The 55,371-nt window shown below is 40.5% G+C and overlaps 2 protein-coding genes across 4 annotated transcripts; one reads left to right on the top strand and one right to left on the bottom strand.

Annotated features, from left to right (window-relative positions):
- Positions 1-14,715: 14,715 nt before the first annotated feature.
- LOC100696120 (WW domain-containing adapter protein with coiled-coil) lies at positions 14,716-24,339 on the bottom strand. 3 transcript variants are annotated; one of them, XM_005458093.4, is made up of 14 exons: positions 24,239-24,324; positions 23,984-24,136; positions 23,521-23,554; positions 23,019-23,208; positions 22,521-22,612; positions 20,157-20,266; positions 19,841-19,938; positions 19,438-19,716; positions 18,493-18,609; positions 17,976-18,124; positions 17,738-17,829; positions 17,121-17,301; positions 16,236-16,363; positions 14,716-16,150 (listed from the first exon to the last, which is right to left on the bottom strand). In XM_005458093.4, the coding sequence occupies exons 2-14, from the start codon at positions 24,022-24,024 to the stop codon at positions 16,081-16,083; spliced, it is 1,581 nt and encodes a 526-aa protein (XP_005458150.1). In that variant the 5' UTR covers positions 24,025-24,136; positions 24,239-24,324; the 3' UTR covers positions 14,716-16,080. The 3 variants fall into 3 exon arrangements, with proteins under 3 accessions (XP_005458150.1, XP_005458152.1, XP_025756404.1); XM_005458095.4 differs by having other exon boundaries at positions 17,121-17,298; positions 23,984-24,339; XM_025900619.1 differs by lacking the exon at positions 18,493-18,609 and having other exon boundaries at positions 23,984-24,339.
- A 396-nt stretch (positions 24,340-24,735) lies between these two features.
- Positions 24,736-52,242, top strand: LOC100696384 (MAGUK p55 subfamily member 7). Its single transcript, XM_003453342.5, has 21 exons — positions 24,736-25,191; positions 25,347-25,514; positions 26,481-26,510; positions 26,769-26,887; positions 27,719-27,796; positions 29,117-29,197; positions 33,810-33,944; positions 35,802-35,883; positions 36,029-36,114; positions 37,351-37,428; positions 38,088-38,284; positions 38,382-38,440; positions 38,593-38,604; positions 38,844-38,897; positions 43,263-43,436; positions 46,412-46,492; positions 46,583-46,676; positions 46,807-46,915; positions 49,876-50,019; positions 51,614-51,858; positions 52,101-52,242. Exons 2-20 carry the CDS (start codon positions 25,496-25,498, stop codon positions 51,842-51,844), a joined length of 1,863 nt encoding a protein of 620 aa, XP_003453390.2. The 5' UTR covers positions 24,736-25,191; positions 25,347-25,495; the 3' UTR covers positions 51,845-51,858; positions 52,101-52,242.
- The last annotated feature ends 3,129 nt before the right edge of the window (positions 52,243-55,371 follow it).

The following is a 55,371-nucleotide window of genomic DNA, read 5'->3' as shown; positions in this document are numbered from 1 at the left end:
CCAAGCCTGTAATTTGGCATCAGGACTGGATGCTAATCCAAATAAAATTGCTGATAGAACAATTTCAAAAGCATTAGCATTTTGTTTTGTTTTGTCAAATGATCAGAAAGTGCCATTTGAAAAAAAATATAAAACAAAAAAGCTAACTTAAGAGATATTTATTGAACCCCTTTCTTTCTGTTCTGCCTTGTTTCTTTCTTTCAAATCTCAAACAAATTTAAATCTAAGTGTATCGTATACAGTATCATCATCAGTGCAGAATACACAGTCCGCTGGCTCGCTAATGCTCACTAGCTGCCTTTTCAGAGATAGTATTCTACCTCAACAGTTTGTTGTTTGTTTTTTTCCCATTAAATATGTTTAATTTTTAGAAACAAGGAGGGCAAGAAAGGGTTAAGAGAGGGGATAATGGGGTAGTCACATGTCGGTGCACGATCACTATTACTTCTGTAGTGAAAACTGGAAATCAAAAAGAACTTGGAAGGAGAACGAGAAAGGCAGAGCACAGCTGATCGGAAGCTGTGAAGTAAGGTCACAATTATAATAAAACTTTTGATTGACCCTTAAAACAAGCCATGTATTGATGAGACATTTTGTTTAATTATGATACCTCTTCTCTAAAATCCCTTAAATCACTAAATGGCACACTTAAGTTTCAATCATCCAGGTTATTGCTGGAAATCAAAAGAACATACGGATGTAGGAAATCTGCTGATTGGACTGTGCATCACACACCTCACTGACATTTATTTATGCCATGACGATGATTTTTACTGAAACTTGCAAATTTCTTTTACACAAAGACAAATCCACCAACTACAATCTTCCTCATACAAAAGGCGCTGAAGTCAAAAGCAATGAAAAGCACCCATGTTGGTTAAGTCCTGCTGTAAGTGTTTTCTGACTTTCTGGCTCTTAGTTACTTGTTCTGATGTCACACTGGGTTTGTGGTCCCTGCTTGTCCCTTTAAATGTGAGCTTGCACTTATTTAAACCTATGTGAAAGCAAAGCCTCGGAGCCTCGTTAAGCTGCACACAAGAGCAGCAACTATTTGAAACCACATTTCCCATGCAAGTAAGTCTGACTGGCCATTGTGCTCAGGAGGATAATTGATCTGATCTAATGGCGCACCACACTGACTGAGGATTTCCCAACTGTTTATTTTTATTGAGCATTAACATTTAAAGTCCAGCTGTAGGCTAAGATGTATACCACCATTTTCATTTCCATGAACATACTTCTGCTGAATATTGTCTGCTCCTGGCTCAATGAAATTACTTTACCAGGCTTAACTTTATTGGCCCCTACTTGGGATAGAAGTAGTCGGTAGTTCTTCGAAAGACGCCTAACCTCTCACACTCTAATTCCAGAACTTTTATTGACGGCACAGTAGAGTGAAAGCAGTACAAACAAAATACAAACGACCTTATTGTAACAGCCACTTCAAAGGTTAGGAAAATGCCACATCTCGCCCATCATTAATTGCACTGTCCATGTTGCACTCAAGTCCTCTAACCTCTCTTTGACCACATAGAAACCAGCCCTAGTCCTCAAGTAAATGCCCAACTCTGTGGACACAAACTGTTGTGACTCACATAAACACATGGAAATGCGTTTCCTATACTTGGTTCGTATTTTAATGCTATACAATTATTAGCTTACATGCCGGGGGATCTAGTCATCCACCACGATTACATGGAGCCTTCTATTTTAACTATAATCGGTTTAAAAGCCCAATCATAATAAAAACACCCAGATAAATCAAAATTTCAGTCACTTTCTGAGGGATGGAATAAACCTTTTCATAAACCAATTAGAAGAAAGATTCAACCATGTAAATTATTCAAACTGATTAATTTCTAGCTGCATTCCTTCATTTTGACATAGAGTTAGTGCAAAGGGGGGTGTACACATCTGTCCTTTCCTAATATAAAATTAAACTTTCAGGCTGAACTGGCTCGCTGTGAGAGGCTTTTTAAAAAATACTCTTTAGGAATTAAAAGCAAGACGATATCAGCAACTGCTGAACAGATGACAGAGATTCATCTATAGGGAGCTGATCAAACACACGGCAAAAAGATAAGACAGGAGTTGAGGAAGTGGAAATATTCATATCTGCTGGGCATGTCACACTGTTGCGATTAAGTACTTTGGCACTTGTAAACACCAGACTGTATTAAATCACATTCTGTGTAAACAGCTGACCCAAAGTCTTCTGTATGAATCAGAGTGACAGAAAACCGTCAGTGTAACCACAACCAAAAGTGGCTGCTGAAACAAGCAGCACACTATGCAAGAAACAAGTACAAGAGTTGAAATTCCCCTCTGATCTATTATTGCACTGTCTTTATATCAATACAAACCACTGTTAAAGCTGCAAAAACAATGAAGAGGAGGAATATCATTACATATGTTAGCCAAACCTATCCATCTGGGTCACATGAATACAGTATTAATTGCAATGCTATCTTTCTAACCCACACAGCTCTAACAAGCCAATACACCTACTCTACATTGACACTGCACAAATGTGACTTACCCCATTTACTGTAGCAGTATTGCACACAAGACCACAGGGACCAACGCCTTCTCGCTTGCAACAACCACTCAAATAGCAACAAAACAATGCAAAGAAGAATGAACAAAGTATTAAGGCGATCAAGTCAACTGAGGAGCACCTCAGAAACCTAAAAGTACTTTTTTTCTTTTTAGTGAGGCACTGATAGCTGCTGTTGGCTGCTTCACTAATGTATTTAACACCTATTTTTGGTACGTTTTCATGGACTGCCTGCTTAGCACTGAATGCTCCATCGTGAGTCAGGATTTAATGGGTGTGATTCACAACCACCGCATCTTCTGAGATCACCAGACTTGCTAACATCACCGGTCAGCTTTGTCTGGTTTCACATCAATCGACCTTCCTTTCATTCCCTTTAGTAATCTGCATTTGTGCAAATCCACAAAATTCTAAAAAAGTAAGCTTTGGCTTCTCAGTACTTTATTACGAGGTTTAAATGATAATTTCTCCTTTGGTTGGACACTAATTTATAATGTTTTGTATGCTTATATTTGTATCAAAGGGGTCCAAGAGGAGCTGATCACATCAGTGGGTCTAACAGCACCCCCCTGTGGTGAGAGTGTATAATTACACCTCCATTCTCATAATAAGGCTTCCTTCTCCCTTTAACACATTTAATGGATTTAAGAAACCTGCAAAGCACTGTTAGAATTCATTTTTGTAATGTAAAAAAAATTAGACCAAGATAGATCAGTTCAGAATGTGATCTATAATCTACGCATTTACACTGAAAACCAAAATGAAATATTTTAAGGGGGTAAAATCTGAAAAGCTGGAATGAGCTGGTTTGGGCATCCACACCCTTTTATAGCTGGGGATGTACTTCTGTTCAAAACTGACATTAAAACACATTAAAATCTGGGTTAAATTGTAGTCAGTACACACCTGCCACCAGTTAAAGTGACTCTAAAGGCCAATAAAGACCAGCTGTTCTAATAGGACTCCTCGCATTTACTTAGTTGCCTTTTACTTTAAACTCTATGGTCTGCAAAAAGCTTAGAAAGTATCAAAGAGAAGTCACTGTTAAAGATATCAGTCAGGAGAAAGGTACAAAGAACTGCTTGTGTACTACATCTCCCATTTTTTGAACTTTTGGGCTGGGAGGCAAAACAGAAACTTCCTATGAAGAAAAACATTCAAGCCCAGCAAAGTTTTGCAACATATACATCAGTTCTCAAGAAGCATGTAGGAAAATGTGATCTAATGAGACCCAAGTTAAACGCTTTGCAAATAATTCAAAAGGGTATGTTTAGATACACGACATCACCGCACTACAAGTCAACACTGATGCTGTGGATATCACAGAGAAGCAAAGCATGATGCTTTGTGGCTGTTTTTCTCCTGTTGGAACTGGGACTTTAGTGAAGCTGGAGAGAAATACTTTCAACACCACAACCACAACTGTACAACTGAAAATCTGTCGGGTCACCTGACGGGGGGCAGTGCACAGGAGACACATCCACATTGTGACAGATTAGGAGTCTTTATGCAAGAAGAATCAGTCAAAATGTGCCGCGCTGATAGACTTGGGGCTGTAATCAAATGAAATGGTGCTTCGCCTAAGGTATTCGTTTAAAGATCTCTACATTGTTGAGTTTTTAGTTTTCCCTAAAAACAAGATTTCAGTTTTATGTTGGATTGTATTGAAGCTGAAAGAAAATGTTTAATTTAACGGTGGTTGGTGTGTAAACTTTCTATGGTAAAAACTCTACAGGGTGGGCCATTTATATGGATACACTGTAATAACATGGGAATGGTTGGTGATATTAAAGTCCTGTTTGTGGCACATTAGTATATGTGAGGGGGCAAACTCCTCAAGATGGGTGGTGACCATGGTGGCCAATTAGAAGTCGGCCATCTTGGATACAACTTTTGTTTTTTCAATAGGAAGAGGGCCATGTGACACATCAAACTTATTGGTAATGTCACAAGAAAAACAATGGTGTGCTTGGTTTCAACGTAACTTTATTCCTTCATGAGTTATTTACAAGTTTCTGACCACTTATAAAATGTGTTCAATGTGCTGCCCATTGTGTTGGATTGTCAATGCAACCCTCTTCTCCCACTCTTCACACACTGATAGCAACACCGCAGGAGAAATGCCAGCACAGGCATCCAGTATCCGTAGTTTCAGGTGCTGCACATCTCGTATCTTCACACCATAGACAATTGCCTTCAGATGACCCCAAAGATAAAAGTCTAAGGGGGTCAGATCGGGAGACCTTGGGGGCCATTCAGCTGGCCCACGACGACCAATCCACTTTCCAGGAAACTGTTCATCTAGGAATGCTCGGACCTGGCAGCCATAATGTGGTGGTGCACCATTTTGCTGGAAAAACTCAGGGAACGTTCCAGCTTCAGTGCATAAAGAGGGAAACACATCATCATGTAGCAATTTCAAATATCCAGTGGCCTTGAGGTTTCCATTGATGAAGAGTGGACCCACTATCGTTGTACCCCATATACCACACCAAACCATCACTTTTGTTGTTCCAACAGTCTTGGAGGGATCCATCCAATGTGGGTTAGTGTCAGACCAATAGCGGTGGTTTTGTTTGTTAACTTCACCATTCACATAAAAGTTTGCCTCATCACTGAACAAAATCTTCTGCGTGAACTGAGGGTCCTGTTCCAATTTTTGTTTTGCCCATTCTGCAAATTCTGTGCGCCGATCTGGGTCATCCTCGTTGAGATGCTGCAGTAGCTGGAGTTCGTAAGGGTGCCATTTGTGAGTAGCTAATATCCGCCGAAGGGATGTTTGACTAATGCCACTCTCCAGTGACATGCAGCGAGTGCTACACTGTGGTCTCGTAGGGTGTCTTGCATTGAAATCTGCTGCAATTCACCAGATATCAACACAATTTCGATCCGCTCCTCACGTGTTAACCTCTTCGACATGTCAATGGCTGTGAACAAAGAGAAACTTGTAAATAACTCATGAAAGAATAAAGTTACGTTGAAACCAAGCACACCATTGTTTTTCTTGTGACATTACCAATAAGTTTGATGTGTCACATGGCCCTCTTCCGATTGAAAAAACAAAAGTTGTATCCAAGATGGCCGACTTCTAAATGGCCGCCATGGTCACCACCCATCTTGAGGAGTTTGCCCCCTCACATATACTAATGTGCCACAAACAGGACTTTAACATCACCAACCATTCCCATTTTATTACGGTGTATCCATATAAATGGCCCACCCTGTATATCCGGTTTAACTGTGTACCTGTGTAGATTTATGCACTGTGTGAATTTTCTGTCTAGCATGAGGACAGAAGTAAACGTATATATAAGCAGGTACACATTAGGGCATGTTAACCTGACAAGTGAAAAAAACTCTAAACTGCTTCAGAGATCTTACTGAAGATCCAAATTATTTTCTAGATATTCCTTTGCAAATATGTCTTACAACTATAAATTCTACACAAACTATATTCCTAGGATGTATGCCTAGTTACATAACATAATGATTTTTGCACCTTTGGTTCGGGGCAAAAAGTTAGGTCTTTTAAAACAAACTGGATGTTTTTCTTTTTATGCATTCTCTTTGTAAGTAATTTAAAAGATGAAGCGTCAATGTTTAGACAGACTGATCAAGAGTCCCCAGGCTTAAAAACAGAGATTAGTCTGGCAAACAAATGAAAACAAATAAAAAATGCATACAGGGACTGGCAAAAAGGCAATTCTAACTCTGAGAGTGTTTGCTATAATTCTTAGGTGCTTCACTGCCAATGAGACAATGAGTTGTGATTTGAATAGTTCATGAAACAAAGTTTCTGTTGGTAAAAGACAAATATTTTATGGCACTGTGGGTAACACAGGGATGAGTCAACTAAAACTGTATTTTTTGGGTAAGTTATATATGATTTATATACATGACAATTTACAGAACAGCACAAAATGTGATGAATTAAAATGCCTGCTTATAATAGAAAGAATAATTAGGCCACAGCAGAAAACTTTTACAACAAAATCACAACTCTGTGAGCAATTAGTTGCCTATTTACACATCCAGGGGCCTCAGAACATCTCACAGTTTAAGTGTTATGATGTGCAAAAAGTCTAGTTTTGGTACTCAGTTGTGGTAATTAAGGTTAAAAAAGTATGCTTGCCTTTGATACTATTGAAAACTACAGCGTGTCTCCATTTCATGGGCATTTCCATGCTAATTAACAGTGGTGGGTGCTTGTCAAGCTGAGGGCCAGCAACTTTTTTTGTCTGGTTGTTTAAGGATGCCCTTTGTGGTTAAACCTTAGATCTGGATTAATACAACTGGCGAGGGACATCGTCTGTCTGTCTTTCTGTAAAAGTTGCTGCACATCACCGACCCGAGATCCCAGTTTGACATCTCGTGGTACTGTTGTATGCCTTTGCTCTGAGTGCTTGAGAGTCCATCCATCCTGCTGAGCTCCAAGAGTTTTGTGACCATGTTTCAGTGTGATACAGTGAAGCCAGGAAAATACTTAACACAATTTCCGACGCCACAGGACAGATTCTGACTCCATCCTGCAACAACAGAGGTAATGGTGAAGAAGTCATATCGCGTAGCGTAAATGTATTCAGGTACATTCTTGTTGGTCCTATCTACACTCTTGGCTAATGGTACTGGAGATTGTAAGGTTAACAGTACTCTATCCTAGCTTTGGACTAGAGTACAACACTACTAAATTAAGGATTTGAAGTTCACATTTTCCCTCTTAAAAAAGTGTGAAATAAGTATGAATACTTGTATTTGAAAAAACTGAACAAATAACTCAAAATAGCTAGACACTGATTGAAAATACTTTGCTGAAAATCTTTGACCTTGATATTCTTTTTGGCAATTTTTTTGTAATCAGAAAAAGCCACGGTATTGTAAGAAAGTTGAAGTGACTACCACACAGGTATTTTGCTAAAAAAAAAATTAAATTAAATTAAATTAAATTAAAGTAAAAACATATTTCTGCAGAATATTTGGCTATTACATTATGACCTCATAGAAATGCAGTCTGCATGCTGAGGGTTCCATAGACTGATCATGCATGACAGAAAATCTGTAGCTATCCGGTCTTTAAATCTGACGTCATTAGGCATGTCTGGGCCCAAACTCCGCTGCAGGTCCCTCAGTCAGATGATCTCTGCAGCATCACTAAGAGTTGAAAAACTGTCTAAATTCTTTCATCTGTAATAAAATGATCAGTGTGACTGCTCTACCAGGTGTAACAATTAAGTTTAACATCCAGGCATCCATGAAAACAGAATTTATGATATTTAACAGAGTTAGAAGTTAGCAGGGAGTTAGCTTGCCAGCTTCCATCTAAATATAATATAGCATGTCCTGACTGAGAGATTTATGAAACAAATTCAAACATACAGCTCTGCTATCACTTCCAACATAAATGAAGACAGGAAAGTAAACAGCAGTGACATTTGTAGGGTTACTGAAGTTGGGCTAGCTGGTATATAATGAAGTGCTACGTGATCGCTAATTTACTGCTGCATGGGCTGGGCTGTAGTTACATCGTAAGGGTTTAAAAACTGAGCTTTAAAATGATTAGCGGTAATAAAAAACCAGAGAAGCCGACAGTGATCACTGACTGTTTTTAGGGGCTTGTTGAGATTAAATAGAACAAGATACAAAGCATTAAAACATGTTAAAAACACAACAGCCTTATTAAATGCAGACTACTTTGGGCCCGGAAGCAGAATTCGTCACGTCATGACTTAAAGACCGGATAAGCCAACTACAGGGAGGAACCCTCAGTTATTTCACTGCCCTTTGTTCACGATTACACATGACTGCCAGAGCTCATAGTCTGAATTTCTAAATATCTTATTTTGACAAAAACTTTGAAGAAACTTTCCTATTTCCTGTTACAAAAACCATGAAAAGTCCTGCTCAGTGTCTGAGGAAGTTGAGGCCGTGCTGAGAAAACTGAAGGCTTTGGCCCTCGACCAGGAGTCCACCAAGGAGTCAGTGTCCACCGACCAAGAATACAATGTCTTCACTTAAGACCAGTGAATGTTTGGTGAATATACAGTATATATGCGGACTATGATGTAAAATGAGTTGCATCCTTGCTTAAACAGTTTTTATATTTTAATCTATATTTAATCATTTTATATTATAATCTAAACGAGCTGACTAACTAATTAAGTGTCATGTATTTCAGGCTTTTCTAGGCCAAAGACGTTGCAGGAAAACCATTTTAGCTTTCAGCATTCACATTTCCACTTTTTTGCTAGAAAATGCTTTTTTTCTAGTTTGTTATTATTTTTATTATTGTTATTATTAGAGTTCTAGATTTTGAAAGAAGGTACCTGAGGTGGTTCAGGCATGATTAGGATGCCCCTCTCCTTCAAGGTTATCCAGGCATGACCAGGAGGAGGTGACCCTGAGGTAGACGCAGATATCACTAGACAAATTATATTTTCTTGTAAGGCCTGGGGGTACCTCAGCATCCCAAAGGAAAGGAAAACATTCCTGGGAAGAAGGAAACCTGTAATATCTCTCTTAGCATGCTGAACATGACTCAGCCCAACTTGGGCATAATTTTTATATCCTATTCAGAAGTTAGAAATCCCAGAGATTTCCAGTCTGTTACTACTGACGGAAAAATAAAGAAACCAGAAACTATTGCTTTAGTAAATTAGTCAAACTGTTGTAATGGTCAGTTACCAAAGGAGTTGCTTGTTAACGGTCTATCAGTTGAGTAAGAAATTAAATGCCAGACATCTGCAGAGTGCTATTTGATTTCTTGCTACCTGAAGAAATAATGAAATAAACCAGCTATGACTGTGTGGGTGTAGAATCACAGACTTGATTGCCACATTAGGTAATAACCACAAAGACTATCGAATCCTCAGTATTCCAACCGAGCCCCAACCATTTCAGTTATTCATCATCACTCTCAAAAATCTTGAAAAATGTCTATTTTTTTTCATCTTTGCCAGAATGTGCACTTTAAGTAAACTATTGATCACATTAAGCTGACTAAGTAAAAAATGTCTTCTGGGCTTTATCAATGGCACTATCCTTCACTATATACAAACAAGACCATGAGGGCTGATGCTATGCCAGAAAAAAATCATGAGATTTGTAGCAGTTGCCTCAGTTATATATCATAGCTAATGTGGATTGCATGCTCCCAGAGGGCCTATAATATTAAATCACAAGATTTAATTTATTGCTCACAATGGCACTGTTTGACAAAAGGACTTCCAGCCCCCACCTTGCGCCCATCAATCCACGACGGTTTCCATTATAATGTAGAAATGACAGTCAAACATGCAGTGTTCACCAAGATGCTCAAGGCACATTTAGCCGCCTCCCTAATGTTGCATGTCCCAGTCTCAACTCACATGCCTCAATGACATTCTAAATAATGTCGGCTTTACAAGGCCCTGGCTTGCTCTCTCATTTATCAAAAGTTTTACAAAGTCGACCAAAGCCGACATCCCCCACCCCCCGATGCTAGGTTCGGTTTGAGGCGAGATCAGTGACTTTAGTGAAAGCCCTCTGGCTGTGACGATGGGAGAGGAGCACTAAGCAGTCAATGATGGTGTGGGGGGGTAAATGGCCAGTGGAAGTGTGGGGAGGATGACAAGGACAGATGGAGAGAGGGTGTGGGTGACTACAAAAAAAAGGAAAAAACGAGCGAAATGAGGAATAATGTCAGGGGGTGAGATAAGAAGAGGAGGGGTTGGGTGTAATGCTGGAGTTGTGAGAGAACAGGGTTAACTGAAGATTGGAGGGAAGGTGCTATAAACAGAGAAACAGTGCTAATGACAGAGCCCGCATCTGGCTCACTTGGATCAGGGGGACCCATCAATAAACGTGTGACAGCAATAAATATAGTATGACAGGTAATCAGCACAATTACCCGTGTCCCCTAAAGACGGTGCTGGTGAAAGGGGGCTAGGACACAGGGACTGCAGAGTGTCTTAAAAAAACACCCTGACTGATGGGCCGCTGATTGAAATGAAGCGCGTGAGGAGAAGATGCTACAAAAATACCCCGGAGAGAACAAACTTACCGCAGAGAAGGTGAGAGTAGATGAAGATGACCTTTAACCTGCACTGTATGAAGTGAATACTGAAGGATCGAAGGCAGCAGTGACTCGATCTATCAATGACATAGTGTGGGGACATACTGGTTATGTGCGGTGAGACCCATCAAGCCTACCTGGGTTATAGAAGTGATATAAAGTGCAATGTTTCTAAGCTGCCTCATGGGCAAAAAGGACAATATCTGTCAAGAGTACCGCTGGCAAAACTTTAAATTGCTGCTGACAGTGTAAAAACAGTTCATCCTTGTAATATACAATTACAATATAAGTCAACAAGTTCTAACAAAGGTGAAAAAATAAAAAGAGACTGCGCTTTCCTGCCTCAGTAGCATGTTATACACACACAAAATACAATAAAATGGGGGGAAAAAGCAACAAAAAGCAAAGACAAGTATAACCCAAGAAGATGAAACAATGGAAGTGACTTTGAAATCAGAGGAGGATACTCAGTTGAAGAGCCAGCAGAAGAAGATCAAAGCATAGAGGTTCCTTTATAGAGGCAGAACTAGAGAAACCCTGACAAATGTTGTAGGTCATTTAGAAAAGTTCATGTTTGCTTTAAAGGGAATCTTTTTAATCTACAAATGATTTCTGAGATTATTTATAATAATTCATCCTAACAACAACATAACATAGACCGCATAAAACATTGCTGTGGCTGCTGTGATGTCATCCAAAGTTGTGGGACACCCGATTCAAACCCAGGCCTTTGCGACAGCCTTACGATCTATGGTTGCCTCAATCCAGTGAGTTATTCCAGCATCCTGGAGCATCGCTTTGAAGCCTCGAGATGAGCATTCACCCAAATGTATCTTGGATTTTTTTTAAAAAGCACTTGTTTATTGTCTAACGACTAATGATTGACAAGTCGTTAGCCAATGAGCAGCTTTTTGAAACATAATCACCAAGTGACTCAGTTTTTTTTATTCAATATGAGCCAGAATGAGTGACTGAGTCCATTAACTCACTAGAAAAGTGTTTACAGAGGTCAAGACAGAAAGCCGTTTTCCCATAGACTTTTCTAGGACCGGAAGTCTTTTTGCACCAACAGCTATCGCCATCTGGTGGCCTACAGGTAAAATGCATGTTTAAGCCACTTCCACTATGGTTTCATTTCTCTGGGTTGTGAAATGAGACAAAAATTCTTTAAGATACAGAAGGAAGTTGTTTTTTCGACGGCATTTTCAGAGAACCCACCAAGGCCGATGCTTCAGACACCCAACGAGCCAAACGTCTTTTCTTCCTTGTTCACCAGTTCTTGCAAACGTAGCCAGTTTTAACTATCATAGTTTTGCATTAGGTAACACGAGGTGTTGCGGATCATTAATGAATTGCGATTTATGATCCCATTAATCTTTGTCATTCAGATCCCTGATCGATTTCATGTTGTATGATGCAAACACATGTTTTTTGATAAATTACTAAACCGGACTTGTTTTGTATATTCTAGTGAAGTATGGCAGTTGGCCATGTGGGTCAACAACTGCTTTTTCCTGCAGGACATTTGAACAGGCTCTCATAGTAAATTTATTAAGATATATGTAATCAACAGGTATGTAATCAACAGGTATGTTTCTTTGCTTACTTCTGTTTCCCATCATGATATACGGTAAAGTGACCTAGATGGCACAAAGCAGAGAGGCAAAGAAACAAAAAAGTGGGGTGCCAGAGGGTAAAAATAAGCCTCTTTGTTTATGTGGGTGACAGAGAGATGGGTGAACCAGTCACACAGACTGATGTTAGCTTACCATGTCTGTCTGTTTTTCCTGGAAAAAATAGAAAAGTAGAAGGAAGATTTTTCCAGCATGACAATAGAACTAATACCAGTATCATACCAGGAGGTTCAGAGGTAAAGGTTTGCCATCATGGGCATTTGGGCAGGATCCATAAAAAAATGCAGCCATCAAGGCATCACCGCGGGTTTAATTTTACTTTAAATGAGATGTGTTCATGTTGGGGCGTTATGTCCACACACTGTTTACTCAGCACAGCAAACAAAACCCAGATTAGTCATTAAGCTTCCAACTTAAAACAAATTAAGATACTGAACAAAGATGAGAAAGGAAGGGTGACTTCCTTTCTCAACATAGAAACTGTCCCAGGAGGAGATGAAAATCAGGAGTGTGATCCTTAAATAATCTATGAGAGGTGAGGTCATATAACTGACAAAGGAACACAAGAACCAAACAGTGATGAGGGGAAAAGAGGGCAGGGATATATCATTATAATAACCATGATAGTAACTTGATGTCAGTGGTTTAGATGCCACAGGCTTCACTACTAATTCAGTGAAACGGCACACAGTTCAGGATTTATTTCAACCAAGACACACTGCAATCTTGTTCTTCTGGAAGAGTTGAAGGAGATGGATGGATGGATGGATGGACAGATGGATGGATGATGGATGGATGGACAGATGGATGGATGGATGGACGGACGGACGGACGGACGGACGGACGGACGGACGGACGGATGGACGGACAGATGGATGGATGATGGATGGATGGATGGACGGACGGATGGATGGATGGATGATGGATCATGTTTATTTAATCATGTTTAATAAGCTTGTGATTAAGTGGAACAGGAAAAAAAAGATGTTGCATCACTGGTAATGAGAGCAATGCCCTCTGTGCCCTGGCAGCAGCATGTAGTATATGAGAACAAATGGAACCCGTGCAGTAGATAAATTTGGTGATCTCTGCACATTTAGCTGCTGATGTATCAGCTAGAAAAAGGCTCGGGTGCAGGCCGAGCTTTGTACTGACTAAATGGTAATAAATGAAATCGAGTGGAAATCCTGAATGCACAATGAGCAGACCAGGAGTGTATAAAAAAGATAGGAAACCTCAAAGGGGCCACTGCTGACCACTGCGAAACTATAAGAATGTGTTCCTACATCTGAACAGTAAAGCTCATCAGCATGATCAGATTTGGATGCAGACATAATTAAAGGAATAATCTGGACTTATCTGCACTCGTATAGCTGCTGTGAATGCTTCAGTCTCTAAATGAAAATAAATATGATTTTTTTTTCCTTCGGGGAATTATATGAACTATACTATATGGACAAAAGCTGTTGTAGCTTTGCAGTTATCGAGTCAGCAGAGTGTAGCATGTGACCTCGCTCTGAAGTTTTACATGGTCTGTCTCTTTGTGGCTGAGTTTCTATAGTTCCTAAACTCTTCCACTTTGCAGTGACACCACTTACAGCTGATCATAGATTATCTAAGAGGGAAGACATCTCACCAGTTGATTTGTTGTAATTAATTACCAGAGCTCTTTGAAAAGACCCATTTCTTACCAATGTTTGTAAAGGCAGACTGCATGGCTAGTTGGACACCTCTGGAAGTGGGAATGAAATTCAAAGATGAAGAGACTGGATGGCCCAATACTCTATATAGAGTGCTTGAGATACTTGGTGAAAGCATGAAAACACTCTTTAGGTTTTAGTTTTCTGAGCATGTGGTAGCTGTGTGCATGGGGAACACAACACAAGCAAAGATCTCGATGGAAGGAAAATGTTGCAATTCTTGAAGCAAAAATCCAGCTTCAGACAGAGAAAGCTCTTAAAGGTTACTACTTAACCTTAAAGGCAGCAAGTTGGGTGGGGGGTGGGGGGGACGCTGTTCTGGGTTTTTAGGTGTCATTTGGGATTTGTAGAGTTTTATGCCTTTAATGTAAATAGAGGGTTTATGAATATTTTTGAGGTCAGATTTTTTATTTTAAATTATAATATACAAATGTTAACATAATTTAATTGCCATTTGTGGAAACACCCCTGGCAGGGGAAAGCAAAGTGTGGCTGATCAGCAGGTTATCTGGGTGGGTACTATGGATATATGGCCCCGTTATAGGAAGAGAAACGTAACACAGGCCAAGTATTTCAAATTTTCCAAATCCTTTGCTCCAGCAAGAAATGATCACATGGGCAGAATTAGGTTTAAAAGTACGGTAACATTGCTCACTGTCACCATCTGGTGGTCAGCAGCTGTACTCAAACAGGCAATCGTCTGTTAACTGCTTACAAAGTGATACTGAAGATATTCTGTTGGCATGCTTGAGATGTCAGTGAAAGTCAAGCAAAGGGTGTGGCATAATATTTTATTCACATATTTTATGGAATACAAAGCCCCCCAAAAACCCTGACCCCACCCCGAATCCCCCAAAATTGTGCACATCCGATCTTATGGGAACTATTCTGTCACAGAAAAAAAACAACCAGGAAACAAAGGAACTTTTTTTTAAACTGTTGGAGTGTAAGACTGCAGTTTTAATCTGATGGCCATATAAAAGTATGCCCTCTCATTGCGAATGAACCCTTCACAAAAATTAGCCACACCTGTCTAGAGTCAGTCGATAAAAGGGCTGCAGCAACAAAACAAAACCAAAACATGAGTTTCTTACAGAAAAAAAAAAAATTCCTTCCGTCGAGCTTTTCCGTTACAACTACAAGGATGTAATAACTCCGGCACAATAATAATTTAGCTTTAAGGGACTGTAAATTCAGTCACTTTTCTATTCTTTTATGCAACCTCCTGCTAAGCTGCGTGTAAGGAATGAACATGTCCCCAATTTGACTTGGAACAGAAACAAAATATTGACAATTTTACAATTTAAAAAGAAAAGAAGGAAGAAAACTGCCAGCAGGGCTAACAATAGAAAACAACCTCAGATGTTGTTGTGGCCAACCTAGGTCCAATAACATAAGCTTCATCAAAACAGCTTTCAAAGTGCTTTTTACACAACTAGCCATGTCTTCCAAGTGACTCTGTATCAGTGGAACAATCCCATCATCTGGGACAAAAAAAAAAACATCTGTCATTTAGGTCTGGCCAAAGGTCTCAGTGAATCTCCTGACATGTAAAACAAACCAGCTTTAAGACAAAATGGGTTGGCAAACCCACTGATTGGTGAACAAAAAAAAGAAAAACAACATCACTGCCACTGAAGCCACACATCGCAGTGCATGACAAAGTTCGTTTCAGAAGTTTGGGAAGGGGACCCGATCGCTTTCCCCCCCACCCACAGAAGTGTCACACCAATCACAACAGGGTTTGTCTTAGTTCATTTTGACTCTCTTCCTGACCACTACACATCAAAACACACCAGAAAACAAGTTAACCCAATACAACACACACAATCCAAGGTTCGTGGTCCAAAAGGTGCTGTCCAAAAAAGGTCCCGTTGTCCACTTTTTTTTAGCTGTTCCGACATGCGAACAGTCGGTTTGAGCAATTTATGTAGTGGACAATGGAGAAAAAAAAAATAATATATATATATATTAAAAAGAAAAGACGTGTTCAGGATGACGGAGCTTCACTGTCAGTTACTGACTTCTAACAGTCGCTCTTGCAGGAGGAATAAACTGTAGCAGCTCGCCGTCCGTGTCCATTCCTCCCTCTCTAATTGTCTCAATTGGACCATCCAAGCCTGTTCCTCTCGGGTCAGGTCCTCACACCATGTAGGAGTTCTGGTTCTTCAGCTTGTCCAGCTCTTTGCTCTGTTGCCTCAGAAACAAGATTCTGCAGTTGCAAAAAAAAGAAAATGTAAATCAAAATGCATGTGTGTTAACAGCAGAGTCTATGCAAATGTAGCCATTTGCCTCACCTCTGCTCCCTCAGTGTGGCCTGGATTTCACACACTCTGACCAGAGACCGAAGATTTTTCATCTCTGTGCAGATTTCAGACATGTACAGGCTGCCCATGTTGTGGATGTCTTCACGCAACCGAGCCGCCTGGTGGAAAGGGAGAAGTGCATTTTGTCAACAAAAAACGAAAAAATGAAAAACGCCGGAAGAGTTATCATAGATGCGATGGAGAACAGCATCTTTGAACACACACAGTCTATATTTAGCAGTATCACACAGTCGAGCTTTGCATATTTCCATAGAAGTCACAATTAGGTCCGTCACAACAGCCACCTTTGTTAAGGTGACTATAAACAGAAATATTTCCAAGAAACAACAGATTACTTTTTTTTTTAAAGATCGGTTATCTAACTATTCCTAATTTAAAGCTATCAGAATCTGAACAATAAATATGCAAAATTAATAGTGTCACATGTTTTCTGGTTCACTATCAGAGTGTGTGTGTGTGTGTGTGTGTGTGTGTGTGTGTGTGTGTGTGTGTGAGTGAGTGAGTGAGTGAGTGAGTGAGTGAGTGAGAGTGAGAGAGAGAGTTCAGCATAAAATAAAACACAGGGAGCAGAAAAGATGACAGAGTAGCACAACCAGAAGTGAGAGTGAAAACATTTCACAGCACGAGCTCTTTACTCCATCATCACTGTTCTCTGCAGTATCAGTTTGTCCATACAAACATCAGCACAATGAGCAGTAATAAAACTACTGAGGATATATCCATATATTGTACAGGCCCACTCACGACAAAGTCTACTGAAAGTCACTCAAGAGCCAATTTCACTATCGAAAAATGGAATTCCAAGCCCTACGTTTTTCCTTATAAAATGTGAACCTGTCTTCTGGAGGACTATACCTGTTTCTCTGTGTTCTCTGAAGGCCACCCTTGGATATGTCTGATGAGGTTTTCATCGAAATGAGCTGCCAGGCTGGGAGTGAAGGAGCCAGGGGTGTCTGAGTGGCTCGCACTGCTGGACGGGGCGTGAGGCAACAAGGCACCAGATGCGTTTGATCCTGTGCACAACATGTCCTGGCTGCTGGAGGAAGACACGCAGGTGGAGACTGTGTTAATAAAATCCTGCTGCAGTTGTTCTGATGTTCTAGCTGATTACTGTTACACAGATTCAGTCTATAATCTCACCGTCTAACCTATGAATGGGGAAATATGGATGAATAATAAACCTCACCAACATTTCCGGTTGTTCGGGGAACTGCATCATTGGGAGCTGAGTGTCCCCAAAATGACTACTCTAAAATAACACACAGGCCTTGCTGCAAACCCTTTCTCAAAAGTAAACCGTTCCCATAAACACTGTCTGGAACACATGTTGCTGTATTCTGTAAAGCATGTTTTTGCAATTCAGGCCAGTTGTCCTTGTAGCTCTTGAACCCCCCACAACTACTCATCTGCTTTGCCTCCACCAATCTATGCTGTGATGAAGTGATTTTAAATAATTCCTTCCTGAAAGCTACCTTCTCTGCTGCAGAGTTCTGGGGTCTTCTGGACGCTTTTCTGCTGTCTGAGACAAGGAAGCTGAGCCTGGCTTCCCCGAAGACATGCTGCCCTGAAGAGGGAAAAACAGATGACGATGAGGAGAAACATGAATAAAACAAGACACGGATACAAAAACCCACACAGAGAAGATGGTCCAGAGGAGGGCAGTCATAAACACAGCGTCTCTGCTCTGTTACTTCAGCTTCAAAGGCTCACCCTGGTTTGCGAGGATGTGACGCTGCCAGGATGCACACCCAAATGAGACTTCTGGTTGCTCTGTGGCGTGCCGTTCCGTGGTGAGACGTACGGCCGCGGCGACGATGTGTCGGATGTCAGGGAGACCGGCGACTGACTCGAGTGCTGGGCTGAAAACAGGAAAACATAAGATCGGTGTGGAAGAATGGGGGATTTGTCAGGTTGCACCTATCATTGTACTGAGTGTCAGGGAGGAAAATGAGCACTGATATTAGACCAGTTTTTTTAGGACTAACAGCAAACAGTTAAAAAGGTAAAAAGGCTTGAGGAGGGAATACAGCAGCATATAAAACACCCTTTATCCCAGAACATGGGACCATGTCTTGTGCTTTTTTTCCCCCCACATAGCTGTAGTCAATCTAAAAAACCCTAAAGTTATACACACAGTAAAACAAGGACACGGAGAGCAGAAACCTTCCAAAGAAGGTGAAAATTAGTATGTGACAGCAGATGGTGAAAAACAGCAAAGAGGGCGTACCTTGGTTGGAGTGCTGAGCAGCTGAGAGCAGAGCAGTGACGTTGAAAGCAGGTCCAGCAGTGAGGAGCTTATGAAGCACAGACTGCAAGGAAGCTTGGGTGACAGCAGCTGCCAATACTGGAGGGAGGAAAGAGGAAATGTACACACACACACACACACACACACACACACACACAGGTGAGTGAGCAAGAACACACAATACGTGAGTGCATAAACATTAGAAGTCAGAAAACTCAGTTGAAATAAGAATCGAGTTAGTGCAACAGTGTGAGGGCAACACTTGTAAAAAAAACAAAAAAGACAATCAAACAGATTCTAATTTTTTTTTCTATCACCAGAAGGGTCGATAACACCCTCATCATAGGCGTGTTTATGATGGAACTGTGGCCTCTTTGCTGTCTGACGCAAAATCTTAGAGGGTAAAAATCCAGCTCTTACCTGTCCAACAAGCTTCTTTATAACCACAGTGCACCAACTACGTTCATATCAACAGACAGAAGGAAGCTAACATGAACGAAGCCTAAATGTAGCCAAACTGCTAGCTTGTTTTGCCATGCATCTTCAAATTCTGCTGGTTCTCATAAACTTAGCCCGAGCACTCATCCTGACTCTTTCTGGAAGTCATACCTCAAGGCAGGTATGACTTCCAGCATGTTCCTTTTTATGCCGGAGCACATGTGCTTCTTGGGGGTGGGGGTTACAAAAAGCAAAAACAAACAAGATGTTGTTGTTTTGAAAGATGACATATTTTGCTGTGTACGCAGGAATACCTAGCTGTGTAAAAGCACGCTTTCTAAACAGGACCGCCCCCCCCTTTTTTTTCTAAGCTAAACAACTATGAAGTTGCCAACAACCCATAATTTAACTCTGAGAACCAGTTGTGTGCCTCTGTGCTGAATAAGACACTAGACCAGAAAGCAGTGTAAACCGCGCCCTCATCCTCACCCTCGTTGAGCTTGGCCACGTCCATGCTGCCGTTGTTCATCTGCAAAGTCGCTTGCAGTGCCGGGAGGAGCTGATGCAGGAGCGCCGGGTCCTGGAGCAGCGCCGGCGAGGGCAACTGGGCAGACGGAGGCGCCTGACTGCTAGAGGACGAAGAAGAGGACGACATGCTGGAAGGGGTGGAGCCTATAGCGGCGGCAGCAGGGGTCAGGCTCTGAGAGGAAGAGGAAGAGGAGGAATGGCCGCAATTGGCTGCTGCGGACTGATCCACTGATGCGATTTCTGTGGAGACGAGCAGTGATGAACACAGAAGGAATTCACACTATATTCTGTGGATGTATGAATGTTTGTCGTGATTGAAGCATAACTATATACACATGACCAAGATTTTATTGGTAAGTCGTACTTGTTGTGGCTTTGTCCTGCAAGGCCTCTTGTCTGTAGTCCATGTCCCTGGGAAAACTGTTTGCTGCCATCTTGACTGAGTCTTTCTGCCGTTGTTCCCTGAAGCAAAGCAAACAGGTTTTGTGAAGCAACAGCGATGATGTTAAGGACGTGGGCTGCGGTTTGAGTCTGTGCCTTAAGCTAATGATGTTCTGATAACATTGTGGTTCTAAAGCTGTCGTGTGTGACTCTGCATGAGAACTACAACCTCAGTCACTGTCTCAGGTTAAAGAGCCAACAAACATTCAATAGTTAGAACTGAATAAAGTGAGCCTTGCCTCTCCAGCAGGTCCTTTGGCTTTTCCCACTGGGAGACCTCAGTTCTACAGTTATAGTAGTACTTCTTCCCAGAGGAGCTAATGTGCTCTGTCCAGTCATCTGCTGGGTCCTAGTCACAAGGAAAATGGAGAGAGTCAAACAGTTAAAAAAAAAACCTTCACTCCAAGTTCATTTTGCTCAGTTTATACAAAAACTTTCCCAATAACATTTACAAGTAATGCAATTATTGTATGCATGATCATTTTTCTGAGATTTTTTTTAATTATTATTATTGTGACCCTTCACTTCAAAGTCAAAATATCTGATGCTTAACAGCCAATCTGACAAAGAAGTCATGCCAAGTTAGCTACATGGTCCTCCCACCGTGATGATCCCAAGAGCAGGTAAATTTAACCTTAGTTGGGAAAAGAAAATCCTGACAGTTCATTTTTGGCCAGTTTCAACTTCTTGTGTACTTTTTGATTGCGTCTAATCCTCTATCGCCCCCTTTTTATTCTCTTGGTAAAGCATACAACCTGCTGATCAAGCACTGGCAGACATACACTTCGCTGTTAAATCTAGGTACATCACAACTACAAACCTTTCTGAAACCCTACACCGTGACTTATGGCGTAACCAGATGTGCACCTCAATAGAAATTTAACTACACAACCCGCACAGGTATAAATATTGGCACTGGCATCAACTACCTGCATGAGTTATGCCGTAGGCTTTTTGTCGATCCACTGCAGAAGCATGAATTCATTTTCATGCCCACTGTTCCCACTGTTCATACAGGTTTAGGATGTTCCCTTGTTTTCATGAACCCTAATCTTCAAAGGCTATTTCACTGATACAAAAAAACCCTAGAACTGTAAAACTGAAAGCACAGTATCTGTTTCTGACTGTTTTTTTTAAATCCCTCCATGCTATGTGATTTGTGCAAATCTCCCCCAAATAAATTCTTCCGCTTTGTATAAAAGTACTTCCTTATTTTCCATACGCTCCCTCCTCACAAACCACAGTCCAGTCTGTCTGATGAACAGGAAAAGGTTGCAAAGCATTCTGGTAGTTGCTGGTGGGTAGTTCTCTTTTCAGTGATGACTAACACCCCCCCAACACACACATTTAAAAAAAATTGCACCTTTCTACAACGCAGCCTAGTTTTATTACACAACCCACTTCCCGGCAGTGACATTCCTCTTGAAACCGTGAGCCATCGCACCTGCTTTTGCTCCACTAAGCACTTTTCCAGTCTCAAAGTGCTGAAGTCAAAGTTTCTTCAAGCAACAGTGTCAGTTTTCCAGCACTCACATTTTTTTTTCCTGAGGAGCACGCATTCAAGTTTCAAACAACTTGAGAGGATATTAAAGTGCTCTTTAAACTGATGTAACGCAAGGCAATTGATCACTTTGTGTAAGTGGGTTATGAAGCTTCAAAAGCAAAGATCAACAAGTGGAAGACTTCATTTAAATTGTTTATTCCAGTGCTTGGAGGTAGCAGTCCTACTTCATTGTACATACTGGCAAGAGCATACCTGAGTCAGCACATTTGGTAAACATAAATCCATTTTGCTTTGGGAGGTAAACATCTTTCATTTCCGAGCCTCGATAATGGACTGGGGCTTTTGAGTGTGGATGCGAGCTGGTATGTTTAATATTAATGATGATGCATATACTGACGACTCTGTTAGGATCTAACATTTCTCATCCACATCTGTATAACTTTAAACCTGTGCTTTTGTAGGTGAGGCTTGAGCCCTTATAACATATGATCTCATGCCTTCTCTGTGGAAAGAGTAATTAGATACCACATACTACTAGTAAAACCAACAGTATCTTAGTAACAATTCATTTTAAAAAATTATATAATTTGATTTTTAGTACTGCAGTTTCCCACAGTTATTGATATAACAGAATTAAGATAGACTCTAATGTAATTTGAATATTACAAACTTAAAGTGAGCCATGTGTGCTCTGACAAGAGTCTGTAGGAAAGCTTACAAATGCACAGAGCAGTGGGTGCTTGCAGGAGCGGTCCAAATTAGTGTCAAACCAGACAATGTTGAATATTGTGCATTTGGTCCCACTGCGCAGTCCAACCAGTGAGAAATAACAATGTGTCTCTCATTCACATTGACAAATGGCAAATCGTTTAAACAAGGAAGTCCACAATCTAATCAGACCATCTACTACACAAGGAGCCTCTTACATAATTATGAAGTTACAGTCAAGCATTGTTGAGTTAGGTTTGATAAATCTCCGCATGAGAGAGGAAGATGGCTATCTATCACGCCCCGCATAAAATGTTCCACAGTGGCGTGGCTGCACTCTACAGGAATCGCTGAAGGTTTTATCATCAGATAACACTGGGTAGATCCTTACCCTGTCTGCGGGCTTGCTCTGAGCCCCGTGCAGGTCGGTGCCATGGTGAGAGCTGTTGTTGTGGGAGTTCTCCTGAGGAGAGCCACTGGTCCCTGCAACAAAGCCACTTGTCAAAGGAGAGAAAGCATACGAGGCTCTGCTAAGGACTAAATCCTTAGGGAGAGCCACAACTGCCAAACAGGGAAAAGAAATCAGCTTGCCTTTTGTTATTTTAGGCTTATACTTGCAGTTTACGTTTACGTCTTAATCTGATGGCAGTATTATGAGAAGCTTTTTTATCCACAACATGACAACTGGCAGGGGTGACCAGAGTCTTCTCGACAATAACAGTAGTTAGAGTACACATGACAGAAGAAGTTCACATATTATGTCAGGGACCAGCATAGAAACAAAGACAGAGTTGACCTTTATGCCCATCTGCCGTTACCCGTCCCCTTCATAACAACCGCCTGAGATTAATCTTGCAATGGCATGCATGCACAATGCCACCAGACTCACCGTTTTTCCCTCTGACGCTGTGAGAGGGTTTCGCCTTGCCATGTCCCGTGCCTTCTCCGTGTCTGCTGACAGGACTTTCGTCTGAGCGTCGCTGCATCTTGTAAGGGGGCACAGGATCTGACGATCCATCGCGCACCTTGTCGTAGCGGTGAAGGCTGGTGGCCTGGCTCTTTGGCTGAGATTTATGGGTCTAAAAAGGACAGTACACAGCAGAATTGTCGAGATATGCTCAATCTCACACAGTGGTGTTCTTACCTCTCAATCAGGAGACCCTTTAAGTTGAATGAGAGCATTTTTATGTTTATTGTCATTCTATTGACATTTCTAGTAAATTCTTGTTTTAATAGAGTAACTGAAAGACAAGGGCTGAAGTAAGACAGTTCACATATGAATTACCATTGTGACAGTTGCTGTTTTAAATACTGATCGCCTGCACACTGTGCTGACCTACGTTTATGGATCGTCATGACAGGTGACAGCTAACAACCTGAACATGACATACCTGATACGATTGGGGATCCCTTCTGTCGTTGCACCTGTGGAGACACACAGAACAAAGATTAGAGCAAGATCTCAATAACGTTTTTTTTTATTAAATTTATTTTTATTTGTCACTTTGAAAACTGACTTTCTGGAGCATATATAGTTAGCTAAGAAGCTAGCGTTAGCCAAGTTAGCCTGAGTTGCCATCTTATCATCTGGTGTTTGCTCATACTGTAGTTCACATTGAATCGGTAATGTTTAAAGTATATCTTACAAATACCTAGAATAGGCAGGATTTACGATGTGAATACTATTAAGTGTAACGGTAGTCGACCAGCTAAGGTACATATCCGGAATCAACGGCTAACTAATTGCAGGCTAACCATGCTAGCTAACGGCTACAAGTAAACCTTAAACGCACAAATTAAATCAACGGCGTAAGAAAAACATGTTTCAAACGCTAAGGTCTGAGTCTGATTTACCCATCGCTGACTCTTGTTGGTTTCCTTGCATACATCACCATCAAGACCGTGGTGATGTGTGTATGTGTGTGAGGGGGAACCGTGGCCTCCTGCCTGCCTGGCTGCTCTCACAGCTCTTTTCTTCAGCTTCCTGATGTCTGCACTCAGTCTGTCCTGCCAAACAAAGAGCTAAAAGTCACGCACCGAATACCAGCACTGCATAGCGGCTGGTCTTTACTGAAAAACAAAAACAAAAAAGAAACACCCTCAATGCACCATCTGCCATGCAGTTACGGTATACGCTAAATTCGGCCGATGTAGTTCAGCGGAAGGCAGCAGATGGAGGAGGAAACGGTGAAGACAGTAATGTTTGGCTAGGAGGACGAAGTTCCTGTTTGTCTTTTCAAATTAAAACTTTAGTTATGCGTTTAGAAGAGTTATTATTATTATCACTATCATCATCATTATTATTATTATTATTAACGAAAAGCAAGACATGTATTATGTGAAACAGAATATTCCGTTTTAAAATTATAAATTATATGCTTAAGTCAAAACCACAAGTAACTGGGTTGTCATTTTTAAATAAGTAATTATACTTTTTATGCGATGCTGGCAATTAGAAATATGGCACAGAATAACAAAAATAACCGCACGTGGTTCTCTAATAAAAAGTGTTTGATTGTCACACCTCACTGTGGCATTTCCGCGTTGATGGGCTATTATTTTGAAGGAAGTCTCATCATATCCGGAATGAGCTCAGCTGTGTCTGGATAACGTGACGCAGCCTGTCAGTGCTGCTGTTGGCTGCTCAAAGTTCACTTCACGTCTCGGTAGTTTTAAGTTGTCAAGTGGGACTCTGCTTCAGCCTGCACGCTTTGTCGCTTTTGTGGTGTTGTCATATAGCTCCTGCACGAACACTTTGCCCAGCGTGAACAGGCCACAGCAGGCTAATATGTCCATTTTCTTACCACCCCTGGGTTTTAGCCTAATTGATACGTGGTTTATGTAGTTCACTATAAATGCAATGAGTCCAGGGCATTTATAGTTAACTACTCAGATGTCTGGAGTCTACTGAGACAAGCACTGTACAGGGTTCCTGATGGACAGTCTGAACTCTGTGACCAGTGATATCTAATACAACTGTAGCTATACAGTGTATTCCATTATAGTAACACACACCCCAACATCACCATTTTCAAAATCAGAACATCCATATGTTTCATCAGGTAAGACGTTGTCTATTACTAATATTGTGCATGACTGAGTGTCTGCAGTCATATGTGGGTAGCTGAACTGAAATAGGTCAACATTAAACTCCATGCTGTGTAACCTCCATGATGTGATTGGCGTATTGATTGCCTGCTGGCCTTATTTGTGTCAGACTGAACACATATTGATGGAATAAGAGACGGTGTCTCTTGCATTGCGGTCAGTGGAACACTGCATAACCTTTCAATACAAGTGGATGTTCAAACACAGCCTGTACTCTTTACATATTTTAAATGATATGGCTTGCCTGACCTGGCCCTTATGGGATGGACAGTCTCTGGTGAGTGCATGCTTCTGTTGTTTTGCTTAGCAGTAACTTTTTTTTCTACTTAAACACTATTGGAATTTAAAAAACAAAATAAGACATAAACATCCTTTATAATCTTTGTAACATGGCCTTGGAATATTAAAATAATTAAAACTGAATCCTAGATAATCAGTGTTGAGATATTCTATTCAAGGTGTTTCATTTTTGAACTGATTTTAGTGACAGAGCATTAAAAAATTTCTCATGATTTTTACTATTTGTTGTTAATGCGTCTGAACATATTCAAAATATTCATTATTATATTATTTCACTTGTTTAAATCAGTTGATGTAGTTTTACAGTATTGTGTAGTTTCAAACTCTTTGTACATCATACTTGCATGTATGAGTAACAACAGAGTAACTCATACATAAATTGGTCTGTTGTGAGAGTGCAGGCCTTGTTGTTTTTGGTTTTCACATACATTTCCAGCCCAAGAACAGATTTTTAGATATAAATCTAAAACTGAACGAGTGCAAAGGTCCTGGAGACATTATCCTCTACCCACGCTGGTGGATAGATCATGGTCAAAACTGTTGTACAAGCAAAGAAAGCAACATACTTTATCAAACTAATGCATTTTTATATTTTTATTTTGAGATCTAAACTTAAATGTAATAACTGAGCTTTGTTTTGATCTTTTCCTGAAATTATTGCAAGAAATATTGATTATTTAAACACACCTAACTGAAATATATATAAATAATATATATAAATAATGGACATGGCTTTGTTGATACTTGATAAGAACTGTTACAATAAAAATCAGCAATAGGGGGCACTAATATCTCAGTATGTTGTTCGGGGCCATCTAAAGAATAAATACACTTCTTTCCTTTTTCCTTTTCACATGTGGTACATTCCGTCTTTACACAAGAAAAAAAGAGAGTTTAAGTCTGCTGAGATGGTTTCTTTGTCCTTTTTTTCTTCTATTCTTAGGAGGGATGCTAAACCGAACTGAGCATAGAGGTATGTAGAATATAGAATATGAACCAGAGTATGGTTTCATTATATCCTTTTCCTTATATCCTGTGTGATGAGCACAGTGACACTGGATCTTCCATATAGGAGGCTTTTAATCACACCTTTCGTTTAACCTCTGACCTCTCTCATCTGGTTTTTGACCTCACCTTCTGACCCTCAAAAACACAACCTAGAAAATAAGAGCAGGTGCAGGTTTGTTCGTTTGTACGTGTGCTTATGCATGTCCTGCCACTTACCCGGTAGGCATGTGCAGGCTGCTATCGTCAATGATGTCTGGAACTGAGCCACATACCGACAGAGAGGAGGACTACAGGTTTCTCCACAGCATGTTGATGGAGAAGAAGCTTCACTTGCTCTTCAAGGTGAATGCACCTTTGTGCTGTAATGACCTGTGATCGCTCAATCTGTCCATCCAAGTCACAGAATTCACTTTATTTAAGGTGAATTTGGTATTCAGATCCTATTGTTAGCAGTATTATGTGTTTATGTTTTATTATGTACAAGTAATGCCATTGGATTAGAGTACTGTTAATATTATGTACACTGGAAAGTGCCACAATAAGTACTTCAGGTACATATTATGCACTATTAAGATACTTACGTATGATTATAACTTAGACTTAAGTAAAAGGATTAAATACTTTTTTTCCAATTTGCAGATGACAAGAATTATGCGCGCGCACACACACACACACACACACACACACACACACAAATTCGATGCTGAGTTTAACTAATTTAATTACATGTAAACTTTCCATGAAATGTTGTTACATAAATGCAATCTGGTCGGGGGCTGTTCTGGAAGTGATTCAGGGCAACAGGAGTCTCATGGTGGCCTTAGCTCAGCAGTTGGTCTTAATAATTTTTTCCCTTAAAGGCGTCAGCATTTACAGGATTTAACTGTAAAAAACAACTGTATTTTTTTTACAGCAAGTGCAACAGTGTACTATATTTTCCACCAGTCTCAAAAACATTAAAATCATGTCACAGACTCACTGCAGCTGTGTACTATATTAAAGGTTTACATTTACAGTACTTTGGGATTTTTTTTAATTTCTTTAAATCTATATTAGTAGCCAGTTGCTTTCACAGCAGTAGTATTGGTAGTTATCGATAAGTAACTAGTAATAGTTAAAGTTCCCCTTTACTGCAGAGAAAAGCTTTTGCATGATCCTCTGCTTACTTGCCAGATTCACGAGCAACTGAAGCGTTTTGAGAAGCGAAGCCCCGTCCCCGTCCAGGAGCACGCAGTGAATCTGGCCTCAAGTGTAAGTGACCATCTCCAAACATCTTTTGCAGATAGACACACTGCCGAGGATGACAGCTTGACAGAAGAGGGAACAGTTTTGGGGGGGAGGTTATCTCACAAATGGTCTTCTCTCACTTTCCTGTCACAAAGAAGCAGCGGTATAATGTGGATTTCTTCTTATGTGTCCTGAATTATGAAATGTTGTCTCAAACGCTGTCACCTCAGATATCATCTTTTGAAAAAGCTGTTTTAAAGGAGTTTTTTTTTTTAACTCATGTGCCAAGAGTTAGATCATTGAAGACTGAGCACCGAGCGGGAGCTGCGAAAATCATTCCGTCTAATGTTTCAGGAAAACAATTAATTTCAGATTTAGGCTGAAGTGACAGACAGATGTGCGTCATCCTCACTCCTGTTACCATCCCGTCTTTCTTTCATTTTCATCCATCCCCATGACTAATTTGTATATTTCGATTATCCCCCACCTTTATTTCTGATTTCACCACCTTTGTCCTGGACAAAGTCCAAATTGAATTTTTTTTAACACTTTTCCCTTCCATATATTCTTCTCTCCACCCCTAAACGTTCCCTCCCTTCCATTATCTTTACCTCTCCACCCCTTTTCTTGTTCTCTTTTCCTTCCATTTCTTCTTTTTTCATATCCATATACTGTAATATCTGCCATGTTTCCATTCTGTCTCTCTGCTACGCTCCCCCACTTCAGCTCCCTCCCTTCAGTCCCCTTGCTTCAGATTCAGTACGACAGCCACTCTCTGCCTGGCTTAAATCATCAGGACCTACTGCAAGGGCCAAACCGAGGTTCTGTTTCCCCTCAGAGAGGCTTCTGTTTGCTCACAGTGGAAACTAATGACCTTCATGCATTGTGTCTCTGGAGTGTGCCTCGACATCTTGAAGCAGTAGAAGTCATTACAGTAATATGCCTGACAAGACGGGCGACTGCACACAGTCACTCGCCGCCTCTCCACTTGCTGCCGACGGTCAAGGCTGCTCTGTTTTAGCTGTCACCACAGCTGTCGTGTAGCCTTGAACATTCAGGAGCGTTCTCTTTTTTTTTCCGACAGTGGCTCGAGACGCAAAGCTAAAACAGGAAACAGACAAATGGCTCACACCAGGATGAGAAAACTCCCCGTGAGGCAAACAGGGTTTTAGGAAAGTGTCTGAAATAATGACAGAACTGACGTTGTGTCCGGCAGATATAAATTTCATGAACCTTTTATGCCTTTTTGCTTGTTTCCCTGCCTGAAAACGTCACAAAAGCCTTAACATAAAAAGAGTACCTCTAATTATAAACATCCGACCTCTCTCTTCTTCCCTGTTCCAGTTGGCAGAGGAACTCATATACCAGGGTTGGAGAGAGGAAGTCAAAGAGCTGCTTGCCCTCATTTCCAAACCCCACTTTCAGGTAAAAATATTTCCTTCCACAGTGACATGTTACTGTAACTTCACATGCGTCAAGCTAAAGCTTCCCCTCTCCCTGGGCCAGTTATATATCATTTTTAGCAAAGGGAATGTATATACAAAGGATGCAAGATGCAGATATTAGCTGCAAATCATGTAAAACAGGCACAGAGAGATGCTAAATGGCTTGTTCTCATGAATGTGAACTGACTTAAAGTTAAACAGTTTATTAGCATACAGCCAGAGGTAAAGCATATCATCAACATGTTGATCCCATATTTTTTATTTACAGTAGAACACAGAAAACACAGCAGAGATAATGCACCATTCTAAGAAAAATATTAGCTCAATTTGAATTTCATGGAAGCAATGTGTCTCAAAAAGGTTTCCCAGGGACATGTTTACCACTGTGAAACACCCCATCTTCTTTTAACTACAGTCTGTAAATACCTGGGAACTGAGGAGACAAGCTGCTGGATTTTTGGGAGGGGAATGCTGTCCCATTCCTGTCTGATGGTGATAATATTCTAGCATTGTCTTGGATGAGAGTATATGTTGTTCTAAAACCTTTCAGCATTCATGGTGCAAGCTTCCAATTCCATACCAGAGATGCAGGCTTTTGAACTGAAAGCTGATAACAAGCCAGATGGTCCCTCTCCTCTGTAGTCCAGAAGAATTTTGAACCGTCTGACCACAGAAAGGTTTTCCTCTTTTCTTCGGTCCTTTTCAAAAGTACCTGAAAGAGCTTTAACCTGCATTTATGGATGGCATAGTGAACTGTGTTTACAGGCAATGATTTCTGAAGCACTCTGAGCCCATGCAATGCCTGTATATAAAATGTCATTGAATCTACTCTGGTCAAAAGCATCCACGCTTCGTACTGATGTCCATTTATATTTCTCTCACAATCCAGGAGCGCCTCCAGAATTTTTTCATTTGGGGGCCACTTAAAATATTGGGGTGGCACACTGAAAACAGAATTTCCAGTTTTATTATGCTGTTGGCAAATATTGGTTACATTAAAAATATGGCAAAAAAGAGAGGGAAAAGAATTATATGCCTAGTTAATTTCCAGCTATTAAACTTCATGTCACTGAAAATAGGTACATATGAAAACCAAATACATTTTTAAATTCATAATAATCTGTTTTAAGCAGGAATAGATAACAAGTTAATGTTTCAACTCATTATAGGATGTCTTCCTCTCTGTTATGCTCACATTCATTAAAACTATTACCAACATAGGACTGTCATACCAGGGGGGCCACTTTTTTGGGGGGGGTTAGCAAATTTTGAGCGGTGGCCAGTGCCCCCCCTGACCCCCTCTTGGTGCGCCCCTGTCACAATCAACAAACAAAATTATTTCAGTAGTACATATGACATCCATCTCAGACCTTCTTTTAACAAGGTGTAGAAGAACTTAAAGTTAACCAGCACAATTTTACCGTCTACACCTTGTAAAACTAGCAGTAGAAAAGTTAAAGAGCTTAAAAAATCCGCTGCGTTCTCTCTTGTCCCTCCCACTCACCACTTCCTGTTCTTCTAAATCACAGAGGAGGTGACTACTCAGCAATGATTATTTTAATAGAAAAGCTTTAGCGAAATTTATCAGTAGACTTGTAAATTACCTTGTAGTGTTTCACTATAAGTGTACAGAAACATAAAATAAATAAAAGGAAGACAGACAGAAATCAATATATGATCTCACGTGCTTGCTTCTGGTGTTGTCATTTTGATAGTTTAAACATTTCTTATGTTTTCTATGCTATATTGTAAATAAAAAAAATAATAAAAATAATAAAAACATCATTGCAATCTGTTTTATTTACATTTATTTACATTTTACATGGCATTCTGACTTTTTCAGAATTGGTTAAAGGCCTGTAACACTATGCCAGTGCACATTCAGCAATCAGCCAGTATATAAGCTGGTGAAGAGCTGCTCTGTCAGTGAGTGGGACAGCTTTGAATGGTTTGCCTGAGGGTGAGATGACATAAGATGAGTCTTTAAGCAACCAGTGAGTAGCAAGCGTTTGCTTGTAGCAGAAGTGGTTTCCCTTTGATTTGGTTAAACATCCCCTTTACTTTTCAGGATATTTTAGCTTGTGGTCCTTTTGTTTGGCTGAAATAGCACTGCAGCAGACTCTGTGAGTGGAGTCCTTAATGAAATATTATTTTCTCACAACTCACTCTATTTGGCTTTTTCTTTTCCTGGTTATACTAATGTTAATCCCCTCATCTCCTAGCCAGGCACTTAGCACACAGCATGAAAGGTGTGTATAGCGGTGGATGTGGCTTCTAATATGCAGTGCTTTGAGTATAAAAGTGCTATATGAGTAAAGCTCCATTTTTAGGATCCATTGTAAAGAATTTCATGTGGTATAGACGTCTGTGATTTGCAGTGAGCCATCAGGAGCCCAGCCACTGGACCAGTTTTAATACTTCCCGGTTTGTCTTGCTCTAAAGCTCTAAAGCTGCAATTGTTGCAAATGTTGTAACAAGAGACAAGATTTCACATTTACCCAGCACACCCATTATGAAACATGGAAATCTTTAGCTGCTGATAACTTTACACTTTGCTACTGAGAGATAGATCAGAAAATCAACACTGCCCTCATGCCTGTCTTTTAACAGCGCGTTAGCTTAGCTTAGCAAGAAGACAAAGAGTGACCTAATTGGAGATGCAGCTAACTTGTTTTATTAGAAAAAACAGACACAAAAAATAGAAAAAATATTCATTAGAATAGTTTCTAAGTGCCAGTAAGAAGGTTTTGTAAAGTTTGAACAGAAGTAGACTATCCTTTTTTTCCCGTTTACAGTTTTTATCTTATGCTAGTAATTCACAGCTTCTTGGTATTTTCAAGAGCGATAGAAAAGAGGTGTCAGTCTTATCTAAGTATTCAAGGAACTGACTCTTCTTGCTACACACAAACATTACTTGAACTGTGAAAGAGTGCATGTTTCTTCCATAAGGATTTCCAGATATGATGATGAAATATGAGATATGAGACCAAATGTGCCAATCCAGCCAAAAAAACATGTTGCTTTGTTCACTTCTGTCTCAGCTCTCCAGCACCAAAGATTCAATGGCAACAATGAAAAGTAATTGTGTACTTCTCAGTAATTTTTTCCAAGATAGTTGACATTAAAATTATAGCTGACAGCTCAATCTCCACTCATGATACACGCACACATATACATTAAACGACTCACAGTATATGTTTCCTACAATCCACTCTTATATGAGTCACTCAAAGTGGCAAATTAATCCAACCGTAAAGTTAATTTAAACTGACTTCACCTCATCATTCTGCAGCTGAGAGGTGCTGACATCTATTAACCACACTAGCACTGAAGCTAATCTACTCCCGAGTTATGTTTATTAGTGTGCACTCATATAGAGGTCCAGACTCCTCAAACGCACAGTTCCTTCTTTCAGATCTGCTGACAGTCATTTTTCAGATGCACATACACATACACGTAGCATACGTACACAGCGCATATGGTTTTCCAGTGAACTGCAGAAGTTGTGGCTTTTCCTAATGAGGAGCAGAAGCCAGCCGACAACTAACAGGTTTGTTTGAACAGTCCTAATGACCTGTTTGTTCTTGGCCACAGTGCACGGGCTCGCACATACTTATAAGAGACACTGGGTATAATATCCTGTAAATGAATGTTTGTTTTTTTAAAAACCTGTCTGTGAAAGTGGCCAGAGACACGTTGCTCACTCATTGGCAGCTTCTGAGGAGAGTAACTGTTGATGGATATGCGGATAACAAGTAGACTAACTGACAGATGGATTGGCTGATTGTTAAAATTAAGTTGATGAGCACATGTTCCCCCCCCTCTTCTCATTCTTTCTTATTACAGTAAATGACCTTTTTGTTTGGAACTGCATTTTGCAGAGGCTCGCAGAGAGAGGGATTAACATTTATCCCGTGTGTTGCTTTTCAGCAAACAAAACCGGGGATTTCACACTGCCAAAGCAATCAGATCAAAAAGAATTTAAATGAACTGTCTGGGTATTGATAGCGAGTCAAAGATCAATTCGCTGGGAAGTGATCCTTTATAAGATGTGTGATGTTTGAGCTGAGCCAGATGGCTGCAGGCAGAGCCAGTGTTAGTGATGAGGGGGAGCTGCTTTCAGGTGGCCCACAGGCTGGTGGTACATTCCAAACTAAATCATGCTGACATTCCAGGAAGAAACTGCTGCCTCTGGATTAGGTAAGTGTATTCGGGGCGAAGCTTGGCTGTCAACCTTTCGAAGACTACACTTTACCTAACAGATGATCTAAACATGTAAGCTGGTGACATTAGGGACACTGGGGATAGCGGGGACAGCAGTTCTACTGCCTGCCTAAATTCAAACTGGATGAGTTTTCCAATGAAACCTCTAGCATTTGTCCACAGGCTGAATCTGACAGCAGCTTGACAGCCAGCATGCCTCATTATGCTCAGAGTATGCATGGCCTGGGACACTTACAGAGGAGTATTTCTTTTCAGTGCATGTCAGATTGATTGGACTCAGCCCAGTGTATTTCCAGAATTCCAGAATGCAAAGTGACATAACTCAAAGCTGACCACCATCTTGACTGTTTTTTCTATTCCTTTTGCAGAGTCTCCTGCATGTCCATGACGCTGTAGCTCAGAGAGACTTTGAGCCTGTTCTGCCACCCATACCTGATGACGCACTGGAGGACGAGGAAGATTCGGTCAAAATTGTCAGTTTGGTCAAAACCAAAGAGCCTCTGGTCAGTACGGTCCGCTCAAAGGTCAGGTTTTAAAAAAGAAACCGACAGAGAGAGAGCCACGACGCAGCGGTTATTGTGAATCTTCATTTAACTCTTAGCAGCGAAACAAATAAACACATTTGATACAACTAATTTCCAGTGACAGAGGCCAGAGGCCAGTTACAAAAACGTCATGGCAAGAAAATGAATTCCTTCTGTCTGTGCTGCGTGCCAGCTTGTCTCTAATACGGCCTGCCTGGTCTCAGACCTCACGCAAAACACAGAGAAATGCAAACATTTAGGTCAAAGCTACCATGTAACGAGGCAACTGTACCTAAAAATGCGCAATTTGTCCAGCCACATTAACTGACACACACGGACAATCCAGCGCAATGAGCACATCTAATAGGCTGAAGTTTTCTCCAGGGACTGAATTCATGCTGTGTTGCTGAACAGCGTGACTGCTAAAGCCGCGTATGCCAAGGTGTAGCGGGACGAAAGCCTTTGACAGGAAACATGACAGGAAACCTTAGCGAATGTTGCTGCGGCAGCCTGGATCACATTTGCCTCTAGGCTGAAACACAAGGCAGCTTTCCTCAGCTCGAAATTTACAGAGTCAATTCTTCCACATCTCTTTTGCCATATATCTGCAGAGACGAGCGGCACGGTTCCAGCATTGTTGTGCAGATGTGCGTGGTGTGCAAAACTTGTGTGTATAAACAGCAAAAAAAAAAAAAAAAAAACCCTCTTAATGGCATTTTAAAGCCGTTCTGCTCGTTTAGAATGATTGTTACTGATGAAGATCAACTAGTTTCGAGGTCTTTAATCAAAGCTTATTTTCTCGATGGTATCGGAATGATTCCCTGTATTCAACATTCAGCCATTGTCAGTTTTTTTTTTTAGATATTTCCTGGATCAAGTGAAACGGGACAGGAAACCAGTAAAACTACAAAGCGTGCATACCTCTGCCAATGCCACAAATCCTCTAAATTTGTTATTATAATCGTTTTTTTCAGTTGCTTCTGGATCAAAATCTCCATAAAGTAAGTGATTGATAGCAGTGGGGTTCATATGGCAGGTTTTTCCCCCATTCAAGTATGCCCAGTAGTTTATTAGAAAATAGAAGAAATGTCCTCAAATGCGAAGTGAAAATGTCTTTTGAAAAATCCTGGATCTACATCACAAAACCAGGCTTTTCTATTATTTTGTACTGTTGCTTTACTTTCCAACAGATGTCAGTGAATTCTAATGGCAGCTTTCTGAGATATCTCACTAAGAAAAAGACAAACAAACAGCGCAGAAATCCCAGCGACGGGTTTAATTTAAATATGTTTTCAGGATAAATATGAATGTAATTTACTTAATGACGGACATTTTTGCCTTTTGTGTGTGTGTGTGTGCTCCTGTGTTAGTGATTGAGCTTCCAAAAGGCACTTCGGACCAATAATGGAGAACATACTTTTGTATTGATCCCAAAACTAGATTGGAAGGGGACTGACCTTTTTCTGACATAGTCTCTTTGATCAATCCAACATGTTTTCCAGACAACAGGGTTACACCCGCGCATGAGCTGATTGTAGTCAGCTACATAAGATGCTCTTTCCATTGCGATTTGCTCCACATCAATAACATCTGTTGAAAATAATGCTGATTTGAATAACCTTTTCCAGCGCTTTGTGTGTTACATGAAGGCAGCCGCCTAAATGGGCCCGTCTTGATACAAATAACCTTCCCTGAAATGAGGGGACTTTAAATAAGAAGCTTGTCTAGGCCCTAATAAATTCAACATGTTACTTTCACTCGCCATCGTTTGACCTCTTTGCCTCTCTGCATCTGCTCGTATGCTTGTCCATTCATTCACTAATCACCGTCCTTAAGGGAGCAACAATTAAGAGGGATACATCCACCGGGGCTATTGTTGTGGCGAGGATCATGAGAGGAGGCGCAGCTGACAAAAGCGGTAAGCTGATAGACTCTTGATTGCAAATATGCTTCCTTTCATCCTCGTGTACATTAAGTTGCAGAAACGCTGTGATTGTACATTTCCATGTTTTAAAGAAAAGCATGAAGTACAGGTTTCCATATTAATGTCCAATGCTTTGAAGGCCTCATCCATGAAGGCGATGAGCTGAAAGAGGTGAATGGAGTCTCACTAGAGCACAGGAAGCCAAAGGAAATCCTTCCTCTGCTGGTTAGTCTCACATGTTTTTTCTGTTCAGTTGCATACAGTTTGCTTTAATGTATGATGACAGTATTAGCTTTTTTTTTCACCTTGTCAACAAATCTCATTAAGCCACCAAAACCAATAAACCTTTCCACTTTACTTAAACTTTCACTTCTGTAAAAAAAATTCTTGTTCACCTTATTACAATATTTCTGTAAGGTTGACAACATTTTTTGGTTTTGAAAAGATTACAGTAGCGTGTTACTCACCTAAGACAAGGCTGGGTTTGTGAACTGGAACTCTTTGCTCTGTTAGCCAAATGTGATAACACCTGCGCTATCAAATGAAGAGGACTCGGCTGAGAGTTAGCTAAAACATCATGTGCCATCATCCTGCCATTCCGGCCAGTTCGGCAGCCCACTAAAAAGCAGATAATCTTATGGGGTCCAACCGATCTCAAATATTCAGTCTAACGAAAATACAAGTGATGGTGATGTAAATCTTTGAAAATTTTAATCTAAAAACATAAAAAACATAAACAACACAGACTATTTGCAATAAATTGCTACCCAGTCATGTGCAAAGTGTTAAGGCCAACGTGTGACACCAACTTCAATACAAGAGCAATAAATTTAGGTCAGGGTAAAGAGTAATATCACAAGCTAACCATATTTTTTTTAACTTTTCTTTGAGGTAAAATTTTATAGGACCAAGGCTAGAAGTATATTGTAACATGTAGCTAATGAAAAAAATCTGAGTAGCCAGAACGCTATAAATCTTACGTAAGGTAACAACATGAGGAAAAACTGAGAAAACATCAAATGCTATCACATCATGTTGCTAATATTTTGATTTCTCTCAGATTGTTTACAGTCTTCATCAGAGGCTCCTATCTTCAAATCCATTTTTTCCTACTTTCAATTTAAAGTGAGATTTATTTGTCAGTAAAAAAACCAAACAAAACAAAATGTTTTTCTGTTGCTACTTTGAGCAATAGCTAGCTTAGCTTAACAGCTAGAAACAGGAAAATGTAGCTAGCTAAAATAATACAAAAGTACTTTGGTGATTGCGGAAGCCTAAAAAATAAAGAAGTATGCCAATAATTAAGGTTTAAAAATGCATATTTATTTAATGTTTTAATCAATTTATTGTTTAAGATTTTCACAGATCCAGGCAATTTGTTCCCCTTGTTTCGACTGTTTTGTATAAAAATATGAAAGCGGTACCTCAAACTGTTGCTTTCATGCCACTGTGTTTGTGCAGGCTCGCTCTAAGGATGAAGTCAGGTTCAAAATTATTCCTGCATACTCCAGGGAAGAAATGTCAACAACTAAGCAAAAGGTACAAAGAATATTAACCATAACACTCGTGTTAGCGTGCGTTGTGCATGGACATTAGCATGCGATGCGGCTGCATGGAGAAAACTGTCCACCTGGTTTCAGTAAAAAACGTATGAAATCAGCGATATCTCGTGTGTTGGGTTATATTTTGTGTTTCTGCCACAATGCTGTCACTGCTGCTGCAGGGTTCTCAAGAAGTAAGCACAGATCAGACCGTCAAGGATAAGACGCTCACGTCATTACAACTTACAGCTTTTTATCATTTAAACGTTTAAACTGTATTGACTCAATTTAACATCAACAATGAATCCCTACCTTATGTGGAAAAATTCAAGTTCAACAATCTTTTAGCTAGAACTAATTGTAGGCCATCTTCACCACACAGAGTGTATGTCCAAGCTGGAAACTGTTAGAGACGCTAGAGAGCATTTGCAATGGATTAAGACAAATTATTTTCAGTGATTGTGGTCATTTCTCAAAACTGACACCAACATATGTGAAGAAACACCAGCGCAGTCCATTGCCAGGATACAGAAGTTCGTGAAGCTGCTGTGGAAAAACAGAAATGTGAATAAATAAATGAAAAAAGGCATTGTGTATTTTCCTTTCACCAGTATGTCTGCTTGAAGGCTCTATAATGTCATAGTTTTCTTTCCTCAGCTGTTTGTGCGAGCTCTGTTTGACTATGATCCCAATCAAGATCCTAGCATTCCATGCAAGGACGCTGCACTCGCCTTTAAAAGGGGTGACGTCCTCCAGATTGTCAGCATGGAGGATGACACCTGGTGGCAGGCCTGTCACCTCGAGGACAGCAACGGTGGAGCTGGGCTCATCCCCTCGAAGGAGCTGCATGAAAGGTCTTTTTCCTGCTTTTAAGTCACTTGACTTTAAAACTCTGAATGGACACATCTATCCTGCTTTCATTCTGCCTTCCTGTTTTTTGGCTTACTACAGAAGAGTCGCTCTACAGCGACCCAAAGCTCTGTTCCAGCCTCGGAGAGTCAAGCCACCAGGTGATGCACCCCTTTGGCCCATAAACTCACCACACCTGAAAAGTATAAAATGTTTTCTATTAAGCTATTGAAGGTCATGGTTAATGGTCAGGGTGACCCCGGCCACCCTCCTCTTGTACTAACTTCGATTGTTTTGTCCACATGCTTCACAGAGGAGGAGGAAGGTACTGTCAGTTACCATTTGCTTTCGAAACCTTACCTTCAGAATAATTGTCATGATGTAATGAGTATGTTTTGGGTTTTGCTTTGGGGTTTTCTGTTTGTACCTAAGATGTAACGTCTAAAACCAAACTGGCCGACTCGAGCGTGCTTTACCTTTTAGTTTCGAAGATTAAAGCTTTGTTAATGGTTGTTAATGGTTCTCCTTTTTTATCTATGATTTCCTTTCTCCTCTTTCTTCCAGTTTTTCCAGTCACGGAGGATGCAGACTATAGAGCTATAACAGGGATCCATGTTGGTAAGATGTTTGACTTGTCCCACTCAAATCCCACTAATGGAAAAGGGGCCAGACTGCTACTCCAAAATATAACTCGGGGGCATTTCAACCTGAACGATCACAAAAACACACATATTTAAACTCTGTAATAAAAACCAAAAAAGGAGACCCTAGTTGTATTTTGCTGTACAAACCAGTTCATTTGGTGATGTAGTTCTGTGGTTTGTAGATTTAGAGGAAAGGAATATAACAGCAAATGTGGTTTCAGCTGCACAGTTTATCCCATTTGTCTTGATCTCATGGATTGGAAATAATGTCTTGTGTGTATTTGCATGTGTCCATATGAGCAGTGCAGGATGTTCATATGGGGAAGTGCACTTGTGGCTGATTGTAAAAAGGCTCCTTTCGTCTGTAAAAGGAAAGGTAATTACAGATATTGCGCAATATCACTTCAAAGAGTCGTGTACAGTTAATAATGTGCATTTCATCTTATCTGAGGCCACGTTCCACCTGAGGACAGAGCTTCAGACTCTTTATTTTGCATGTACATCCTGAGTGATGCATGCATAACAATCAGAGAGACAGTGAATGAAGGAGAAGGGATGTGGTGGTGTATATGCACCAGCTACAGTAACACAGCTGGTATTATTTATATATATATATTTATAGTCTGTGTTTATCATAAAAATTTGGCCCTAGAGAGACGTCTGTGGTGGGCACTATCATAGAAGCAGCTGAGGTATTTTGGTAGATAGGTAGGTGGGTCTGTCTGACTGCAGAGAGATTCTATTACAACAATACTGTGTTACAACTTTGCAATCCGGTTGTTCAGTCTGACGTCACTGGCCGTGTCTGGGCCTAAACTCCGCTGCAGGTCCATATATCAAACGATCACTGTGGCATTACTGAGAGTTGAAAAACTGTCTAAAGTCTTTCATCTTTAATAAAATGATCAGTGTTCTGCTCTACCAGGTGTAACAATTGAGTTTAACATCCAGGCATCCATGAAAATGGAATTTATGACATTTAACGGCGTTAGAAGTTAGCAGGAAGTTAGCTCGCTAGCTTCTATCTAAATACAATATAGCATGTACTGACTGCGGGGTTTTGGAAAAAAAATTCAAACGTACAGCTCTGCTATAACTTCCAACATAAATGAAGACAGAAAACTAAACAGCAGTGACGTTTGTAGGGTTACTGAAGTTTGGCTAGCTGGTATATAATGATGTGCTACGTGACCGCTAGCGACACAGCTATGTTAGCATAACATAAACAAGCTAACTTTTTTTCCCACTCGATAAAAGTTAACGTGAGTGTTCTCGGTGGTCAGGAACAAATGTAATCGCATAGCGGGATGCTGTAAAAGGACTAAACTTCAGCCAGGAGAACAAGTGAGATAATCCATCCACAATACGAGGTTAGTCATTCATATACTGCTGCATGGGCTGTGCTGTAGTTACATCGTAAGGTTTTAAAAACTGAGCTTAAATAAATGATTAGCAGTAATAAAAGCCGAGGGAGGTCAACAGTGATCACTGACTGTTTTAGGAGCTTTTTGAGATTAAATAGAAGAAAATACAAAACATTAAACATGTTAACAACACAAAAGCCATATTAAACGCAGACTACTTTAGGCCCGGAAGTAGGATTCGTCACGTCATCACTGAACAACCGGATATGTAGTCATGCAACTTACTAAAGAGCTTTGTAAAGGGTGTTAATAGAGTACCGTGTGCCCATTTAACTCGAGTCTGACTGCATGTGTGTATGTCATGGCAAAATCATGATCCACAGCACATTTTCTTGAACCAAATCTATCACAAAGGCAGTGAGTAAAGCTTATTTTGAAACAACTTTTATAAAGTGGCATCACGGTTAGCACTGATGACTCACAGCAAGAAGGTCCGGGGGTTCAAATCCAGTCTGTGTGGTGTTTACTGTGCATGTTCTCCCCGTGTGTGCATGGGTTCTCTTCAGGTACTCTGGCTTCTTATAAGCAGAAGAAATATAAGCAATCAAGAGGAATATATACAAAACAATAGTAAGGGGGGTGGCTGTAGCTCAGGTGGTAGAGCCAGTCACCTACTAACTGGAAGGTTCGATCCCAGTCTGCATGCCAAATATCCTTGGGCAGGACACTAACCCCATGCTGCTCTCCGATGCATCCATCGGTGTGTGAATGTTAGATAGAAAGCACTTAGAAACAGCAGAGAAAAAAGTGCTTGTGGGTAGATGAGGCTAGTTGTGTAAAGCTCTTTGAGTGCTCAGATAGAGTAGAAAAGTGCTCTATAAGAACCAGTCTATTTACCATTTACAATAGAAAGGCAGGGGTTACTCAGACCATGGTTCAGATAAAGGCCCAATCTCTGCCTTTTTAAATAGTACGAACAGCAGCAGTAATCTCTGCTCTGAAGTAAAAGCTCTGAAATATATGGAGATGCTTTTCATTTATCATATTTTCTCTTGTTAAATGACAAATATGTGAAAAAAGCTATTTTTAACCAAAGTTTGTTTGTCTATTACTTGTCAGTCACAAGCACCTTGAGCGAACTGTTTGATTTGGTGCTATAAAAGTCAAATTGAATTGAACTGAATTGAAAGTTGTTACCAACTTTCATAATCTTTTATTATGAAATATGGTAGGACCAAGATTTACAAAACAGACTTAATTTAATATTCAACATGACGCATAATGAGTAACTGACACAGAAAGCTGTTTTCCTATACATCCAGCCACCGCCAACCACAGCTATCGCCACCAGATGGCAATATCTGTGGTTGGAGACCTAAGGCACTTCAGCATTGACTTTGTTTTTCTGACCTGGAAGCTAAGTTCATGTTTTATTCTTGAGTCACAACCAAACAAATGGTTCTTCAGTGGAGTCTCAAACCAGAAATCTACTCCAAAGTGAAGTAGAAAAAATTGTCTTGTCATTCAGTTTCCTTAATTGATAACACTGAATCATTCAGTGCCACCTAATGATCTCACAGTATTGTTGACATGAAGGGCTCAGGCCCAGCTCACAGCATGTTGTATGCTGGCCTGTTACTCGGTGTTACATCACACTGATTAGTAAATCTGAAATATCTTTTAGTATCTCTATAAATGTGGGGCTGGGAGCATTTTCAGTCACTGATGATAATTTGTCTGCCAGAATGATTTAAGACTGACAAATACAAGATGGCTTTGTGCAGAGCGTATTTGATTTTAGGAAATAAGATTTGTTTTTTTGCCGTGTAACATTATTTCTTATACGGTTTGTATAACACGCATATTTGAGAGAGCTCATCATTTTAAATCCAGTGTAAACAAAAGTTTGAAATCATATTGGTATGTTTCTCAGAATGAAGCCTAGAGAGGAAATGGATAGACATGCTTACAAAGTGAAATTATGGTTGACGTCAGAGAGGCCTTGGCACCATCACTTAGTTAACATCATGAAAGAAATCAAGTCTGCCAAGCCCGGCCCGACCACAGTCGCATGGCAGAGGCTGGATTTCAGACAGGATAGCAGTGACGCGTGACAGACTGAATTATTGTCTCTTAAATAAGACGTGTGCTGCTCAGGAGAGCAGTTGACACCAGATGGTTTCTTGAATTGTGTTCTCTTGTCCTTAATAATTCTCAATGCTTTTCCTTTTCCACTGTATAAAACAAGAGTTCTGGTCTTTTTAACCACGATGAGAGCAAAAACCAGACGCAGGTCAATTAAACCTAGATTAAATCAAGGCTTACGCAACTCTGCTGACTATTAATGTGTGAAAATGTGCTCTAAATAAAATTAAATTAAATTAAAATTCTTCAGACTTAAGAAATAACTAGTAATGTTGTCCTCTTTAAGCAAAAAACAAGGAGGGAGCGACAGAAATGTTTTAGAAGATTTTAGCATTAACAATGGATTAAATGATGTGTATGAAAGGAAACATACAGATGATGAAACAGTATAATCAACAGACTTAGCCATAAAAACCTTTATGCTACTTCTTTAATTTTACAAAGCACAGCTTTACTGTTATGATTCACTTCCACCAAAAAAGCCCTAAAGATCCACTGCAAGCTGCCTGCCCAACATCAGAAGCAAGACAGGCAAAGTTAGCCAAACTTAGTGCATTCAGTAGTTAAAGAGACAGATCTTTCCCTCAAGAATACGTGGCTAACACTAATAACAGAGCCAAACTGAGAGTTAATGTTTTCAACGTGATGAGAAATATTGCTCCAAATGTTGCCCTGTGTTGGTTTGCTTGCACATATAAATAACTGTACACACCAGAGGCTTTGTAGCCCTGCCTCAAATGAACTAACCCAGGTTTTTAGGACCGCCATATATCTACAGCTACCTTTCCAGTTATACACCTTACTGAAGGGTCTCTGTGTCTCTTTGCCAGCTGGTTTAAGAAGGAGTTTCCGTCTTGGTAGAAAGAGCAGCTGGGCCAAAGAAGCTGCTCGGTTCAGGAGATGGAGCGCCGGGGTACACAGCTCAATTTGTCCACCTACCTACATAAAGGTGATCCCCTACCACAGGGAGCCAAAGGACAGACATCGAGTGGTCATCCTGGTTGGTATGTATGATCAAAAAAACAAAAAAAAGTGTATGGGGGGGTATTTTTAAGACGTTTTAGGGGAGAGATATGAGGTGCGTCCAAAGTCAGAGGCTCCATCCTTTGAAGGCCACATTTGATGGCTTCTTACGTCAAAGCAAGGCAACGAAGGCTGTCCAAATTCGAAGGCTCCTCCGGCCGAGGCCTACAAATGTGTCCTCCTTTCCCTCGGATTTGAAGGATGCATCAGGCAAATCCTTTTCAGCCCACTCTATCCCAAGATTTATTGTGCATTGGTGGTTGTAAAACATTTTTTGGAAAAGAAAAATGGCAGATGGGCCAAGCAAAGCAGTCCAGGGATAAACTTTTAAAGTCAGCAATGGGTTTTATTGCACTTAAATATCCAACTGTTCCAAATATTAAATTAACAAAGAATCTTAAAAAGTTAGATTTTGTCAAATGAGCAACTCCAGGCCTCAAGGTCCTGCAGGTTTTAGATGTGTCCTAGACCCAAAAAAGAGGTGATTCAAATGGCTAAATTAGCTCCTCAACATGTCTTGAAACTCTCCAGAGGCCTGGTGATGAACTAATCATTTGATTCAGGTTTGCTGACCCAGAGTGATATCTAAAACCTGCAGGACACTGGCCCTTGAGGCCTGGAGTTGCCTACCCCTGGTCTAATTTATCAGCCACTCACTTCCGGCCTTCTCGACCTTCCTTTGTGTCCTTTGAGGGATGGAGCCCCTGAATTTGGACACACTTATGGTGGGTTAGGAGAGTCAAAACTCCAAAAAATATTGCATTCAGATTTTGTAGAGCTATCCAAGTCCAATACCTCATTAAAAACAAAAATCTCTGTAAAATGTAGATTTTATGACGAGCACTTGTATGATGAACTAGGCAGGAAAATTATGCTTTTCTTAGTGGAACTGAAAAGAAAGGATTAGGGAGCAGTGGCTGTATGATTATGATTTATACAATTCACTGACATTCCTGCCTTGGACAAAACAGCATCTGGGCTGATTGCTGATTTTTTTTTTCTAAGATGATGTTTAGTAAATGATTAAAGTCAACAGGGAGTTTTTGCTACTTTAAAGAAAAAGGAAAAAGCATTGCATTTTTTGATGATGATGAAAAAATTGATGATGATACAAAACAATGAGTTTTTAAAAAAATGCTGTCATAGTCTTTTTTTTCCGTAGTTTTCACTGGCACATTAATGTCCAGCTGATTCCCCTGGGTGTACAAGACTCATCTCTGCGTGTGCAGTATCCACCTGAACACACCCACGCTGTGTGGAGAGTAATTTTATCAAAAAATGCCATAAACTTGTAAAAAAAAAAAAGAAGAGAGAGAGTTAAATAATGTGCCAGTGAGATGATGGAGATAACAGCATAAATATTTCCATGCAGTTTAAGGTGTATTAGTCAGTTATATTCTGTTTTATATCATCCCGTAGCTTCCTTTTTTTTAGCCCTTGCAAAAATTTCAGAAATGCCAGAGTCCCATTTACGTAAAGCACGGTATTATTGAAAATGTTGTTGATCAAAAGAAAAAGTAATGCGTTAATGAAGATTTATGTTCCCACTCGTGAGCACAAGAACAATCCTTTCCCATCAGAAACACGTAAACACTGTCAGAAAACTCAAAGTCAGAATATACCGTGCTCTCTTAAGTTACCTAGCGGCCCACCCCAGATTCACTTCTCTGCCAGCCCTGCAGGCCTGCTCTATGTATTTCTGAGCTCTATCTCTCCCCAGGGAATTTTAGATTGAGCCCCGCTGAAGGTCTTTTTAATGTCATATTACGATACAACTGTAGGTCGCCTGTGACTGAGGAGAACGGAGGGCAGACGAGAAGCGGAGAGACGGAAAAATCGGTAAAGAAAATTGAAAGGCGGAGAGGCGAGAAACACAAAGAGCTGAAGAGGTGCAAAAACAATACCAGATAGAGAATAGATAAAAAATAAATAAATAAAAGAATGGAGAGAAAGTGATGGATGGCGGAGACGATCCCTCATAATGTCAGCCAAGTGCTCCATCATCAACTTGGAACAGTTAAGACAGCTTGGATTTAGATTTGGACCTCTTTAATTGAGTTGGAGCTAACCCCGACTCTGGATTACGTTTTACTGTCTGCTGTGAGGGTTCTTCATTGACCGGAGGTCATCATTAAGAATATATAGCTTATTGGCAATGAAAGTTATAGACGGGAAAACCAAAACCTTGGATCACTAAACCAGGACCAGCTGGATGATGTTTGACCAGGTTTGAAATATATCCTTTCAGTTTGCACTGCATATGCACTTTGAATGAAACAATAGACCGCTATGCCCCAGGAAAGTTGGTGAAAGTGACTGCCAGCCACTTAAAGCGCCCACAGATCGTGTAACTCTTGAAAAGGAAAGCATCCACAAAGCCCGATGATGCTCCTCTCCGGTTCTGTGCGGCAGCTGTGAAACGCATTAGAAGTGTAAGAGCGGAGAGTCCATAAACCTGATATTTTGTAATGTATCAAGCTCATGCAACCTAGTGATGGAAAAGGCAGGTATGTCAGGAATCCCACTTTCAGACAGAGCTCCATTAGAGTCTGATGCAATCTGGGGCTGCCGAAACCTGCTCTAGAAGAAAATCCCAGATGCTACAGTGCGCGCGTGTGTGTGTGTGTGCGCGCGCTTCATCCTGTGCATCCTACACTATAATGACATTGATACTGCGTGGCTTTGCAGATGTCACATTTAAGTGCAATCCTATGTATTTTCCAGAGGGTATAGGAGCGTTAAACGTTCGATAGGGGGGACGCAGACAGACGCTGAAAATCTGAATGAAATCAGAGCTCTGTCTGACTTTCTCTCGCTCTGTCGCTCCCTCTCTGATGGTAAAGACAGATGCGTCATTTGATGTTGGGCTTGTCTTGAGGAAAACATTAGTACACATTAGTGATACTTGGAATGAATACCCACATGGAGAACACTGTGTTTTGATATTTGTCTCGAGGGCCCAGCGGCGTTGGCGTTAATGAACTGAAGAGGAGGCTGCTGATCTCCGACCCCGACCGCTATGGCGTCACCGTACCCCGTAAGAGAGACGCTTTCAAGTTCCTCGACTGTCATCTCCTGCACGCTAAAATGCGTTTCATCTCCCGCCTGCCGTGCTCTTCTCTTACAGACACCACACGGGAGAAGAGAAGGCAGGAAAGCGAAGGTGTGGATTATCATTTTGTGTCAGTCCACATGTTTGAAGAGCTCATTCTGAGTCACAGGTACTCCATTAGCATGTGTTCCCATGGTATTGAAAATAATCTCGCTTGCATTTTGTCCACTCACTCTGTCTTCTCTGCCGTTTTAATTGTTTTCATGTCTGTTCCTGTCCCTGATGCTTTCTGCCTCCAGGTTTATTGAGTATGGGAGTTACAGAGGTCACTACTATGGAACAAGTCTAGACTCTGTGCACAGAGTGATGGCAGAGGGCAAGGTCTGCCTCCTGGATGCTCACCCCAGTGTAAGCATTCAAAAAGTCATGTGTCCCTAATAAACAGTTCACGCTGATTCTTCATACTAAATAATCACTCATTGTGAGGCAGTGCCTTTTTCAGGAATGGAAATTTACAGTTTCTGTTTTTGTCCTATGGCCTATTCACGTTGAACTAATAAAAGTAAAGTTTCCAAGTCCTGTGTCTTACCACAAGGGTTTAGTTTTTTATTTTAGTTATGTTAGGAAGCCAGTAAGGGATCACACTGTACTTGCTTTTTTGCATGAGCTGTGGAGTAGTAGCATGAGCCCCTCACTTTTTAAACCCTGCAGTTTAAAGCAACAAATAGGGACTGAATACTCTGCGTCTATCAGAAGAAGAACATTCCTGTGTGGACTTTTCCCCAAGTTAGCTTTAGGATATGAGGGCAGTCCAAATTTGTGGGGGGAAAAATGGGATAAAATCATAGACTGTTTATAAAAGATGAGCATTATCCAACAGGACATCATCTGTAGATCTTTGAAGTCCCACTTTGAAGCCTGACATTCACAGCTTGTTTTCTGGGAGCCAGAACATTTTGAACATGTAATTAAACCGAGGGCGGGGTGCAGGGAAGTTTTCAGTTAACACCAGCAAGTTTAGTAGGCAAAGTGACTGTATGGGTACACTGCACAAGAACAGATATTTGCTAAACACGGATAAGTGCTAGTACAACTTTATTATTCTTTGGTCATATAGGCACTAACACCAAACAAGGTCAAATAGACTAGTTAAGTGACTCGAATTAAAAGACGCCAAGCAGGCGTTAACTGCCCCTCTTTTAAAAATAATCATTCCCCACTTAAAACAGAACTTTGAGCGATCTAAGAGGTACAAATAAATAAATAATAATCCCACAAATAGTTATCACAAAGGGGGAAATTAACGATCCAGGCCAAAACAGTTTTTGAACCAGACTGCTAACATGTTTTTACTCCAAGGTTAACATTTGGAAATGTTTGGGAATTTGAGGAAATGCAGTTTTTGTCTACAGTTCTTGTGATTCTTTCTGTCAACCTTAGAGACTGCCACTTTATCCAGTCCCTAATACTATTAGGTTACACATGTCAGTGAGCTAAAAATTATTCATTTTGGGGAAATTTAACCGATTCTTTCATTGTTTTGCTGATAACATCTGGATTTCTTTTCCTGTGAAATCTAATGACCCCAATTCATTAAGTTTAGTTAGATTGCCTTAAAGAATTGGTTAAACATTAATTTCCTTAATTTTAATGAACAGAAATGAAAACAGAGATTGTTATGTTTGGTTGTGGTGAGCAGCTGCAGGACTGTTTCCTCTGTGTTGGCTCTCTCACTACTCCATTAGTACCTACTGGGATCGACTTGACTTGGATCGACTGGTTTTCCATTAAAATCCAGTACTATCTAATGTCCATGGTTGTCGTCATAGCAACACTGCAGAGCATCCCATAACGTAATTAGTATGCGAACACGGAAGGCTAAACCAAAGTGGATGTCGAGGCAACAATATCCCTGGTATTTGGTCTGTTGCTTCTCATCAGACTCGGGGGCCAGGGCGTCGTTTTTTGTAGCCATTTTCCTTGTTTCCGGGTTTCAAAAATGGCAGTTTTGATCTTCGTGAATGAGACACTCTCGTGACTCATCAAGTGATGCCACTGACCAGCCAATCGGTGGCATGCAGTCTGACGACGTCACATTTTAGTACCTGCTTGGATTGCTTTTAACTGCGGCCGAGCAGGTACTATTTTAGTACCTGGTACTATGACTTATTGGAAAACCCTGAAAACCCTGGCGAAGCGTGCCGAGTCAATCCGAGTAGGTAGGCTAATGGAAAAGGGGCTTATGGGTCGTTCATTTATCAATCTGTTAAAAACTTGGGTGTGATTGTTGACAGCTCTTTTAACTTGGGTAAACAGATTATTTCTGTGATAAAACTGCTTCTTTTACCAGTTGAGATTATTGGCCAAAGTGCAGCCTTGCCTTTCCTATGACTCATGACTCAGAGTCATACATGCTCTTATTATGACAAGACTGTATTAGGACAGAAATGGGACACGAAAACATGAACATATTACTCCAATTTTAGCTTCACTCCATTTGAGTCCTGTCAACTTTAGGTTTAATTGTAACATTTTATTGATCGTCTTTAAGTTTCTAATTGGGCTGGCACCACTGTCTTTGACTGATCTTATTCATGCTCATACTCCTGTCAGAGCACTGAGGCCTTCTACTCAGATGATCCTCAATAGTCCGAGATTTAGCCTTTAAAAACAGTGGACACAGAGCTCTCACATTGTGGCCCTGAGTCTCTGGAATGCCTTATTATTTCATATTAGAACTGACCAAACAGTTGCTACATTTAAGTCATTCCTCAGGACTCATTTCTACTCTCTGGCCTTCATGTCGAGCTAAATCTAGACATCTTGTAATTATTTTGTTTGTTGCTATTGACAGCCTGTGAAGCATTTTGGTCAACCGTGGTTGTTTTAAATGTCCTATACCAATAAACTTGACCTTGACCTTGATGGTTTGTCAGGACTGTAAAAGCCTTTGGACCTTTGGACAAACCTTTTAATTATACGCTGTGTCCCACTGCTCGTTGTAATCCGGTTTTATATCGGATAGCAACATTTCTGCTTGGTTAAATGGGAAATAAGTGAACAGTTAAAGTAAGATTTCTACTCGGCTCCACATGAGTTGGTGAGACACACGAGACAATATTCTTCTAGAGAAAAAACAACAGTTTCTAAGCTCTCACAAGTAATTACTTTGCCACAGTTGAAGTAACAGTAGTAGCTTTACATCATGGGAGCTGGACATAATTATGATTTTGTGTTTTTCTGCCAAACAGAATCTGAAGCAGTGGCCCAGTCTTCAGAAAACACATGTGTATTGTTTAGACAACATATTTTATTACAGATACTTGCCTTCTGTCTTCAACTAATCTAATCCTCTTTTGTTCCAACAGAAAATAAAGCGTGTGTACACGTCAGAATTTAAACCATACGTGGTGTTTGTCAAGCCACCGCGCATAGAGGAGCTACGCCTCACCAGACGGAGAGCTAAATTTGTCCGCGATGAAGAGGATACTAACCAAGTCAGGATCTTTTCAGTAAGAAAAAACACACACAGTCCAGCAATCGCATGGTGAATTAAGGTTCCTGTTCCATGTAACACACATGACAGTATGAGGACAAACATTGTGGCACACGCCCCTAACTAACACACACCTTAGTTTACACTGGTCCTGTGGTTTGCATTTAGAAGACATGGGAAGTTACAAAACTGCTTTCTGATTGGCTTCTTCTTCGATAAGATAACATTTGAGGGAGCGTATTTGTGTCAGAGATAAAGGTTTCAGCTTATGTGTGATATTGATCATGATTTAAATGGGAAAAAACTCAAAGAAAACACAAACAAAAACCTATCTGTAACAATAAATACGTGATAGCAAGGAAGCACATTAAATAGGGAAACACACTTAAATTATTCACCAAATTGATGTAGACTGAAGAGTCTGTGCATTTTATATTGTTCTGTTGAGTCTCTGCTCACTTTAAAACTGAAGTATCTGGAGTTGGTGGGGCACAGCGGAATCAAAACATGCTCAGTAACTTTAAAAATGCCCATCTGGGTTCAGATTCATTGTTTGGCCACATGTGCCCAGGTTGCCCTTATCAAACCCACAAGGTCACACAGCTGTGTTGCAGTAAGTTTTTGGTACTGTCCATTCAGAGCTGAGGCTCGTCTCAAAGGGCTGTGTTTTCAACTCGCGTGAAAAGGCTTCTTGTGCCTTAGCCGACAACTTGTCATATCTCGGCATAATGTTTGTGTGTCTGCAAAAAACTGGACAAGTGGAGAACAAAAGAAGTGACAAGCCTAAAAAAATATATACAACCGTTGATCCGTATCTGAAAGCCAGAAAAGGCCTTTCAGTTGATCCATATACTGTTTACTGAAACCTCATCAGACATATCAGTGTGAAGTTTTTGGTTAAAATCGTCATCAATATTAGACAGAGGAGGTCAGGAGACAGGTATGGCAGTTGAGCTACAGCTGTAAAACACAGTGGAGGCTCTGTCATGGTTTGTGGGTTTACCCACTGGTACTGAAGATTTTGTCAAAATTGACGGAATTATGAGCACAGAAACCTACCGTCAGATTTGGATGATGCAGTAACTTTTGGAAAGCATTTGTTTAGCAACAGCTTCATTTCTCAGCACCACAGTGATCCCAAACACACTGCCGATGCAGTAAAGTCACACCTGGATAGAAAAACATACAATGGCTTTCCCAGAGGCTGGACCTCAAATTTATTGAAGCAGTGTGGGATCATCTTGACAGAAAAGGCAACAAAAGGCAGCCAACATCCAAAGAAGAGCTTTGAATGTCCTTCGAGAAGCCTGGAGAACTATTCCTGAAGACTACTGAGAGAAATGACAAGAAAGCTGCCTAAGGGAGTTTAGACTGTGTTGAAGAATAAAGGTGGTCATATCAAATATTGACTTTCAAACTGCACAAACTGATTTTGCCAGTACTTCCATTTATGTTTACGCATTTCAGTACATTACTGCACCTATCTCCCGTTCTCCTGACAAAATATAAAGAAATGAGCAGTTGTTTTGCACAACAGTGTACGCCACTCCATCTCGGGATAGAATCTTTGTTGTCTGATGGATACTAGCAACGCTATTTTTCTTTCACAGGAGGCGGATTTTGAGGACATGATTGACTTGGCCGAAAACATGGAGCGCCAGTACGGTCACCTGTTTGACAAGGTGATTGTTAACGCAGATATCGCCTCTGCGTTCAGAGAGCTGAGGTCAGACCTCGAGAAGATTCAGGAGGCACGGGTCCAGTGGGTGCCTACAGAGTGGAGCTGCTCCTCACCAACAAAAGCACGGAGAAGCTGTAGTCATCTGCCCAGCTGGATTTGAGATTTATATATGAAGTTAGTAAGAAAAACAAATTAATAAAAATATAACATAGCTGTATGTAACGTGTCATTTTAGAACAAACAACATGGAAGACTGAATTTCATATTTTAATCCTGGGCTAAACAAAAGCTGCGATTTCTAAAGTTTTCCATATTGTCTTTTGTGCGCATCCAGTTAGGCAGAATTCATTTCTCCACTTCTCTCCATCTGTCTCTGCTCCTGCTTTTCTGTTGGCATTTGGCTGAAAACATTTCAGTTTGCAGAAGAAGAACAAGAAGAAGGGGGAAAAAAGGAAACTCTCCAGAGCTTGTGGCTGAGTGTAATGCCTCCCTGCCAAGTCGCAAACATCAGCATGTAATTATTCTGACAGCTGCTGCACTTCAATTAACTGTAATGTACACCAGAGAAATATTATTAGTAGCAGTCAGGGAGGCTTTTTTTGCCAGCTACATGCTATATGGAGCAGGGACACAAACATGATAATAATCATAAACTTTAGCTGAAGCAAGATGAAAAACCGTTTTATGATTGCGAACAGCAGAATGGTGCAAATACTGCAAAGACCCAAAGGTGCAGCAGGTCCAATAACTAATTGTTAAGTGCTCTATTCTGAAAATCACCTTTGTTATAGAACATTAACCACAACGAGGTGTCTTTTACCCGAAAACATATTGAGACAATTAAAAACAATTGGCAGAAACTCACCATTAGTGACACTCCATTAACAAATACTCATATTTGAGCATCACAGCTGGTCGTCGGGTGCAAATTTTAGTCCTCTTGCTCACACATGGCGGGTAATCCAATGTTTTTATGGCTGCATTTCTCTACAGCCGTGGTGTTTCCTTCCTCGTTTTGGATGGTGTGCTCAATTGGGTGTGAAGGAGTGTTAATGGCTCTATCATGTCGTGTTTGCGAGGAAGAGAGAGCAGCGTGATGTGGGGAGACGGTAATGGCTTTCAAGGGACGTAGGCCTTCGTAGACGTACGGAGAGAAGTTATGACAGCATATAAAATTGTACTTTAAAAACACAGTGAGGCTAGACGTAGTCGATCAGGCTGCAGCGGTAAAGAGAGCATCATCGAGTGGACGCAGACAGCATAGATGGTATGTCTGCATTTCTTTCTTTCTTTCTTATTTTCTATTTTAAATGCAGACTCAAGACAACACTCGACACTCTTGCCAGGTCTGAAGCCCAACCTGAGCCAAAGTGTGGCAGTGTAATTTCATCACACCGCTGAGAATCTGCAGGCACCCTCTGAGATCATAACGATGCCATTAAAGACACCAGAGTGCTCCAATGAAAACCCGCCGTTTTATGTTCAGAGTAGCTCCCACTTCAAACATTACACAGAAGTATGATGTCAATTGGTCTCGGATAATTTGGCTCAGTCATGTAGCTGTCTATCTGAAGAATGTAACAATAAATACAACCAATGTTACACAACATCTAGTTTTTTAGCAGGAAACGTTCATTACTTTTAAACAACCGACACAGTAAAGCACATGCTAAAAGTATATGGGAGATACTTACACAAACCTAAAGCAGGAAGGGAAAGGTTTTGAGTTTATTGCAGAATACTGTAGGTTTAGAGAGTCTTTGGCTGACTCATTTGTGCTGACATTAACCCAAAAAAAACTTTGCAACACAAAAATCTCAAAAAGACAACTTTGCAACCAATAAGGAATCAAATTCTGATTTTCACCTCAACTTTTTTGCTCAGTTTTGGTTTCCACCCACTCCAGAGGCAAATGGCTAGCTCCTTAGGCGCTAAATGCTACACTGCTTTCATGAGCTAGTCACCAAGTTTGTCAGTTTGCTCAAGCATCAACAGACATGCTAATGCTTTGTCTTTGTGGCCTTCATCAGAGCATAACATCATTAGGGTGTTTATTGGCATGGCCAAAATACATTGAAGAAATAGACTTAAGTCACTGAAATGGGTGTTGAAGTTTTATGCTAGCACTACCTATTTATCTTGATGCTACAGTTATTTGATTTTGATTAGCACCATGGCTGAATGTACCGGGGAAATGCATCCTCTTTAGAAACTTAAGTTGTCAGTTTATTGTTAATTGCTAACTAATTAGAGTGCTTGAGCTGCTTCATTTCCACTAACTGCAGGCTGTAAACTAAAACAATTGGCTAAAAAAAATGCTGAAATGCTAAAATAGGACACAGCACCAGCAGCATGCAACAGAATTTACAACATTCAACAGCGCTATCAATAATTGTCTGTTTGAACCAAACGGATTAGAAATAATAATAATAAAAAGAATGCTTGGCAATCAGTTTCTCTGCTTCACACTTTGCTGGATGTTTGTCCCTTTGGATAGGCCTGGAGTTTGTGAACCTGCACGACACATACACAGACACAAGTGCCAAAGTATCCAAACAAAACGAGATATATATCCTTCCACTTGAATTTTTTTACAGGTCTCCTGGCTGCCAAATGTAGGCGTGTTCCCAGCTAATATCAACAGTTGAGCCGGTGAACATATCACAGAGGGACAGGAGTAAATGGTGTGAGATAGCATGTAGCCTTTTCCGACTGCTGCTGAGGAATGTGAGCAAGGAATTTACAGCACCTAACGGGGACGCTTCTGGTCCATGTGTTTTTCAGCTTTGAAAGCACTGAAACTCAACCTCCCCCGCTGATAGTCCTGAATTATGAATGTGGATGGGACTTTTTAGAGTGCTTTAATACACCGAACAAGTGCTACTTGGATTTTAGCCACAATTTCCAAAGTTTAAACTGCAGCCAGGATGACCAAAACCCCATTTTATCACAAATGTTTGCTTAAAGATTATTAAGTTATGATTGTGCATGGCAAAGTCATCAGTGTATATCCAAACACTCTTACATAAGAGTGTTTAGAGGAAAAACATACGTGAATTACAGCTTAAGCCGAGCCATCCAGTCTTCAAATACTGGGCTCAGAGCCCACATGTTGTCATTTAGTTACACTAATGATGATGTTAGAGTTCCTTCAGACTGAGTTTCCATAATTATTTACAGTCCCGGTTGCTCAAAAATGGGGACCAACACTGACAGATATGCACGTTATCTTTGGATTAACCCTGCTCACAGTGCAAACGGATGCACAGTCCTGACACTCAAATAAATACGCAGACTTTAAAAACTTTAAACCCCAGACGCAACACAAACTCATAATTACACACACACAGTTTAATGTCATTTTCTTGTGTTTGTGTGGCCTCTGTGGATTGGCCAATTTGTACTGAAATCCATTTGAAAACAGCAGGATTTGCTGCCTATCACAGGGCACAGCTCCGTGGTTTTGCTGGTTATAAGTAACCGTGTAATTACACCCATAAATTTCCAGAATCTCCTGGTAAAACATGTACTATTATTTGCTGACACGGTTTTTGGTAAAACCGCAAGGTCCACGCGAATCATGTGCCTCATGTAGAAAATATGAGAGCATGTTGAACTGCTTAGCACAGACTGCAGTCACACCAGGCAAAAATCTCACTTGTAAATCTAATGACCGCATTTGCTGAT

This window comes from Oreochromis niloticus, linkage group LG18 (assembly GCF_001858045.2).
Source record: "Oreochromis niloticus isolate F11D_XX linkage group LG18, O_niloticus_UMD_NMBU, whole genome shotgun sequence".
Lineage (NCBI taxonomy): Eukaryota > Metazoa > Chordata > Actinopteri > Cichliformes > Cichlidae > Oreochromis > Oreochromis niloticus.
Note: the sequence above shows the minus strand (reverse complement) of the source record. Positions and strands in the feature narration are given on the sequence as shown.

Coding starts and splice junctions, on each gene's coding strand:
- LOC100696120 (XM_005458093.4), bottom strand. CDS start 24,024: ATGGTGATGTATGCAAGGAAACCAACAAGAGTCAGCGATGG. Junction 19,939..20,156: donor CCAAAGGACCTGCTGGAGAG/GCAAGGCTCACT, acceptor GCTTTGCTTCAG/GGAACAACGGCAGAAAGACT. Junction 18,610..19,437: donor CGTGGCCAAGCTCAACGAGG/GTGAGGATGAGG, acceptor TCCTCCCTCCAG/TATTGGCAGCTGCTGTCACC.
- LOC100696384 (XM_003453342.5), top strand. Junction 36,115..37,350: donor AGGAAATCCTTCCTCTGCTG/GTTAGTCTCACA, acceptor GTGTTTGTGCAG/GCTCGCTCTAAGGATGAAGT. Junction 50,020..51,613: donor ACCAAGTCAGGATCTTTTCA/GTAAGAAAAAAC, acceptor TTTCTTTCACAG/GAGGCGGATTTTGAGGACAT.